This window comes from Anguilla anguilla, chromosome 3 (genome assembly GCF_013347855.1).
Source record: "Anguilla anguilla isolate fAngAng1 chromosome 3, fAngAng1.pri, whole genome shotgun sequence".
Classification (NCBI taxonomy): Eukaryota; Metazoa; Chordata; class Actinopteri; order Anguilliformes; family Anguillidae; genus Anguilla; species Anguilla anguilla.
This window is the reverse complement of record NC_049203.1, coordinates 3252548-3322747: the sequence shown is the minus strand read 5'-3', so window position 1 is coordinate 3322747 and position 70200 is coordinate 3252548. Positions and strand designations below refer to the sequence as shown.

General features: G+C 48.5%; 4 protein-coding genes across 6 annotated transcripts in view; 2 read left to right on the top strand and 2 right to left on the bottom strand.

The window, feature by feature from the left end:
• The first annotated feature begins 27796 nt into the window (after positions 1-27796).
• Positions 27797-38432, top strand: LOC118224268 (pre-mRNA-splicing factor RBM22-like). Its single transcript, XM_035411605.1, has 11 exons — positions 27797-27895; positions 30517-30570; positions 30819-30848; positions 32190-32322; positions 33115-33215; positions 33815-33990; positions 34550-34750; positions 35159-35323; positions 35873-35961; positions 36403-36534; positions 36872-38432. The coding sequence occupies exons 1-11, from the start codon at positions 27842-27844 to the stop codon at positions 37018-37020; spliced, it is 1284 nt and encodes a 427-aa protein (XP_035267496.1). The 5' UTR covers positions 27797-27841; the 3' UTR covers positions 37021-38432.
• Positions 38433-38790: 358 nt separating this feature from the next.
• On the bottom strand, positions 38791-45245 carry myoz3a (myozenin 3a). 2 transcript variants are annotated; one of them, XM_035411607.1, is made up of 6 exons: positions 43837-43910; positions 43644-43757; positions 42206-42360; positions 41720-41873; positions 41414-41600; positions 38791-39203 (listed from the first exon to the last, which is right to left on the bottom strand). In XM_035411607.1, the coding sequence occupies exons 2-6, from the start codon at positions 43717-43719 to the stop codon at positions 39020-39022; spliced, it is 756 nt and encodes a 251-aa protein (XP_035267498.1). In that variant the 5' UTR covers positions 43720-43757; positions 43837-43910; the 3' UTR covers positions 38791-39019. The 2 variants fall into 2 exon arrangements, with proteins under 2 accessions (XP_035267498.1, XP_035267497.1); XM_035411606.1 differs by lacking the exon at positions 43837-43910 and adding an exon at positions 45041-45245 and having other exon boundaries at positions 38792-39203.
• A 2510-nt stretch (positions 45246-47755) lies between these two features.
• LOC118222645 (soluble guanylate cyclase 88E-like) lies at positions 47756-60862 on the top strand. 2 transcript variants are annotated; one of them, XM_035408382.1, is made up of 18 exons: positions 47756-47898; positions 48346-48486; positions 49142-49281; positions 50472-50606; positions 51017-51140; positions 51820-51939; positions 52910-52994; positions 53153-53239; positions 54241-54358; positions 55052-55181; positions 56152-56298; positions 57431-57577; positions 57895-58051; positions 58186-58295; positions 58571-58660; positions 59408-59554; positions 59822-59959; positions 60670-60862. In XM_035408382.1, exons 1-18 carry the CDS (start codon positions 47779-47781, stop codon positions 60826-60828), a joined length of 2295 nt encoding a protein of 764 aa, XP_035264273.1. In that variant the 5' UTR covers positions 47756-47778; the 3' UTR covers positions 60829-60862. The 2 variants fall into 2 exon arrangements, with proteins under 2 accessions (XP_035264273.1, XP_035264274.1); XM_035408383.1 differs by lacking the exon at positions 47756-47898 and having other exon boundaries at positions 48346-48400.
• Positions 60863-68146: 7284 nt separating this feature from the next.
• Positions 68147-70200, bottom strand: part of LOC118224048 (ADP-ribosylation factor-like protein 3) — a 6161-nt gene continuing 4107 nt past the window's right edge. Inside the window, exons 3-6 of the mRNA XM_035411201.1 lie at positions 69815-69931; positions 69399-69449; positions 68670-68855; positions 68147-68222 (exon numbers count right to left, since the gene is read on the bottom strand). Coding sequence (XP_035267092.1) covers positions 68175-68222; positions 68670-68855; positions 69399-69449; positions 69815-69931 — 402 coding nt within the window. The 3' untranslated portion in view covers positions 68147-68174. The remainder of the gene's footprint in view (positions 68223-68669; positions 68856-69398; positions 69450-69814; positions 69932-70200) is intronic.

Below are 70200 nucleotides of genomic sequence, written 5' to 3'. Positions count from 1 at the left end.
CACCCTCTCCAGCAGGCTGATACTGAAGAGCCAGTAGCTGGCAAGGAGAAGCTAATTTAGGACACTGTGACACAAGTTAATCCAGGTCCCGGTGAGAAGCAATAAAACGAACCCCCCCACACACCACCCTGTTCCCTCCCTTTTATCAGGTCATCAAAACTGACTTTGAAACCATTAAGGAAATGACTGGTAGTGCGACTTTGCTCCCCACCCCCTCCACCCCTCCAAGCAAAGTGTGCTTTGTATTTTCCTCACTTCCTTAGAATGGGAAGCGGGGGGGACAGCATTACACGCAAACAAACAAACAAACAAACAAACAAGCAGGCAGGCAGTCGTGTGAGCGCACACACACAAAAACACTCACGCACACACACTCATGCACACGCAAGCACACACACGCGCACATGCGTGCACATACACACACACACACAGTCACAGAGACATGCACATACACACACGCGCAGAGAGACACACACACACACAGTCACAGAGACACACACACACACACACACACACACGCACAGAGACACACACACACACACACACAGTCACAGAGACACACACACACACAGTCACACACACACACACACACACTGGGGCTTATATTTGCTCCGAGCTCGCTTGCAGGAGTACAGCGGGGTCACCCCGCACGCCGCTGCCCTACAGCAAGAGCGCCAAGCGGGAGAATACCGCGCAGCATCCCCAGGGGAGCGAGGGAGCGAGAGAGGGAGAGAGACAGAGAGAGAGAGTGGGGGAGAGAGAGAGGGAGAGGGAGAGGGAAACAGGGAGACAGAGAGGGAGAGAGGGAGAGGGAAACAGGGAGACAGAGAGGGAGAGGGAGAAAGAGAGAGAGAGAGGGAGAGAGAGAGAACGAGGGGGAGAGAGAGAGAGAGAGCGATAGAGAAAGAAAGAGAAAGAGAGAAAGAGAAAGCGGTCGCTCATATTCAAATGACCCCGGCCTTCATTTGCATATAACCGGCTGATTCGCTGTGCCCCGAGGGGGGGCAGACGGAACAGACACCGATTGTCTGCGGCTGACCCCGCGTATCCCAGCAGCCCTTGCATGATCTATGGGTCCCCAAAGACCCGTCACAACCACAGCCCTCAGGCTGGAGCGGGACCTCGACATCATTGGGTACATACATTACCACTTTTTAAAAAAAAGGGGTACGCTACAGTACACCCCCCATCGTTCTGATATATCGGTCACGTAGCGCCCAGGCTAAAAATGCCGGCTGGAGCTTTTTACTGGGAGTTAGCTCACCATTACACGCGAGCGTGACGGGTGAAGATGATCGGCTAATGACAAGAAAACACACGAGCACGCGGGAGGCGGGGAGGACTGTTAAACGATATCAGCGGTTTATTCTAACGGAGCGGCCTCTGGTCACATGCCCCGTGATACGAAAGGTGAGGAACAGAGAGAGAGAGTCGCGAGAAAATGATGAGGGTGTGTGTGTGTGCGCGTGTGAGTGTGTGTTTTCATCCCCTGAGGGCATAGACAGTAATATAAGGAAAATGGCTTTCTCCTCTGTTCTCTCTGCCTCTCTCTCCCTCTGCCCCCCCCCCCGCCCCAACTTCTCATTCCCTTGGTGCCAACACTCACCACGGGGAAGAGGGGGGGCAGAAATTATATTTGCTACACCCTGTAGGGGGGGCGAGGAGGAGGAGGGGTTAATACAAGATGGCAAAACATACAAAAAAAGATTGAAATTAGAAAAAAAAAAAAAAAAAGAACAGAGAGTGCTTCCCCCCCCCTCCAGCACAGAGCGGGGAGCGGGGTGGAACACAACAGAACAGGACTCTGGGAAGGGTAAAGGAGGGGGAAGGAGGAGTGGGAACGTAAGAGTCGCCGTCATGCCCGCGCGAAGACCGCCGCCGAGCTCCGGGATTACCCATCAGCCCCGGGACCGAGCCGAAACGGCTCCCCGGAGACGCGGCGGGGGGGAATAATTCCGCTTCCATAATTAGCAGGAAGCCAATGATAAAACGCAGCGAGGAGAGAGCACTCAGCAGGAAGCGGGGGGGGGGGGGGGGGGGGACTGGGGGGGTTATCCATACTGTAGTAAGTAAAATTAATAAATAAAATATAATATTTGACATATTTTGACGTAAATATTTTTAAAAGACGCATCGAAGAGAGAAAAAAAAAAAAAAGGGACTCCCACAACCGCGAATCCTCCACTGCACCTCCCCCCCCCCCCACCTTCCCCTACACGTCCTACAGATGGAAGACATTTTTAGTCGTCTTCCAGACACGCTCATCCGGGTTTCGTTACGCCTGGAGCCTCACATGCAGCTGGATATACGCTGGAGAAAGCGCCTTGCTCAAGGGTACGGCCGCAGTGCCCTGCTGGGGGGGGGAGGAGTGAAACCCGCAACCTCTGGGACACAAGCCCAGTTCTATACGAGGCCATTTTTCAATGTTGTGTTCAGCGTTGACTCTGAAGGGCATTAGCTCCCTTGTTTGTGGGGGTATCGGAATGTTTCGGGGGTTACAGGCAGCCTGGCAAGGCATTACCTCACCCCGATCGCCGGTGGGAGGGGGGTGGGGTGGGGGGCACATTCGGAATTCAGCGGCTGTAACTCGACGCCACGGAACGCAAGGGTGACATCATCAACCAACTGACCTCGGGGGGCGTGAGGGGGTAGAGGGACCCTCACAAAAGCAGTGTGTGTGTGTGGGGGGGGGGGGGGTAATTACAGCCCTCTGCTTTTTCCATTCGGCCCCCCCCCCCACCCACCCACCAACACCGACCCCCGTGCTCGGACATTTGTCAGCTCTAGCCGCAGAAGCCGTAAAGGGGAAGAATGGAAAAATGAAGGCCATCGCTTTTGCCCTTCACTCCCAACTCATGTGACAGCCAATCAAACGACGTCCCACGTCTGCCAGTGCAACAGGCACTTCACACAGCACGCTTCCGCGAAAGAACAAACGACCACTTATGCAGCAGTCCTGTTTCGGAATGTTTTTAATATACTTTTCTTTACGAGGTTCTCCTCCCCCTTCTGTGGAACCCTGCCCTGCCCTTTGCCCCACCCTGCCCTTTTGACCCTCACCCTGCCACCCCCACACCACACCCCCCAACCCACCCAAGATGCCATCTCCGGACACGTTCGCACAACCCGTCTTCAACTGACCAAACAGGCTGGAAAAATTGACTTGACCACGTTCACCATGTCTACCTGCTGATACCCAGTCTGCACGGTCAGACTATTTTTAACCCCCGTTCCGCCCCAGTCAGGTTAAAATGATTCTAATCAGACATCTGCGTCCATTGGGGTTACAAGAGAAACTGACTTGACAGTGTTGGCTAGCATGAATCCACACGCTGAGCCGGCCAGAGGAGGATGGGATCTCTCTCTTGAGACTGGGAAGGTTTTTTTTTTTTTTTTTTTTTAAACACATGCTACCCATGGAGTTCTTCCTCGCCACCGTCTCGATTGGCTGGCTTTTAGACCAGATAGCGTTGTAAATTCTTTGTAAAACTCCCTTTAAAAAAAAAATAAAAAAAAAACAAAAAAAAAAACAATTACATTCTCATTTTGTTTGGACATAAAGTTCTCAACTTTAATCACCTCACGGGGAGAAGAGCGCTTAAGCAGCAGCTCAGAAAGTACGGAAACGCGGAGACGAGTTTAATATTCGCGGAGCCTAGCGTGACGAGAAAGCGTGTTTAATTCAGTTAAACCGAGAGCGGCACCTCGGCAACAAAAACAGCCGAGACACCGCGCGCGGTTCCTAATTAAACAGCCTTCAGCCGCGGTGCGACTCAGCGACCGAAGGTCTGATCGGTTAGCCGTGGAAGCCTCGGTTTTCCACGGAATTCCACGGCTTTTCATCTCCCGCTTGCCGATCGATAGGGAATTCCGTGGAATTGAAGACCCTTTCTTTCCCCCAAAAATCACTGATCATTTGTTACGGAAGAATCGTTTTCCTTGGAATTCCAGAGCAGTCTTTCCCCAAATCACTGATAATTTGGTTTGGAAGGGTTTGTTTTCCTTGGAATTCCAGGGCATCCCATCCCATCCCATCCCACCCCTCCCTCCACCGCCCCAAATCGCTGATCAATAAGGTAGGGAAGCCCTGCGTTTTTCCCGCCGAAGCCGGGCGGTTCCCTCGCCCCGCGCCGGCGGATCGTTAGTCATGGACGGCTCGTTTTCAGCGGGAGTCCGCCGCTCGTCTCTACAACCGTTCCGGCGCGAGGTAATTTTCAATTTCCATCTCGATGGAGGTTTTAATTTAGCGCGCGCGGCCAAAGCCGCATACCAATCTCAGACCGAGCCGGAGCCTTCAGCAGCGACATACGCTACTGCGCACAACAGCACACACTTCAGGGAGACAGAGAGAGAGAGACAGAGACAGATATAAAGATAGGGATAGAGATGGAGGGAGAGATAGAGAGATAGATATAGAGATGAGAGAGAGAGATAGATATAGAGATGAGAGAGAGAGATCGAGACAGAGAGAGAGAGAGAGAGAGACAGAGATATAAAGATAGGGATAGAGATGGAGGGAGAGATATAGAGATAGAGATGGAGAGAGATAGATATAGAGATGAGAGAGAGAGAGATCGAGATGGAGAGAGAGAGAGATATAGAGATAGAGATGGAGAGAGATAGTGATAGATCGATAGAGATATAGAGATGGGGTGAGAGAAGAACAAAAAAGGGGAATAAGAGGACAGAGAGATAGGCAGCAACAGAAAAAAAAACAGCATGAAGGAAGAGAGGGAAGGAGAGAGAGAGGAGACATGATGAGTAGAATGGGGGAACGGAAAGAACAGAGCGATAAAATGTTCTCTCGTGTTCAGCGCTGTTCTCCAGGAGTAAGAGATCTTCACAGGCCCTCCCTGACCGTTTATTCCACAGTTTGAGCGCTCAGGAAGAGCAGAAACGAGGGAGAGATACAGAGGAAGAGCAGAAAAGAGGGAGAGATACAGAGGAAGAGGAGAAGAGAGGGAGAGATAGAGAGGAAGAGCAGAAAAGAGGGAGAGATGGACCCAGGCAAAAAAAAAAAAAAAGACACAGGAAGTCCCACTCCTGCCACTGCCAAGCCCAAAAATAGCTCAACCCACTGTCACATAACACACGAGAGAGAGAGCATATTTGTTTTACTGGAGTACCATGAGGACATGACACTGTGGCAGACCATCGGTCAAGCTGTGTACAATAAACAAATAAAATAAAATAACACACAAACTGACAAAGTACAGACTCCGAGAGCATAACCTGGCAACCCCAGAAGGAACAGGCTGTACCGACGCAGGGGCACTTGGGGGGTGAAGACAGAGATACAAGTCAAGAATTACAGGGATATAAGACACGCATTCTTCCCACAGAGGACACAAATTTATCCGCAGTTCCTTAACGTTAACGACACGGGCTAATGGTGACTATTCCTCAAACAGTCAGAACTGGCAACCTGATATAGGGCATTCAGTCACGATCTGAGAGACAAAATAACTTGTCAGTCACCAAGTAAAACTCATCAGCGCTTGGGCTTACAACATCTTAAACAAACAGACTGACAGACAAACAGGGACACGCCTGAGTCTAATGGCTTCTCTTTATATATTAATACGTTCCTTTTTTCAACAATGACTACCCTTCATCATTATAGATGGCTAGCATTAGCTGCCCATTATGTTCCAGAGCTTTTCCTACCCATTGTTGTTGCTTTTTTTTTGTGTGCTCTGTACAAGCCCTGATGGCATGAATGCGTGTTTACTCTACCTACAAAGCGCACGGGTTATTAACAGAGCTCAAATAAGTACAAGGAAGAGAGATAAAGAGGGGAGAGAGTGCGAAAAGGAGAGGATCCGACCGCGGGAGAGGACTGCGAGTGGGGGGGGGGGGGGGGGGAAACAGTGAAAACAAAGAACAAATGAGACAGAGAGAACAGAGAGCAAACAGGACAGAGAGAGAGAAAATGAGAGAGAGGAGAGGGTGGAAGAGAGAAGAGGAAAACAAAGTGTGAGAGAGAGAGATAAAGAGAGAGAGGAGAGGGTGGAAGGGAGAAAAGGAAAACAAAATGAGAGAGAGAGAGAGAGAGAGAGAGAGAGAGAGAGAGAGAGAAACCTTTGAAGGACCATGACATCTTTGGCTCATTAGGCAGAGAAAGCAGCTCATGCCCGGACTTGCACCAGCGTACAGTTTAGTTCCACCTGTCCTCCATTAGCCCAAAACGTCCCTTCACTCGTCACCACCGAGGGGGGGGGGGGCGCAGGGGCAGGCTGCACCCCCAGCTCCATTTCCTAAGCCCACGGCTACCTTCGAGGCTTCGCCCAGAACCCCAAAAACACAACACGTCCCTCGCAACGGGGCATTCTAACGCTGATGTAACAATCAATATACTGGTGAACGATGGCGATGGTGTTCTAGAACACTGCACGAGTGGATGTTTAAAATTCCAAGTCAAAGAGCTTAAAAAATTCTGGACAGTGAGACCATTTTAAGCTCTGTGAATACTGCAGACCAGAAAGTGAAACACATTCAGAGCTGCACAGTCAAGCTCAGAGCAGCACAGTCAAGCTCAGAGCATCACAGTCGAGCTCAGAGCTGCACAGTCAGGCTCAGAGCAGCACAGTCAGGCTCAGAGCTGCACAGTCAGGCTCAGTGCAGCACAGTCAGGCTCAGTGCAGAACAGTCAGGCTAAGAGCTGCACAGTCAAGCTCAGAGCAGCACAGTCAGGCTCAGTGCAGCACAGTCAGGCTCAGTGCAGCACAGTCAGGCTCAGTGCAGCACAGTCAGGCTCAGTGCAGCATACTCATGGTCTGTTCGCAGGGGTGGCTATGTAGCATATTTTTTATGAAACTGGGCTTGCAAACCCCAGTTTGATTCCCAGGCAGGGTGCTGATGTTATGGCCTCGAGCAAAAGTATTTAACCTGAACTGATACAGTAAAAGTTCATCTCTGGAAAAGAATTTCTGCTCAAAAAAACAAAACAAAACAAAACGAAACGGCTCAGCGGGGCATCGTCAGGCTTAGTAAACAGGGTTAGTCTCAGGGCGATGTGGTTAGCCTCAGTGGTGTGGTTTTGCCCTTCTGCTACTCCGTAAAACATCTTTGTGACCCTTTTCTGTAAAAACCGCTGTACACACAAAATTGACTTGATATGATTAGGCTTGGCGAACAGTCAGACAGCATGTATTGCAGTCAGGATTCAAACGGAAAGAGCTACAATACGGCCAACATTATTACTCTAGTAGCCTTACGTTCTCTGACACGAAGATGAGATTTGTGCAGTCAATCCCCAAGGTGCTCTCCAAATGAAATGAAATTGCTGTTTTTTTTTTGTTGCATTTGCCATGGAGGGTGGGCAAGGTCGAATACCGAGGATCATTCCATTTTTTGAGGCCCCGTAGGGGAGGAAAGCCGGGGGCAGCAACGGAGTCTGCAAGTATCCGTTTCACAAAATCCATAAGTCTACGGCAGATCCCCTAAAAACTTTTAAACAGGGCTACACACACACACACACACACACACACACACACACACACGGCATAGTCTCCTGACATCGCAGCTGTTCTGGCCATCAACAGAGCTCAGCTTGCAGCACTGCACACACGGGGGCGAATCTACCCGCCAACATACCCCCCCCCCCATCCTATCTCCCACACACAGAGAGGGGGCACAGCACCCCCCCGCCCCCCTTCCCTCCCCTCCCCTCCAATGCACACCCCCCCGGGCCATTCACAGAGAGGGCCCCGCCCCCGCCCCACCCCGTTTTCACCTAGAGACCCCCCACGGAACACGACAAGAGCAGGGCCCGTTTGGGGCAGCCGGGCCTAGCAGCCCCGATGGCCGATTATGTTTCCGAAAACAAGCAGCGCCCGGACAACTGGGTAAACAGCGCTGAGCTCCACCTGTTTCTGCCTCCTGCCCACCGCTGCAGGGGATCCTGGGTAAACAGCGCTGAGCTCCACCTGTTTCTGCCTCCTGACCCCCGCTGCAGGGGATCCTGGGTAACTGTCACCTTCCTGACCCCACACGACCGCTAGAGCAGTTACGCACCGTGCGCATACCCAAATGACACGCGCGCACACACACGCACACACGCACACACACGCACGCACGCACGCACAGACTTGCAGACGCACAGTCGCCCGACACAAGCTTGCAGACACACGCTCACTTGCTCATGGGCGTACGCTCGCAGACACACGCTCGCTTGCTCATGGGCGTACGCTCGCACGCAGACAGGCTTGTGACAAAATATCCAGGGACACACCGAGAGTACACACATCCTTCACGTTCAGAACACAAGCCCCCCAAAAAAAAGTTTAAATACAAAAAAAAAAAAAAATCCCTCACAGTTTCCCACAATCTCCCAAGCTCCCCCCCCAGCTAAATTTAACCTGCATTTTTCAGCGAGGGTAGTCGCCCCTGAAGAGCAGTCTCCCCCATCGTGCCTGGAGACAGGGGTCCCAAACGGGGTTGGGGCAGGGGTGTCTCTTCACCCCTCCCAGGGAGAGGACAGAGGCAGGACCGGGGCCTCTCTGGCAGCTGGCCCTCGCCGGACCCCCGCAAAGAAGACAAAGTGAGGGGGGTCTCCCGAATTTGGCACGCCACTTACACAAATTAATTACCCCCCCCAAAGCTCCTCCCCTCATCTGTGCAATGGAATGGAAGCTAGAAGAGGCGAGAGAGAGAGAGACATAGAGAGAGGGACAAAAAGAGAGGGAGAAAAGAGAAAGAGAGAGGAGAGAGGGACAGAAGGAGAGGGAGAGAAAGAGAGGGAGAAAAGAGAAAGACAGAGGAGAGAGGAAGAGCTAGAGACAGAAAGAGTGGAGGACAGAGATGGGGAGAGAAAGAGAAGGCGATGAGAGAAAGACAGAGAGAGGAGAGAGCAGAGAAAGGAAAGAGACAGAAACAGAGGGAGAGAGGGAGACAGAAAGGATAGAGAGGGAGCCAGAGCAAGAGAAAGAGAGAGAGAGCTTGGCATCATATTGAGCCAACAGCAGCATCCAAGCCTGTTCTGCCAGCACTACGGGAGGAAAGAGAGTGGGGATAAACTCAATGCCAGCCCCCCCCACCCACTCCTGCCCATTAACACGCCTGGGGCCCATCGAACACCCCAAGCGTGTTCACAGGCCAGTTAATAAACAAGTAGTTTAGTCAAGTGGAAAGCCCCCGCTCCACTCAAAATCCCCTTCGCCCTCCCGTTGCCACTCCTGACGCAAGCCTTTCACCGTTTTGGCTAAGGCCCTGTATACGCACTCCGTATGCCGTCGAACAACCTATGAATACAAAGCTAGATGGTAATTAATGACCAGGCCTGTTCCCCCCCCCCCCAAACCCCATCTTAATTTCGCTGGGCACTTCACCTTTTAGCACGCGTGAAATAACTCCGACGCACGCTTAATTTCTTGTTGTTTTGAAATTTACGTCTGGTACGCTAAAAATCTGTGGTTTTTAAATTAATGTGAGGAGGAGGAGTTGCATGTTCAGCTTAAACAATCACACTTGTGAAAAATTGTGACTATTTAACCCACGGCTCAATTCACATACGCCACCCCCGTTAAAACTTGTTTTTTTTTTTTCTTTTTTTTTTAAAAGAAGCCATAACCTAATAGCAGCAACGTGTACATTAACATGTTTTCTAAATGCATAAGAAGGCTTTTAAAACTGCGTGTGACCATTTATTTATTTATATTTAAACAGCGGATTCGGTATTATCAGCAGTAATGGAGGAAACGCAGCGGGGGAAGAAAGGCAATGCATCACGCCGGTAAGGGAAGTGTCACCTGGTAAATATGCGAGAGAGAGGCTGACGCTGCACAAAGACGCCTTTTCCAGGCGAAATTACGCACAGGATCTCCGCTTTAATGGATGTTAAGATGGGTGCGGCAGGATCTTAATAAGCCCCTATCTGCCACCACGGGGCTTAATAAAATAAGAAAGAAGCTTTTTTAAAAAGATAGGCCTAACATTTCCACCACGTTTAGAAAAAACCTAAACTCTCGGCCATAAAACAAATTAAGAGATTATTGTGGCGGTTAAAAACAGACGCTTCTCGTTCGGCATCAAGGACCGTTTAAACAGATTTGCGTCCGAGGGACCGGCACGGCGAATCTTAACTGCGGATCGGCGAAAGCAGTTAATACGGGCTCACAGGAACATCTCAGGGACAAATTCTGCGCTTCGTGCAGATTTAGAATTTATGCATCTTAAACATGCAAAACATCCAACGGTTACTGCTGGCAAAAAAAAAACCTAGAAACACAAAGACAGCTGCTGAGCATTTAAGACATAATCCCTAAAAATATATGGCTCTCTCTTGAATTTGGCATTGTTGCACGCTGTTGGACGCTGCTCAATCAAAATGTGTCCTATACGGATTAACAATGCAAAATAAGAATTACTTTATTCTTCTCAAACAGTTCCCTGAGTGCAGCGATCTCAGAAATTAACTTGCCAAACTGAGCTGGGGGGTAGAAATGGACTTGCCAAACTGAGCTGGGGGGTAGGTACTGCTTCTGTTTACTCTCAATTCACAGTTAAGTCCAAAATGTTGAGTGAACACAGGCCCCCAACTCAACAACTCAACGAACAGCTAACAACTGGCAATCGTGGTTATGCAGATGTTCCACACACGGATTCCTCTAAAATCCACAAAGGGCTCAAAGCCGTCAAATTACCGCTAAACGCCTTTGATTCTGAAATCCATTCCAACGGTCTAGGTTTCCATGGAAGCGGATCGCTGCTGGGAAGTGGCCCCCTTCCGCCAGACTGACTCACGTCGCGCGACTTGGCTTTGTCTCCTTCCTCCGGTCTCGGGGGATAAAGTCCTCCCTTCCCTCGCATCGCGGGCCCCGAGATCGATCTTCCTTCAGCCCTCCGTGTCTGTCACACTGGATCGCCGTCGAGTTGACAACTCGCAAAAACAAGTTGTCAGCACGTCCCGCTTCCCGTCGGCCAATCCCGCGTCCGCACCGCCACGGCGGCACTTTGCGCCCGCCAGACGGCGCCCCCCGGAGGAAGTCGCCGGCAAATCAAGCGCCGCAGGTAAACGGAGCCTTCAAACCGTACGGGAGAGACACAGCGGGGTTAGCGGCTAAGGAAGTGGACTGGTATACGGTTGCAGGTTCGAATCCAATGTAAGGTCATAACTGTCATCATGCTCCCTCTCCCTGTGTCCTTTTCCTACCAGGCTCTACCCCTGCCTGTGCCAACCACAGGGAAGTATTACACCAAGGTTGGCTAACCCTGCTCCTGGAGCCGTCGCCCTCCGCCAATCGCAGCCGCGCGCCCGAGCTCCGCCGCTCGCGTAACAACGCTTTTCATTACCGCCAAGCGATTAATTTACGTCGGCTTTTTTACCGCCGCGCAATCAAAGCACCCTCTACGAGAGGCATAAATCAAACGGGGGCCAAACAAGCCATGGATGGATGGATGGATGGATGGATGGATGGATGGATGGATGGATGGATGGATGGATGGATGGATGGATGGATGGATGGATGGATGGATGGATGGATGGATGGATGGATGGATGGATGGATGGATGGATGGATGGATGGATGGATGGATGGAGCATTTACCAAAAGACTGGGGAAAAAAAAAAAACTATAAACAAATGGCAGAATTTCACTGCACCATAAAACACAGCGCGGTGCGAGGCATTGGCATTTCACGGCGTCTCCAGACCCACGCTTTCAAATAAGCATCCGTCAGACATTTCCCCATTTCTAAGGTTTCACAGAAACACCCGTGCCGTACCCATTTCTCCCCGGGAGAAAAGCGCCAGGATGAATAGCGGGTTTGAGAATACAGCACCTTTTACAAACACACCAAGGTCAAAAGCATAGCCTACCACGCATATATGCGCACACACACAAACCTGTACTTTCTGTCTTCACGGTAAAAATAAATAAATAAATAAATAACAGGAAAGAACAGTGTAAAAATGAAGAGAGCGGGAGAGCGGCTGAAGGGTAATGCATTAGGGCCTACAAGGGAGATGACAAAAGACATTTGGATCAATGCTTTTTTTTTTAGTGATCAATTCGCACATTTTCTGGATCTTACTCTCGGTTATCTCGGGGTGGCGGGGGGGGGGGGAGATCCGTCGGAAAAAAAGCCATCGATCTTCTGTCACCGAGCAACACCCGCCGACGAGGTCACATTTGAAAATTGCTTGTTAAATAGTGAATTCCAGGTTCAATTTGGAACTAAACAGCGCTATTAATACCAGTCCCCCGGTCGTCCGATACGGCACTAATGAGGGAGCGAGGCCTCGGGGACACGTGGGCGAGGGACCCGGTCTATTACACACACACCCCCCCCCCCCGCCCCCACGTCTCTCCGTTTGTTTTTAACCCATAAATAACAAATTAGGCCTAATTTTCACATCTCCATCACAAATAACCTTTTACGAGAGCGGGCCGGGGGGGGGGGGGGGGGGGGGGGGAGGGCCGCCCGTACGCCCTTTTAATGAAACTACAGACGACGGCCACAAATCAGTGCATCCGCCAATCTGCTCTCGCCAAAGAGATAAACAGAAACGACGTCTCTCAAGCACACACACACCCTCAGAGACACACACACACACATCCTCACACACACACACACCCTCTCACACACACACACACACACACACACACACATCCTCACACACACACACACACACACCCTCACACACACACACACACACCCTCAGACACACACACATCCTCACACACACACACACACCCTCAGACCCTCACACACACACACCCTCAGACACACACACACACACACACACCCTCAGACACACACACACACACACACACACACCCTCAGACACACACACACACACCCTCAGAGACACACTCACACACACACACACACACACTCTTCACTCCTCCTCCATACCGCACCGGCTTTTCCACCGCCTAGCACCTCCACCTCTGGTACAAAAAAGCCCTTTCAGTCCCGCAGCCCTATTAGCGAACAATCGATGGGAGCTCGTTTTACAGCGGGGCGAGGCGATTGGCTGAGGAAGGGCCCGAGAACAAAAGGGAGGGAACTTCTCCCGCGTATCGGGTTCCGGCCCCAGAGCGAGAGCTCTGAGGAGCCCGCCGCTCTCTCCCCCCAATCCACCTTCCCCCCCTCCCCCCCCCCGGCGCAAAGAGAAAGAAACGAGCCGGCCTTTCCATCTCAGCGCGATCTGACTCGTGGTTAAACACCAACTCCAGACATTACTGAAGGGAGGCTGGCTACCTCTGGGGGGGGGGGGGGGGGGTTACCTGGGGAACAAGTTCAGGCCACTGCACCATGAGGGCTAAAACGTTTTTTTTTGGGGGGGGGGGGGGTTTCTGGGAAAGTTGAGAGTCGTGACTGCAGCTTAAGCTTGAACTCAAGACCCATTTCGATCCAGACGGACGGTCTGCACAAGGGGCCAATCGGACGCAAGGCCTGCAGCGGGAGAAAGCGCGCCTGCCACAGGTGACATCATCGCCTAGCGTCGGCGCAAGTGCATCATTTGCCCTCCTCGCAGGGGAACCTTGGTCTTTAGCTCAACAAGCCAATAAAATCGACCGATACGTCCCCTCCCCGCGCGGATAAAAGCTTGCGTTCCGAGTTACGGAACGAGGAGCCCGAGTGGTTTAAGAGCAAACGGTGTAAAAGCCTCGCTGTTTCTCCGCCACGTGTCTTCGAGGGCCGAGGGGGAGGGGCTCCACTAAGCTGTCCACACAACGCCAGGAGACGGAGGAGAAACAGCCCACAGCATCAAGGTCTGGGATTTTCCGTTTTTGTTTGTGCTGCTAGTCACACTCCGCCCCCCCCCCCCCCAACCCCACCCCACCCCCAGCACCACCCACTCCACCCCCACCACCCACCCCCAATTACAAGCCATCCTCCTCCTTGCAGTGCTCTCTCAGTCCGATTTTGGTTTGTTGGCAAGAGGCGCTGCGGAAAGCCCTTAGCGGCGGCTAAACAGCTTGGCTCGCTGCGGTTTTAAGGCGTGAGGTCACAGATGTGCGATTGGAATTCTCTTGAACCGAACATTCTAATGCTGATGTAACGATCACTTTGCATTCCCAAGAAAAGGAAAAAAAAAAAGAAAAGAAAAAAAACAGCTCTCCGTTTTTCGGTCCTTCCTGTTCACCCCTCTCAGGACTAATGAAGCTCTCCCTTTTTTGTCTTATTAAATGGTGCCATATCCATTACTCTCGGCCCGGTTCGATGCTATTGATCGGCGTTTCGCCGGGAAGAGAGCCGCAACGTCGCCTCGGGACTTACACAGAGAGGGAGGGAGCGAGAAAATGGAGGGGCCCCCGGGGTTGAGCCCCCCCCCCCCCAACGGTTTCGTTTCCGTGGCGACCGGACCCAGCGCCGGACGGGTGCGCAGCCTGGGGTTCGACGGCACCGTTCACTCAATTTCACAGCGCCAGAGCCGGCCAAGGGCACCTCTTCCAACCTCTCCCGAGCAGGGGATTGTGGGAGAGCGCCACCCCCCCACCCTCCCCGATTAGGGCATATTACCCATACACCCTTCAAGAACATTCTTCCCCCCCTGCTCTCGCTCGCTCGCTCACTCACATGTGCTAAAACTCTCTCTCTCTCTCTCGGTTCACTGCTGGAATTAATGAGACGAACCCAGAACGAAGTAATGAATTCTGGATGAAGTCGGGTGAAGGGTATTTTCCCCTTTCGGCCAGGTTCAAGCTCCCCCCCCCCCAATGCATCGGGCTCCCCCCACGCTGACCCAAAACCCCCGCTCGCCCACTGCGAAACTGACCCCGGGGGCAGAATCTGAGCCAGGGGGTGGCGCAGAGGGTTCAGTTGAGAACCTAATGAATAACTTCCACTGCCTGTACCCACTCAGGACCAACAGACACGGATCCAGGAAAATGAATGCAGAAGCAGTCCACGCGAACCACCAGCTGAGCGGTTTCAATTATACATATAGCACGTTACATAACGTTAGATGCACCAGAAAATTCATTCCATTCAATCATATTCTGATTTTTTTATTTTTTTATCCCCTCTTCCTACAATTAGGAGATCGACATGACCAGCTAGATAAATCCTACAGCCATTGGGCTCAGCTCCGCATTTCAATTCTTATAATGATAACAACACATTATATTAAAGGCCATAACTTCTCTGCTTATGAATAAATTTCCATGTCATAATGCTCCTGCTGTCATGCATATACAAAATTACATGTAAAAAAAAATATTTTAAAAATGTGCTGATGACAGATTCTCACCCAATCTGGCTGACTACAGAGAGACTGTGCAGAGAAAGGCAGAGAAGCAAGAAGGACCGAGTGTGCCGATTGGACATCGAAACAGGCAGAGAGTCTGCTGATTGGACATCGAAAAGGACCGAGTGCACCGATTGGTGGCCTGCCTGGGACCAGGCCCCCGCTGTCTGGGGGCACGGGGGTAAAAACACGGACACCTCGGCGTGTTCTCGGCGTGTTCTTGACGGGACATGGGTGCGGCACCGAACGGAGTTCGTCCTCGTTACGCTCCGGGGTCCGAACCATCCCGCTCCCCCCCTCTCTGGGGGACAGGCGGGGGGACAGACATTCGGTGAGCGGGAAGGGGAAACGCCCCTGCTGATTCCCCACACCATCTGCCCTGATCCGGATTTAGATTTAAATAAAAATAAAACGGCCCTCCGCTCAATAGTCTGACCGAAAGGGCACTTGGGTAACAGTCAGCCTGTTAAAAAACCCCCCAAAAAAAAACAGACCCCGCGGCTATGGATTTCAGGTTGGCACACCAAAAATGAACACTGGGCTTTCCCCCCCACTAAATTATTCACACGGTCATCTAGTTACTGCCAATTAAACCCAGTTTAAAATTCAAAGAATTTCAACCTGACACTCATCTTTCTCAGACAAGAAAGGAGATATTCTCTGTTCTCTTTGCTTTTCCCCCTTTCTATTTCTTTCTTTCTTTCTCATCCTTTCCTTATCTTTCTCTCTGTGCTAAATCCCGAAATCTGCAGCGGGAACCAGTCTGTAGCCAGAGGGGCTAACACACACACCCTTGGTCTGCAAAGGCCGCCAGAACTGAACACATTAATGGGACCTCTTCCGCCAGGGCTTGTTCACAACACCCCCCCCCCCCCCCCCCCCCCCCCCGAAAAAAAAAACCCCACAGCCAACCCCACCCACTGTTCACAACGGGGTTTCGTCATACTTGTTCCTGGCTATGGTTATACACTTTGTTGTACGTCGCTCTGGATAAGAGCGTCTGCCAAATGCCAAATGCCTGTAATGTAATGTAATGAAATGTCCCGCTACCTTTTCTTACATGTCCACCATAATGGCAAACGCTGAAATACAAATACCTGCACAGAACAAATTTGGGACCAAAATATTAGGTTTCCTTCCATGTTTAATACACAGCACATGGTCACTGACCACCCTTTAAATTATCAGCATTTTTTTTATCCTTCTTCACTCCCCCTTTCTTTGTGGTCGTTTGATTAAATTTTCTGTGTTAAGAGAGGACAAGAGCATGTTTTTTGTTGTTTTTTTCCCATTAGGCTACTTTGCATGTGCAGTGTAAAACTTTCTATCGTCCTTAATACACCTGACTCAAGTTTTATCTTATTTTAAATCGTCACACTTCAGTGCATAATTTAGTTTGATAAGCTCCGTGATGCCAAGTATAAAAAAAGAAATTAGTGGATCCCTCTGTATCAGTCTTATTTTGGCCGCGAGCGGGCTGATCGTGCACAAGAAGCATTGGTCAACAAAAGCCCCCGTGGGGCATGGTAGCAACAAATAGCCTATGCACTCTGTCGTCAGGTAAAAGTCCACAAGTTAAAACAAGGTTAGGTGAACAGTCTTTAATAGAAACCGTAGTTTGAAATCCGGGCACATCTTTGGTGATATTTTTACGGGAAACAATCGGAATCTTCTGAAATATTTCTTGGTTGGCTAGCCTACAGTGCTGCCCAAGAGGAAATTCAAACTGTCGATTTAGAGAGCTATAACGGCAAAAAAAAAAAAAAAAACGGATTAGTCTCTCCTGTTTTTGTAGGCATGCCTTCGCAGCACATTCCCTTTGCACACAGATGATTATACCCTTTAAACTCTGCACATCTGAACAAAACAAACACTCTCTCCGTCTTTGAATATAACAATCGCGCAGATCAAATAGCCGGACACTTCGAAACCTTTCCAGTGAGATGAGCCGTTACATGCAGGACAACAACCTGATTTAGTTGTGGGTGGAATTAAAATTAAGCACGCGGTAACTGACCAGGCGCGTGTCATATTCTGAGAAAACGACCTATTAAATCGGCGCACGAGGGACACCAACAACGCTACATAGACATTGCTATATTTTATACTCAGCGCGGGGTTTATTTTCCGAGAAAATAAATGTGACTAACTTCCGAGGCATCTGGTCAGTCGAACCTAATATCCTCATTTTCCATCTGAACTGTGGCAAGCCACTCGCAGCAAAAACGTGTCGAGGGGACAGTGGCGCGCGACCTACGCCGACCCTGCAACAAGCACCACTGTACGCTTTTGACAGCTCTCCCCTTCCAACCGCTCGCGGACACCCACCGCTTGATTTACGACACCACCTTCTCGTAATCACTCGCCTGCCCGTAGCCTACCCCCCTTCTGCTTGTCGCGGGGAGTCTTATCCGGCAATCACCTAATGGGGTCCCGGGGTGTAGCTTCACCGTTCCAGCTGATATACGCGTCGATTAGACTGATACACCTTTACCAAGACGCCTTCGGCCCAGAGCTCAGTTTATCATCGTTAATTAGCTTCTGTTCTACAGTAGCATACCTGTGAAGATGAGACCTGGGCTCATATACCCAGAAGCATGTAGGATATCCGATAAATCGTCAGCAAATCTGGATAATGCTCAAATTGTAACCATACATGCACACTGGCTAGGTTGAATTGCGTGGCCCATCCCACACTAAATGTATACAGTTTTACAAGTCTCTGTTTTAATCAACAAGCCATACATGTATCAAAATAGACTGACACTCGCGGATATTTTGCAAACTAAACAGTAAATAAGAAACTTAGCCAAGCAGCTGCCAAAAACGCCACGCTCTCTCTCCCCGTTAGCAACATGAACTCTGCTGTCACGTGAAAGGTTGGACAAAAATGACTTTTTTTCTTGCTAGGTAAATGGGTGCAGAGAGTGAAGATTAGTTGTGTTACAACTTATTCCGATTTATGTTGTTTGTTTGGTTTTAACACGCAAACTTTTGCTACTGTCCACTAAATGTTGTGCCTCGCCGTAGTACAAAACAAGGAATGCTTGCGATCGGTTTCGTTTTTCTAATTACCTTAAACGTGCCTTTCATCTCCTTGCGTACAAGGACTTACGCGCGGTTTTCGCCGCTTTTCCAGAACTAAGCGTGCCTTAAACAAATAGACTACCATTAGCCTAACCAAACCTAGCGCGACTTCACTTGTGTTCAAAGAATGCCGTGTGCCGCAAGACTCCATTGAGCCCAGTCTCGGTTCTCTTGTCCGACTGAAAGAAACACAACCCCTAAAATGAGACCCAGACGGCGAACAGCCGAAAGCTGACGAGGAACTCCACTCAAATTCCAGGCTTCGTTTTCGCTCCATTAGCATGTCGGGCCGAACCGTACATTCCCCGAAACCTCTCAGTCGGAAAGAGAAAGGGCTACAACGCTAGCTACTTGTACGTAGCAGTAGCTCGGAGTCACGCACAGCCTACACGTCGAGCTTCTACGAACAAAAAAAAAAAAAACACGCACTCGGAGGAAAAACCAGAATCACTCACTCACCCCTTTGTCTGCGTGTTTGATCGGCCACTGAGAGGTTCTTCCTCTCCTCGGTGTGAACTAAGCTATCCTTTCACAACGGCACGGACGCCAGGGCGCTAGGACGTCTTGCCTGGCTTTCTTCGAACAGGGCTGGCTGGCTCAGCACTGGTTTGCGTTGCGGGCTGGTGTGGGAGAGTTAATGCGAGACAGTCGCTCTCTTATTTCTGCCGCACATCGGCAAGAGCGAAAACATAACAATCGCTAGAGGGCGACCGACAGCGCCGTCACGAGTTTAACCATTAAGTGCACATCCCACACGGAGGACAGAAAGTTTTGCACTATCCGTAACCATATTCTTACTTTCAGTCCTCTCTCACCCACCCTTCTAGCTTCTTGCGCGCTATGAAAATGGCCAACGTAATCGTTGCAGTGCAGAAACGGAGCATGTGCTACTTTTTACTGCAATTGGACAGCCTGCGGTGAAACTGGGGTAGATTTTGAAGACTTTTAAAGTGGCAAAAGACCAACGCAGTTCTCATTAGAAAAATCCTACTACATTGAAGGAGATTGCGTCAGCGAGGGATCATTTGATAACGCTAAAATTGGATGCGAAAGTCTCAAGTCATGCTTGAATAATGCTTGCCGGCATCGCACGTATAAGTATCTTAATTTCCTAAACGAGTAAGGCCGGGGAGTGAGTGGGCTGCCTAGCCCATCTATTGAAAAGGGTTAGCTATATGGGAAAGGCTTGCATTTAATCCCGTGTGCTCATCACTTATTTAAGGATTAGAGTGGTATACCATGTGAGTGCATCACAGTGAATGAAGAGTGAAACACTAGAACCTCTTTTCTCTCTCGGAGTTGAAACCGAACCCCGCAATCGCAGTCACTTCCTGTTTGAAGTCGACCGCATCAGGCGGCGAACGATTCCGAAATCTGTGTGACTTTAATGGGCCCGCTCCTCGGACTTCGCCGCCTGAAAATGTTTCTCATCCCCCTTTTCCCTTTCCGAAATAATTTGCGATTTCTGTCAGCATTAAATGTGCATGGGGCATGGGCATTGCCTGCCCCGGCGACGTCTTTAATACGCGAGTCCCGCAACCTCGACTCTGCACTTTACACCTTGCTCTGTACACCATTCTGTTCCATCTCCAGTTAATCTACAGCTTTTGTCACGTCATGTGCATGTCAATTCTTTGCCCAGGTGTACGTATTAAAATGTAGGCTACAGTTGCATCAAAGTAAATGTAACTGCCAAATATGAAACTACAAAGGAAAGTATGAAAGCAAAAGACTTCAGCCAACTAAAAAGGGGCCATCACAATGTCTTCAAAAAAGCGTGTTTGATTGTATCACGTCAAGAAACACATGCTTTCTGATTGGTTAGGACAACCTACAGGTGGTTGTTCTGGGCCAATCGAAGAGTGATTGGTCCGCACAGGGTGCAAAACATCCAATCACAGTGAAGGTTCGATCAAGTTTAAGAAGAACAAGCAGTTTTAATTTCTTTATCCGCAGTAGTTGACCTTCATCAGGTGTTTAAATGAGCATTAATACAGCAAATGCTCTGATTAGAAGAGACTTGCCCGCGTGACAAAGTTTTGTTCTTAGATTATATACTTTTTCATCTTTATTGCGCTTGGGCGTATTTGATTATCGGATGCGCGCACACTCTTTAGGCTACAGAAGTCTCCTCAGTTCTATGCTGTCTCCATGACGACCTGCGTTTAAAAGGGATAACCGGTGGAATTTTAATGTTTCATAGAACACGAAATCAAGGCCTGAGTGTCTAAGGTTGAGAGACAGTTGGAATTTGGCCGAGAGATCCTCCACACTTCATTATACAATTATCCCTCTCATCAAAAGCATGGTTTCTGAAACGACCATCGAAGATAATCAGGTGTCCTCACCTGCCTGTCTCTCGTGCTATGCCTTAACGCCAGGATTACCTTGCTCTGTAAAAGAAAGTGATACATCGATGGATAAATCCAACATTCGTTTTTTTTGGTTTTTCTTTTTCTCCTTCGGGCCCGCCTTCGCTAAAGAATGCTACGTGCGCCGTATGAAATATTAATGATCCTTCGCTCTGCTCGCAAACGGCTTTAGCACACCGCCTCTTCCCTCCTACATTACAAATCAATTAATGCAACCCGCAGAGGTATTTAGAAACACAGGCAGGGTATAAAAGGTGGAGGAAATGCATTCGCCGAGCGTTAAAATCCGAGGGCTTTTCCGTATTGGGTCGTCTGAGGAGTGGAGCGGCGCGCGGCATTGCGCTCCGCTCTCCGCATCCTTGAATTATGTTGTTCAATGGCAGTAGCAGATAGGATGAGTCATTCATATTGGCAGGGTATTTTTATGAAAAGCTTTTACCATAGGAGGCGGACGAGCCTGGGATGGGTGGTGGGGGCTGGGGGGGGCAGCTGGAGCAAACCTTTAGTGTTCCGGTCTCTTAATGAAAGATGGTCAATCACTATTGGTTTACGGTGGGATGACTTTAAACCCATTTTTCCTGCAGCCCTGCAGACAGACCGACCAGCAACTTTCAAATTAGTGATCCACTGGGAGACAAAAAACAAACTCAAAACTGTTTCCAGACCCTTGAAAAATGAAACAAAAACAAAAAAAAAAAAAAAACCCCAGATTGGTGCTTTAAATTGATGGCCTGAAGATATGGATGATAAAGAGGGTGTTTAAATTCTCTGTTATTTCCAGAGAGATTGCAATGCTTGCAGCGTTTATTTTTTGACGGTTTGGCTCTTGATGTCGTAGTTTGGATTAGGAGAAGAGGACGGAGGCTCGGGCCTAGATGGTGATAGTAGCCTTGAGACCCGGCGGCTCTCGATGCCAGAAGGACAGAACATGGCAGCAGTGATGTCATCGGTCACGCTCTCGGTCACATGGCGGCAGGTCACGCGGACACTGTAACGAGGCAGTGGTGGGATGTCTTGGCCGACACAGTGCGGAACAAAGCACATGCTTCACTGGACTGTTGCAGGCTGTGGTCATCAGGGAGCTATGGAGGCTGTTGCTGATCTGTGTGTGTGTGTGTGTGTGTGTGTGTGTGTGTGTGTGTGCGTGTGTGTGTGTGCGTGCGTGCGTGCGTGTGTGTGTGTTGGCCGAAGCTTGGTCTAAAGCAGAGATTTAGGGGCATCTGTGGTGAAGGCTGAGTAACTGGGCCTCTGCCCATTATAAGGCTGCTGTTGCTGTGCCCTCTGGACCGAGAGAGCAGGCTGTGTGGGATCGAAGCCCAATCACAGGCTTGATCACAAACACCACTGGGGCTCTCTACCTTGTAATGGCCGCCAGCAGTGAACAGATATCCACCTGTGAAAATGGGCCACTGAGTTTAACTACACTGTTAGCATTAGCAGACATTTCGATTATTTTCACGGAAGCTGTTGGACAGTGCATGCAATGAACAGGATTTGTGACCAGTTGGTTGTGGGTTCTGAGCCCAAGTCACTAGCACTGGTGAGCAAAGCAATCAACCCTCTGTGCTTACGGTGTCTACCCAGTTGTGAAAGAAATATGGTGTTTAAACTTTACAAGTTGACCATTAAGCTATTAAAGAATGTAATAATGTTTCAGTAGGGGGTGGAAAATCTAGAGTCATACAGTAAAAGTCCTCCCCATTATTTTGCTCAAATCACCTGAATTTGCTACTTGGCACAATTCTTCTTCCAGGAGGTAGAATTAGTGCAGTCAGCTAGGTGAGTTCGTGGGGGGGGGGGGGGGGGGGGGGGACATGGCAGGACCTCTGCTTTCTAACCCCTTCACTTTCCACCCCTGTGTCTCCGGCACTGTCGTTTTGCCGTGCTGTTCGTTGACAGGGTTGTGTGAGCGAGATTAAAACGCTTTGCTCTTAATGAGGCTGTAGAGAGGAGAGCGGTTGAATGCTCTGGTGGGGTCGTCGCAGCGTTGCCCAGAATCAGTCCGCCCTCAGGGGAGGAGGCAGACCCGTCCGAGCGGACCGGATCCCGGGGCCATCGTGTGCCCGGCCCAGGGGAGGCTCTCTCCCATGCCAGGCGGGGATTTGGCTGATCCGATCCTCCGTATTTGTGGTTCCGAGGCACTTAAAAAAGCTCAGCCGACCGTTCGTTCCTGGAATCCCTTCACAGGGGGAAGCTCCGCGCTGGTTCAGTGTGGAAACTGAATAATTAAAATGAATAATAAGGATAAGGGGGGGGGGGGGGGGGGGATAAAAAGAGAGCCTGTTTGATTTATGGGCATGTTGGTGTGCTGCTAGTGTAAATGTGTCAAAATTAGAATTTTACAAACGCGTCCAGATGAGTTGCATGCATTTATTCATGGTGCTTTTTTCCATCTCTTGTTCCAGCACATTCCCCAGCCTCCAGCTTCTCTTATTGATGTGAGATTGATGTGAGTTACAGCATGAAGAGAAAGTTACATAATGAGTATTGTACCTTATTGGACTTGTGTTCTGTTGTTGTTCCAATGACCTTGGGTATGCACTTATTTTATGTCGCTTTGGATAAAAGAATCTGCCAAATAAATGTAATGTATTGTAATGTAATGAGAGTTGTAGCATGGAGAGAGCGAGAGTTACAGCACAGTTAGAGTTACAGCACAGTGAAGGAGAGAGTTACAGCACAGCGAGAGAGAGTTACAGCACAGTGAAGGAGAGTTACAGCACAGCGAGAGAGAGTTACAGCACAGTGAGAGAGAGAGTTACAGCACAGTGAGAGAGGGAGTTACAGCACAGTGAGAGAGAGAGCTGCAGCACAGTGAGAGAGAGTTACAGCACAGTGAAGGACAGAGTTACAGTGAGAGAGTTACAGCACAGTGAGAGAGGGAGTTACAGCACAGTGAAGGAGAGAGTTACAGTGAGAGAGTTACAGCACAGTGAGAGAGAGTTACAGTGAGAGAGTTACAGTACAGTGAGAGAGAGTTACAGTATGAATTGCCTGCCGGTTTGCTGGACATCTGGGGCACTATGGCAACAAGGAGCCACATTCCTGAAAGTGGAAGGCTGACTCACAGCCTTGTTTCTCACCGTGCTGTGACTCCGTCCTGCTACAGACTAAGCGAAATTAATTAGCTGGGTTACCCAGCTGTGTGTGTGTGTGTGTGTGTGTGTGCGTGTGTATGCATGTGCATGTTTCTGCACATGCCTGTATAAGTGTATGTGTGTTGTAAGCATATGTATGAGTGCAAGACAGAGTTACAAGTGTTTGTGTGTGAGAGTGAGCAGTGTGTAAGCTTATGTGTGTCCACGTGTTAGTGCATGTGTGCATTTCAGTGTGTTTGAATAGTATTGTGTGTATGAGTATGCGCATGTGTTAGTGCGTGTGTGTGTGTGTGTGTGTGTGCATGTGCGTGTTAGTGTGTGTGTGCACGTGTGTGTGAGAGAGAGCGCTATCTTGCGCAGCAGGTGAAGATCCAGAGGTCTCCACAGGTCAGCTGGCTGTCTGCCCCCCCCCCCGTCCCCCCACGTGCAGTTTGCTGTCTGTGTGTTTAAAAAGATCAGAGGGCTCGGCCCCGGGTCTGGGCGGGGCTTGGGGGGGGCTCGGGGGGGTCCTCCCCGCTCCGCCGACACGGAGAGGTGTCAAGTGGCAGAGAGATGAAAGGGTTCGGCCCGCCGCATCTGACAGGCTGACACATCGCCACGGGAACATGCCTCCATGGGAACGTGATGATGTCATATCTTCATTCTCTGGTTCCCATCATGCACTGGTGGTTGGGGGGGGGTTTGGGGGGGGCTTAGTTCACTGTTATGTCTCTGCATTGAACACTTTGGAAATACTAATTATTCATAATGCACTGTTACACAAGCAGTTTAAGGCTCTTAAGAGCTGACATTTGCAAATGAGTGCTGCCAAATTAACCTCTCTTGTGACTTGTTGTTGGGGTGGGGGGGGGGGGATATAACAGTGTTAAATAAATCATTTTCATTTTAAAGCAGCAATGCTTTTAGTATTTGTATAGATTAGTCTGTCCATATTAAAATGGGAAGCAAGAATAAGCTTTGAAAGAATTACATAATTGCACAGCTAAAAGCAGGATAATTATTTCTGCACTTAATGGGCCCCTATGGTTTATTTCATAATTCCCCTATATTTGCTTGACATTTGTCATTTAGTATGTTTGCTCAGTTAGAGCACTGCAGTTATTTTTAATAACCCAAATGAGTGCTGGGGACAATGGTGCATGTGAACTAAACGCACACACAAAAATTATGGCTGAGATATTTGTATAAATACTGGGCTCCAGATTCAGGCGAGCAAACAACAGGTACTTCCCTTGGTTACCATCCTTTCTGTGCCCTTTAACCCTTTACAGAGAAGTTTTTTTTTAATGTTTAGGCTTAATTTCAAAATAGAATATTTATTAATTTTACAAATGGCAAATATTAATAACTAAATATTAATAATAATAATAATAATAATAATGTGACTCTTGTTTTGTGCTTCCTCCCTCCTTCCACCAAAAAATAAATAAATAAAATAAATAACGTAAAAAGAATGGCTGTTTTAAAGAATCATTAAAAATTCTCCCTGCTCCACAGCCTGTCCGCCTTGTTTGAAACAAAAAAGAAAAATTGTCATACGTCTCCCATAATTTTTCTTGTGAGAGTTGCAGCCCTGCTCTCCTACCGGATCGTATTGCCATTTTTCTCAATCACAGTGCTTCAGATGGAGAAAAATAAAAAATAATAAAAAAAACAACTGAAGAAACATAGTACATCACCCTCTGCCATTTGAAGGTCACGAAGGACGGCACAAGCATTATGAATTATGCAATACAAAACTTGAGTCTGCCCTGGCTGAGTCCAGCCCAAGAAATGACCACAAATAACTTCAAACGGGTTTCGATCAGCTGTGCAAAGGTTTGGAACACAGCGGGCATTCCGAGGCCCCTCCCACTCCGTGCCCTTCAATAAAAAATGGATTTTATTTCATCGCTGCTCAGGGGCTGGCGTTTGAGCTGTAGGAAGGGAGGCAGCGACCAACTCCCTGTGGGTGCAGAGCTGGCTCTGGAACCCACCTCCCTGTTCGAAGCGCTAACTAAAACAGGCATAATCAATCCATCACCGAGAGGCACTGGGCACTGGTGGTGGGGATAATGCTATTAAGATAAGAGATAAGATATACTTTACTGCAACCCCCGTGGGGTAATTTGTCCTCTGCATTTAACCCATCTTTGTTACTCGGGAGCAGTGGGCAGCCACAGCGCAGCGCCCGGGGACCAGCTCCAGCTCTGAGGCCAGCGCCTTGGTCAAGGGCAATGGCAGGAGTGCACCAAACCAACACGTATGTCTTTCGCTGGGTCTTATTGTGAGATAGCGAGGGCAGGCAACTCTCAAACAGCACGGGTAGGGCCTGAGGCAGCGGGGAAATTTTGGGCAGCGTTCCAAAGCCTGGCTCTCGCTGTCAATCTCCATCCTGTTCCTCATTGGGGGGGGTGGGGGGGGGGGGGCGCTTTTTTTGGCCTCTTCCCTCTCTTCCGCGGCTTCTGCAAACAGTGTGCCCGCCAGAGGCTGGCGCGGGCGGGGGCACGGGTGCGGGCACGGGCGCGGTTTTTAAATCCCTCCTCGGGCGTCTCTGGAACGTGCCGCGCTGCCACACCTTTAAATAAACACCGGGGGGGGCGCTTACGCCTCCATTAGTGTTTATCCCCCATCTTAAAACATCCTCCACCTGCTAATTGGCTTTTCTGTCCTGAGACAGAGGGACGAGCGGGGAGGGGAGGGCTACGGGGCTAGTTCAGGCCGCTAATCGTTTACCATGTAAACCCGGCAGAGCCCCTTAAAGGGAGAACCGCACCGCCCGCCAGCCTCAGACTTGGCACATACATAATCCGGGGGGGGGGCCTCTCTTTGTACGTACCTCGACCCCCTTTTTTATTTTTGCGTCTATACCCGCCTAATCCGACTGCCCTGCCCGCACCCCCCCCCGCCTTCCCGGCATCCCTAGCCCCGGGGCCCTGAGGAACTTGAGTCCTGCAGCTCTTCTGAATGGACACTGGAAAAACAGAGTTATCATTGTTAGCGCCCATTATGTAGCCAGTCAGTGGATAAACACAAGGCCCTGTCCCCCACGGCCACTAATCTGTCGCTTCAAAGACTCCACAATGAAATTCAGATTTCCTACTGCTACACGGCGAAGCAGCTCGGTAGGGCTTCACAGCTTTGTTTGAAAGCAAGTTTTATCCCCACCTCCCCTCCCCCTCCCCTCCCCTCCCTTCCCGTCCCCTCCGCCCTCTCTCTCTCTCTCTCTCTCTCTCGCCCCCTCTCTCTCTCTCTCTCCCTCTCACTCGCTCTATTTTAATTTTCAAAGAGCTTAACGAGCATGGCATTACATTCTACTGAAGCTAAGAAGATAGAAATTATTATTATTTTTCTTTTTTTTACAGATAATCTGACTGCTTTCAAACTAAAAGCCATATTTTTTCAGATCACGATGACTCACTGTGAATTTAACAACATTTCACAAGGCACGTTTTAAAAAAAATTAATGTAAAATATATGATTTAGTTAACAGCAAATTAATGCAATTCAATATTCCCCAAGATGAGAGTCTCCCGTGCTGTCGGCGGTTTACTTATCTAAACAGGTGCTCTACCGCCCCCTTGCGGTAGTGGAATGTTCCTCGGGATGTCCAAGGGTAGAACTTGCAGATTTCCAATCCTGGGTTTGAGGCATACTGCGCATTGTGTGATTCGTTAGAATTGGCTAATGTTAAGTGATTAATTTGTTTAATTGAAGAGATATCTGAATGCTGATACGTTGACTCCTGATGCAAATAGTTTGTGAAATAAACTTATAATTGGGTGGTGAGTGATACAAAAGTTTTCTAGTTTTCTAAATAATGCGCTGTCATAAATTCGCCGACTTCTTACAACTGCAAGTGCGTTCATTTGTCCTAAGGAACCAACATCCTGACCGGACCAGACGAAGATGGGTCCCCATTTTTAAATTGTGAATTAGTTCATTTTTACATAATTGATGCAGGAAGATAAAGTTTACGGATTGCAACTATAAACCCCGCCCACTTTCTGCTTTATCCAATCAAAAGACTGAGAAGCCGCGTGCCCCCTGACGCACGAGACGCAGGTAGAGTGTTGTATTCCGCGGTGAATGCTGGGAGGCTGAAGATGGCGACTTCGTTAGGAGCGAATACGTACAATAGACAAAATTGGGAAGACGCGGTACGTTTAAAATGAAAATGGTTTAAGTTACTGGGCTAACATGTTTGTAAACGCTTTCGGCTACAGTAAAGTGTCGCTTGTATGTCAGAAATGGGGATGTTTTTGAAGACCACTGCTGAAACCGTGCCACAAGGCTGTTTGCTTACTAACTGCCTGCTAACGTTATAGATTGCTTACTAATGCGTTTTCAGTGTTTATCTGGTTGGGTCGTTTATTTAAAAAACGACACGTTGGATGGCATTAGTTGGTACAAGCCATTGAAGTAACAAACTGAATTGTTTTCGCTGGAGTGTAGCTTGCTGACATTAACACTAGATAGTTATCTCACAGTAGACAATCGAGTAAATGTTACGTCAGCAGTCGAAATGCCTGAACATCGGCAAGTAAAGAAATGGTACTACCTAACGATAAGGTTCCTTATCAGCTAACTTGGCTTGCAAGTTTGCACTAAAGCAGTATTAATATCTAGCCCAAAATATAGCAATAACGTTGGCTGATCAGCAACTGACAGTGCTTTATTTCTCTCTACCTATCGCTAGATATGTGGTCGTACCAGGAATATAGGCTACACTCCAAAGATTGTCACTGTGCATTTATGCATTAAGAGGAAATTTTAAGGTGATAATGCGTTGCAGTGAGTTCAGTGTGTTTCACCAGATTGGTGCAATACAGCCAAAGACCGGCTTTTTGGCGATTGTGTTTTCATACCGCACTGTTGACGCACATTTGTTGCTCGCTAAAGGTTGATGGCTTTACCTTGGAGTGTAGGGCTTGATATTTTTGTTACGCGTACCTAGCAGAATTCATCCTCTAACTACATTTAACAATAGGCGTGCCGCGTTAAAATAAACGCGAAAGTCCAACGGGGAAACAACATGCTTTGTTTTACGCGAATAAACAGCTGTTCTCCCGGTGCTGCACCTCGTTTGGTCTTGCATTCTGTTGCATTGCCGCTCTCCTGTCCGTCTGGGGTGACGTGAGCTGGTTCAGCTGCTCCTTGGTCCTTTTAATTTGACAGCTCCATTTTGTGTTTTGCGCTGAGGTGCTCGAACCTGATAGCTTCAGAGTGTGGCAGGTGTCCCTATGATGAGTCAGATTGTTCCCCCCAGAACCGCGTGTGCCAATAAAACCCGATACTTGGAGCTGTATGAACAACTCACCCTCAAGACCTTTTTTATAATGGTGGAATCATTTCTGTTTTTTTTTTTGTTTTTGTTGCTAATCAGTTTTCCGTGTTTGCGACATTTAAAAATAGATGCAGCGTTAGAACACGAACCCCTCGTGTGTCCCAGTTAACCAGCCTGTGCCAGTTTCCCCCAGTGCCAGCAGAAAGGCTTTCTAAGGCAGGAGGCGGTAGAATTGTGTTTCCTGCTGACCAAGGAGGTTCTCTCCTCTTTGGGGTGGGGGGGGTTCCCTGTCTGTTCCACTCCCCCGAGGAGAAGCAGGCTGACCTACATACTTCTGCCCGTAATAGCTTTAACAGCCGGAGAAGAGGCCTAATCGCTGAGCATCGATGTTCAGGGCATCGCTGGGCATCGATGTTCAGGGCATCGCTGGGAATCGATGTTCAGGACATCGCTTGTCATCGATGTTCAGGGCATCGATGTTCAGGGCATCGATGTTCTGGGCATCGCTGTTCAGGGCATCGCTTGGCATTGATGTTCAGGGCATCGCTGGGCATTGATGTTCAGGGCATCGCTGGGCATCGATGTTCAGGGCATCGCTTGGCATCGATGTTCAGAGCTTCGCTGGGCATAGCTGTTCTGGGCATCGATGTTCAGGGCATCGCTGGGCATCGATGTTCAGGGCATCGCTGGGAATCGATGTTCAGGGCATCGCTGGGAATCGATGTTCAGGGCATCGCTGGGCATCGATGTTCAGGGCATCGCTGGGCATCGATGTTCAGGGCATCGCTGGGCATCGCTGTTCAGGGCTTCGCTGGGCATCGCTGTTCAGGACGCGTGTTCACAGAGAGGAAGTCTGATGTACCGGCGAACGTGTCGCATGGACACTCGACGCGAAACACAAGCTATTGGTGCCTAAAACACGTGCCGCTCACTCTTAAACCAAGCAGGGAAAACGCCGCAGGGGCAGAAGCACACGGCGTAGGAAAGACGCAGGGCCATTGGCTGTCTGTTCGGCACATGCCCCCTGACACTCAGGGAGATGTGCCGAGATGGTGCTCTGTAATGCATGCGTGTGTGTGTCTGCACGTATGAAATCACCCAGCGTGAGCTTGCAGTTTTCCCTGGGCGCAGTTGCAGTTTTGGGGTGCGGTCCCATGCGTGCTGGCCCGCTGGCGGAGGACGCGATGGGTATCGAATAACCTGGACGGGGGGTGAATTCAAACCGCGCGTTCCCGACACCTTGAGCAGGTGGGGAAACAGCGAGCAGGGGGGGGGGGCTCTGAAGACCAAAAGTCACGATTCGGGGATTTGAGCACACGCTCCTGCGCTCGTGTCACTGTTTTAAATGTGGTGATATGATTTAAGCGTCTTCATAGTGACCTGTCCACAGAGAAATACCAGCGCAGAAATGGCATGTTCTGAAAAGGCATTTGAATGGCATAGACACTTGCACATTGTTGTCACTGAAGTCCTGAATCTTTGTTCTTCTTGCAGGATTTTCCCATCTTGTGTCAAACATGTCTGGGGGAGAACCCTTACATTCGGATGGTATGTACTGTCCATGGATGCTGTCTCAAACTTACCCGCATTAGTTTGACTTTTCTGGAATCTTGCCTTAATTGTGCACAATATATTTGAGTTATAATTTGCTGTGCTTGCAAATTTCAGCTGGTGTATTTGGTGAGACTGAAGGCGGGTTGTGAAATTGTTCTCTCATTCTGTGTTTTTTTTTTTCTGTAACCTCCTGTCCTCTGTTAACTGCCTGATATGAAGCCAAGTTTGTTTCTGTTTTTCAGACAAAAGAGAAGTATGGAAAGGAATGTAAGGTAGGAACGCACTGTTCTTGATTTTAACACTGTACACATCTCTCTGACGTTAATTTTTGGAGTAGCCTTAACGTGCCTCTTATTGGTTATTGCTCAGCGGTCGCATGCTCACTTTGCAGGGAACTAATTTGAATTTACCCTGTCTGTCTCGATAAAACAGGCTACCACTTCTCACTTTTTATTTAATCATTAGCTCTTTAGCCATATAGGGCTCTACGCTAACATTTTTTTCAAAGGAGCGCACGTGCTTCGGCTGAAAGTTGAAAAATTTAGAGCGCACTAATGCATCCCAATTTGTACATGTGCTCCTGAATTATTTTTCCAGTTGGCACGCATCAATTTTCATGAGTAAATGCTCTTAAAACAGGAGCACTGTAGAGCCCTGGTACTTAAGATATTTGCAGTCATTTTGCCTCCCCCCCCTCCCACCCCCCCCCTCAGGGACTAACAGGAAATGAAGGTGTGTTGAGTTCATCCGTGTTTGTTCCTTCCAGATGGCTCCTAAGGAGTTGCATGCAAGCGTTCTCTGCAGGTTCAGATAACAAGCGGGGAAAGAACTCAAATCTTTCAGAATAATTCATAAACTGCCCTCTGCTTTTTTTTTTTTAAAGGCTCATAAAATATTCATTTACTGTATGGAAACAGATGAAACACAGCCCCGTGAAACAGACCAGCGGCACTTTCAATTTTACCTTAAAGGACCCGTCTGAAGTATTTCACGGTCTAGTAATCTAGTAACATTTGCCCTTTTTGTTAATAATCCACATCAGATAACCTAATGTAGCAGTGTTTGATATCAACCTTAAAAACCGTTTGCTCGAGAAGATAAGGAACATGGAGGAGAGCCTTTGTGTTAAAGAGTTTCACGGAGAAAAGCTGTCCTGAGGCAGAGTCCGACAGTCTCAGAAGAAAGTCTTATTTCTCTGTAGGTGTGTTTTATTCACATGAAAGCACTGGTGTTATGAAAGCACCCGGGGATGGTTTCTGAGGACATGCAGCCCAGGGACAGTGTTTTGGTTTAGAGGAACCTGTGTGAGGTGTGTCCCCTTAAATGCCTTCCCCAGGGTTTGCCTTTTCTGTCTGTCCTCGTAAGGGCCTGGTAATAGGTTTGTGTGAGGTGTGTCCCCTTAAATGCCTTCCCCAGGCTTTGCCTTTTCTGTCTGTCCTTGTAAGGGCCTGGTAATAGGTTTGTGTGAGGTGTGTCCCCTTAAATGCCTTCCCCAGGGTTTGCCTTTCCTGTCTGTCCTCGCAAAGGCCTGGTAATAGGTTTGTGTGAGGTGTGAAGCTCGATCTCCAGGAACGAGGTTGGGAACCACTAACACCAATGCCCTTCCCCGGCAGATCTGTGCCCGCCCCTTCACGGTCTTCCGCTGGTGCCCGGGGGTGCGGATGCGCTTCAAGAAGACGGAGGTGTGCCAGACCTGCAGCAAGATGAAGAACGTGTGCCAGACCTGCCTGCTGGACCTGGAGTACGGTAGGAGATCCGGAACATTCCACCAGTGCAGCGCTGAGGGCGATTGGCTGCCGTGACCGAGTGCTGAACGTCGAGAGGCTGTTTTATTTTCACACTTTCGTTCTCTTTGCCAGTAGTTCACAAGCCGTTTATGTGAACGTATTGATGGCGGGCTGCCGTCAGTAAGCCAGGCGATGAATGTTTCATTTTTTTCGACGTTAGTTCAGCAGCCGGGTCAAGACACTTATCGGAGCGTATCGACGGCCGTCTGCTGTAACCAGGCGATGAATGGCGAGAGGTCGTTGTGGTGGTGCTTCAAAAACGCCACCGCCCCCCCCCGCCCCCCCGTCGATATTTTTCGATGAGCCGCTCTGACCCAGCTGCTGAACTAATGAATGAAAAGAATGAAAGATTGAAAATAACAGCGAGTGCATTTTCAGTCGGTGTATGGATCCTAATCCATGTCGGATGCTTTTGTGGGTTCTGCTCGTGGCTGCAGTCACTCTGACCAGCAGTCAGAATCAACTGTGGCAGGTTTGCTGCAAGCAGTAGATACATTTTTCACCATTGCACACAGAAATTTATATTGCTATTATTAATAGTAATAAAAAGTGTCAGATTTCGTGTTAGAAGTGTTACAGTCTGAAGTGTTAGTATCTGTTCTTATACCTTTCAGCAGCTAACAGTGTTACTGTTACACTGTTCATTTCATTATTGATGATAAAAAATAGTTAATTTCTGAATTCCCAATGTGTGCCACCCCCTTTTCTGCATCCACGGTGATGTTTAAATCGGTTCTCCTTTGATCAACAGGCTTGCCGATCCAGGTCCGTGACACGGGCCTGTCAATCAAAGACGATATGCCGAAGTCTGACGTTAACAAGGAATACTACACCCAGAACATGGAGAGAGAGGTAAGGGTTGCTTGGATTGGACGAGCCTTCTGCCCACACGACGGACCTAATGCTGGCTGTCTTCCGTATCTGTGATTACAGAATATATATTTATAGAATCCGTTTGAACAGCCAGATTTTCACTGAAGTGGCGGCACTCGGGATTTGAACCTGCAACACCATTATTGCTGTGCCACTTTGCCAGCTGGGTGTTGTGTATGGTACTTCGGCAGCCCCTGGGGTAATGATAGAGGTCTGCTGACATGTTGGCACTTTTCCCAGCCTCCTGTAGTCAGGAACTACATTTCCGTGTCAGCGAGTACTTGTTATTTATTTTTACACCAACTTGGCACAAATGTCACCTAAGCATTTTTCCCAAACCTAACCCCCCCCCTTATGAAACCACCTTGGCGAGTTTACACGGTAACGGTCACTAGGGCGACAGCTGTGTGGCCCCCGAGCCAGGATTGAAATACCCTGAGGGGTCCAGACGGGTCCCTCATCCAGAGAACATTTTGTCAGACTCAAGCGTGCTCCTCGCTGCCCCCTCTGGTGAGAGACTGTAATTGCGGTACGGATGAACGTGGCTCCCGCTGAGCGCTCTGGGTGTTTTGGGACAGCTCCAGAATTCGGACGGGTCGCGGGGTCCCGTGGGGCTCCTGGGCAAGGCGCCCAGCTCCAGCGACATGCTCCTGAAACTGGCGCGGACCACGCCCTACTACAAGAGGAACCGCCCCCACATCTGCTCCTTCTGGGTGAAGGGAGAGTGCAAGAGAGGGGAGGAGTGTCCTTACAGGTGAGCCAGCCCCCCCCCACTGAAAACCCCGCCCCTTTCTGTACAGAAGGCCATTTTATCTCTCTCTAGGGACCCTGGGGCACACGGGTTTGAGTCCTGGTACATGCTTTGCCTCACCTGCTCTGGTATTATTGAATCAGAGGGTGGAGAAGATCATTGGCTCATAGTTCACCTTCCAGGGTTTTTCTGCAAGTCTGAGCAGCATCGCTAGTGCGGTCCACTAGGCCTCTTACACTTTCCCTTTGCAGTACTCCTGACCTGTGCCTAGGTGGTGCTGTTGTTCAAGAAATCTTCCTGCATTGCCTCCTTGCTTTGTTGGCAGATTTCCCCTTACATTTGACTGCCAAACTTAGATAGCAGTTCCCTTTTCCTGACTGTACTGCTCTGCGAATTTTGACTAATCGGTTGGTTTTAGAAGCACGGGTAAATTTCACTCTGGGTAAATTTTACAGTTGGTATTTCTACAAGCAAGTGGCACGTACCAGCTGTTTGTAGTTACTACGGCTGCACAGAGCTGATTCCCTTCGTGATCTGGCAACCCCGTCTGCGAACCGCTCAGGCACGAGAAGCCGACGGACCCCGACGACCCGCTGGCCGACCAGAACATCAAGGACCGGTACTACGGCATCAACGACCCGGTGGCCGACAAGCTGCTGAAGCGGGCCTCCACCATGCCCCGCCTGGACCCCCCCGAGGACCGGTCCATCACCACGCTGTACGTGGGCGGGCTGGGGGACAGCATCACCGACACCGACCTCAGGTGAGAGCCCCGCCCACTGCCAGCGGAGCTATGAACGTGATTGGCTGGTTTGTTCGTTTTTGTTTGGGGGGGTGGTGGCAGTTGAGGGCAAATTATGTCCTGTGTTCTTCTCCTTCTGTGAATGCAAGTTGTAAATTTTAATATAGTTTTAAAAAAGTTGTAATTATACCCTGAAGATTGTACTTCTGGTAAATGCATACAGGTGAACATTACCTGTGTACAGGTGAACATTACCTGCATGTAGATTAATATTATCTGCATACAGGTGAACACTACCTGCATGTAGATTAACAATACCTGCACATAGATGAACATTGTCTGCACACTGATGCATGTTACCTGTTCAGTGAGTGCCGGTGCTGGAATAAGCCATGTCTGTCCTCCCTCCCGTCACGCTCACTCCTGCAGGAACCACTTCTACCAGTTTGGGGAGATCCGCACCTCCACGGTGGTGCAGCGGCAGCAGTGCGCCTTCGTGCAGTTTGCCTCGCGCCAGGCCGCCGAGCTCGCCGCCGAGAAGTCCTTCAACAAGCTCATCATCAACGGCCGCAGGCTCACCGTCAAGTGGGGCAGGTGAGGGCGGGGCCGCGGACACGCCCGGCACACACCTGCCGCACACCTGGGCACACCTGCCACACGCCCAGCACTCACCTGGGCACACCTGGCGCACACCTGCCGCACACGCCTGACGCTCACCTGGCACACACCTGGTGCTCACCTGCCGCACACACCTGGCGCTCACCTGCCGCACACCTGGCGCTCACCTGCCGCACACACCCGGCACACACCTGGCGTGCTCACCTGAACGTGTTCTGGGAGTGCTGTGGCGGCCTGGTTGTTTGCGTCGCCGTAGATAAAGCAAATAATACTCTTGACATTAGTTTTCCGCACTCTGTAGCTTCGGCTACCGCTATCCAAATTCCATTGCCGGGATGGAAATTCCAGGTGCAGAATGTTTTGCATCTGCTTTGTTAGTTAATTTGGGTTCTTCCGCACTGGGGCAGGAGGAAAGGAGAGCAGTATGTGTTGCAGCTTTTGTTAGTTGCAGAAAATGTGTTGAAACTGCAGCGTGTGCACCTGTCTGTCTGTCTGTCCGTCCGTCCGTCCGTCCGTCTGTCCCAGGTCCCAGGCAGCCAGGGGGAAGGAGCGGGACAGGGACGGAGTGAGTGAGACGGGGATGAAACTGGAGCCAGTACCGGGCCTTCCAGCAGGTGATTGTAAATGCAGGCCTGGGGTCTGTGCGGTGCGCTGTTGTTTTTAAAAGTGTTTAAAAGTGTTTATCGTGTTAGCATCTTCATTACCTCACCGACTCTTTAACATATCCATGTTTGGATTATCCTTTTGGGAAATCCAAACATGAAATCATTAAGTTGTGTGTGTGTGTGTGTGTGTAGGTGTAATGTGTGTTTGTGTGTGTGACAGTCAGTCTGTCTGTCGGACTGTACGTACATTCATGGGCGTGTGTGTGCATGTGTGTGTGTGTGTGTGTGTGTGTGTGTGTCTGTAGGTCAGTCTGTACGTGTGTGTGTGTGTGTGTGTGTCTGTCTGTACACACACGCGCATATGCCTGTGTGCCTGTATTGGCCGGTCTTTGAGCTGCTCTGGGCTCTTCAGTGACCTGTCTGTCCCGTCTCCTCCTGCTGCCCCTGTAGCTCTCCCCCCGCCCCCCTCATCGGAGGAGGAGGCCCCCGCCAACTACTTCAACCTGGGGCCCAGCACCTCCCCGGCGGTCATGAACATGGCGCTCCCTCCCCCACCGGGGATCAGCAACCCTCCCCCCCCAGGTACGCTCTGCCCAAAACTGCCCCAGCGATGGGGCAATGCCCCTCAGATACCCTGCACCCATCACCATGCCAGCCTGTGCAAAAGATGGGGTAATACCCCTCAGATACTCTCCATTCAACACCATGAAAACCTGCACAAAATATGGATAATACCCCTCCAGTACCCTACATCCAACACCATGCCAAAAGTTTCGTTTGAATAAGGCTGGCTTGTCAGTGGAATTTCGTGTTTGGCTTCATGTTCACCGACAAACATTCAAATGGTGACCTGTCTGCTGTCTCCAATTCGGTGGCGATCAAGGTTTTTATTTGTTTTGCTTTTGTTTTTTTTGGGCAGGTTTTGGGCCGCCAATGTTCCATTCCATGGGTTCGATGGGTCCTCCCCCTCCCCCTCCCCTGTCCATGAGACCTCCCGGCCACATCCACTACCCTTCCCAGGATCCTCAGCGCATGGGCGCCCACGCCAGCCGCCATGGCGGCTCCTAGTCTCACAGTTTCCTCGACGCAGCCAACAACTTAATGGTCTCTGGAGGCGACTGGGCTTTCAGGTTCAGTGCACAATCGCTGCTTTTTAACCCTTTACCTGAAGTATGGGGACAGGAACGGTTCGAATGGGAAATTTCCCATAAACCGTTAATCCTCAAACTGAAACAAGCTGTCCCTCAAAGCTAATTTAAAGAAGAAAAGAAAAAAAGAATTAAAGAATAAAAAAAGGCTGAAAAAGCTTTTCTGCTTGAACCAGGAAGAGCCCCCTCTGTGGTGGTGGTATGAACATTTTGGCGGGTGTCACCCCCGTCCCTCCAGTGCATAACCCAAGAACAGAGACTGGGGACAGTGTAGGAAATTAAAAAAAGCCCTTCTCTATAGAAGGGTCAGGTATTTGTTTTTAATAAACGTTCCAGGCGAGAAGCCTGCTGCTGCTAGCGCTGCAGCCTGCGATCCCGCGTAGGTTACTCCTGCCTTCCGGAAACCTCTGGCTCTGTTCAAGCTAACCACTACGCTGCTCTGCCGTTAACATCGAATAAAAATGAATATCTTCTACTTAGAATCCGCTGAAACCACTTTCGGAAAGGCTGTGACTGACTGAGTTGAGGAGCTCCTTCATGGTTACATTATCTTGGTTTTTTTTTTTAACCACCGGATGAGGAGCTTGCAGAACCCCTTGCGGCCTCTGGGTGGCGCCTGTTTTTTTGCACTCTGCTCATTCCGCGCATGGAATTGTGAGCTCTCCTGCTGCTGAAGTTAAAGAGGTGATGTGGTGATAGAAGACTTGCTCAAAGTTCTGAGCGAAGGCCATTGTAGTTTGGATGTGCCTGGGCCCTTTAGAGGTCCTTAACTCTTTGAAGAGTCTTGTTTTTTTTTTTTTTTTGAATGTTTTATTCTTTCAAAATTCTGTGTCAGTGTGTTCTAGAACTCCATTGCTCTCATTTATCAGTAGTGACTGTTACATCAGCGTCGGAGTGTTCCGTTGAGAACATTTTCCTCACATATTTACGTTCTTACACCTTAGTCTTCGTCTCACTACCAGGTTTCCTGGTCAGGATTGCGGTTAAAACTGCTGCAAAGGAAACCATTTTTAAACCGTTACTTCCCTTTACCATCCATTGTCATTGTTGAGATTTTTATTTTTCGTTTTTGATAAGCTCTCATATTGGCAATAAAATGCATTTCTTTTTTGTAAAGTATGTGTCACATGTATGTCCACTTTGAACATTAAAAATAATCCACCTTTTCAGTCAATGTTTTATTTTTGTCATTGAGAATTTATTTTTTCATCAAAATGAGCTGGACGGTTCACTTACATTCACAAGGCTATTCTTATTTTTACATGTTTAATAGCAATAATAATATTATAATTCATGATGAATGCTGCTCAATAAAAGACATTTATTTGTAATCTGTAATATAGCAGTGGTATGTTGGTATTGCTGTGGTTGTTGGATATGATGACGGTTACTGATTCAATATGACATGGACTTGTTCAAGGCTGAGAAGAGAACAGTTGCAGATGCTGTTAACATTCAAAGATAATTTACAAACATTCAGGGTATTAATAAAAGCAATCTTCAGACACTATAAAACATCCCCTCATTCGCTTGGGCTGGTTTAAGGACTGTTGGAGTACGGCTGTCTCTGGTGAACGTATCGTGGGTGTGACTGTGGCTGTAGGTCAGGACTTCCCGACCCTCTTCCTGGAAATCTACCATCCTGTAGGTTTTGCTTCAACCCTAATTTGGCACACCTGACTCTACTAATTAGCAGCTCAATGAGATCTCTAGCTATTAAATGAGGTGTGCGTTGCTATAGTCGGAGTGAAAACCAACAGGACGGCAGATCTCCAGGAACAGGGCTGGGCAGATAGTCGCTTGGGGTGGTGGTCATCCAGGTTCTGGTGAGAGGTGATGGTGGGTCGTACTTGGTGGGATGGAGCAAGTTCAGCCGCTCAGTGTTTTTGCGGGAGGGGGGCGGGGAGCGATGGGGCTCCTCACAGCTCGTTGGACTCTGGGTTGTAGTTCATGCCCCAGCCGCGGGGGGCGCGGTTGAAGTTTGGGCGCATGCCCGCGTGCTGCGGGGCCTGGACGGGCTCGCTCTGGACCTCCACGGGCTCGATCCGGGGCGTGGGGACCAACCGCGGAGCTTCTGCCACTCGGGTAAAAGGTATCGGGGCTCTGGGGAAGGAGGAGACTGGGTTATACATCCATCCATCCATTATCTACACCCGCTTAAACTGGACAGGGTCCATCCATTATCTATACCCGCTACACTGGGCATGGTCCATCCATTATCAATACCTGCTAATCCTGGGCAGGGTCGTGGGGGTGCTGGAGCCTATCCCAGCGTGCGACTGTGTTATTAACACACTTTTTTTTTTCATCCCTATTGTAGGATGTACAAGTAATACCCAAGTTTGTGTGATGTTCTTATTAATACTTAATTAGTTGTGGTCAACCTATCTGCCATTCTGGCCCATATAATGGAAATTATATGTGGATTAAATGATGCAGTTGTAGAGACCAGCGTGTGTCAATACATGCGTTGTTCCAGTGTACAGTGCGTCAGAAGTCTAATAAATTCTCACGACTATTTCCAGAGGGTACACCAAGGGAGTTATAAAAGTTAAAAATGGAAAAAAAAAAAAAACGTCAATGGCAAAAACATCACAGATGTAATCACTGACGATATGTTCTCCTTTGCTTGGGAAACGCGATCGCGCGTCTGCGCAATCGATTCTGAGGAGCTGAAAGGCACGCGGAGGCCAGAGCGTGTCACGTTTCCTGCCAGCGGCTTAAATAGACGCGAGACATTTAACACCGCGTTTCCACCAAAGGCGCTCTTTTCCGGGGGCTGGCTGTTAAGCTTTTCTCGGTTTTCTAGCGCTAGCACGGAGACCGCGTTATAGTGACGTTGCTTGATTCTAATATAACATAAATCCGCAGACCGTTGACAGGTCTAAAATAATCTATTCGATAATACCTTCGGCTTGTGCGCTGTCAGCAGGGAGAGAACGTTGAACAACATTTTGCCAGCTTAGATAAACTTCGAAAAAAAAAGAAGCAAGTTAAGTATTTTTCATATTAGTCATTATGGAGAGACAGTCTACAGTATATGAGCATGGGGCAACTTCTGCTTTCATTGTTCAATGTACACACACACCACACCCACATGCCATCTATCAGACAGCTATTGCAGGCAATTACTGCAAAAGAGCAATGTTTGATTAAAAAAAAAAAAAAACACACAATACATGGTTATTTTGACATGTAAATCTTTGAACAGCTGGCCCATGCAGAATATCAACCAAAATTAGCAAAACGTTCTGTTACTATCAGCACAATCCACTGGCCCCGCCCCTTGTCATCAAGCCAGTCCCCTGTCACCAAGCCACGGATAGCTCTTGCTCAACTCAACATAACAAAGGCTGTGTCCAAAGCAGTCTCCCAACTACTCTGTCTTCAAAATATGTACTGCCTAACTGTTTAGTGCATATTTCTTATTAAGTGATTGGCAGTATGCAAAAAATATCCTCTGAACTATTTTCCAGCAGTACTGTGTAAGTGTTGTAAGACTTTCTGCCCTTGTAGGAAAAAGGTCCCCCCTCTTCCTCTCAGATCTGTAGGATCTCCTTCTAGAAAGTATGGCTTAATTCCTGAAACGTGCGCTCCCGAATACACTCAGCAAACCCCCAGACATCCAGGGACTGCAAGTACACAACATTCAGAGAAAATTTCACCCAATTTAACAACCTTCTCATCCGGTGTACTGAACTTACAGTTATAAACTCAACAGTAGGGAAGTTGGCAGTTTCGGACAGGGCCAAAAGGCAAGGCGAAACTGGGTGGAGCAGCGCCGGGGCCAGCAGCGCCGGGGCCAGCAGGCCAGCGGCCAGAGTGGCGATGGAAAGCCAGCGAAGCCCAAGGCCACAGAGGCAGGCCCCATTATCAGGTTTCGGGTTTCCGCTAGGACGGCGCGGTGGAAACACGAGCCCCCCGCCAAAAGGAACTTGGGGTGCCCGTCTCCAGGTTAACAACGTGATGTATATCAAATCTGTTTTCCTCTCGCAGATCTCCGTTTCTTTTGATCTTTTTGGACAATCTCTCCGCTTCTGCAAACGGATTCGAGGTCCCGACTTGTGCCCCAAGGCCTGTTGCCTGTCACCTGTTGCTTAAACCTCGAGGCTGAACTTTCGAGGTCTCGTTCCAGTGCTTCGAAGGGCTTCTGTCCTTGCCAGCTCAGTGGGTTCTGAGTGACCCATGTCTGTTTGACCTCCCCCATGGAATAATCTACTCGATGTGCGTCTTCAGAAAGGAAGCAGGAGGTTTGGGGGGGGGGGGGATTGAGGCGGGGGTCAGGGGTCAGGGGTGTGTGTTGAGGGACTCACCTGTTGAAGCACCTGTAGTGGGTAATGTACTGTTTCTGGGGAGGAGTCTCAGGCAAAGGGAGGTTGAGAGTTATCTGCAGATCCCCACGCTGGCCTAGCGCCTCACTCCACGGGGAACAGTAGCCCCTGGGGTACGCCGTCACGTTGAACTTCTCCGTGGGCATCTCCTTCAGGGGTCCGGAATAACCTGGGGGGGGGGGGGGGGGGATAGTTCTGTTCGGCCAGTGTTGCCAGGTCATCCTGTACAGACCTTCTGAGGGTCATACACAGCGACTGAGCCAGCGGAAACGCTGATGTCAGGCTTACCGGGGGCAATGACATTTGGGCTGCCCTTCTTGGCCACTGTCTTGTCCAGAGTGGTCACCAACATTTTCCTGGGCTGGATTATCATCTCCGTGCGAACATTCTCTTTGCCCCCCTGTGCGTTTTGGGACATCTGGATGTGGTTCACGACTGGACACTGCAACAGAACAGGTATTAAAAGTCCCCTCATTTTTGGAAAATTTTCATTTTATACATCGTATTCTCCTTGCGCTGTGGGATTCAAAGAATAAATGTAGGGCATAAACGACACAGGGCAAATGGTATTATACGGCCTCGTCAAAGACAACCCGCTATAAATCCGGTTTTTAAGCAAGCAAGATGGTTGCGCACTGAGATTGGAGAAAGCATTCAGAACAAGCGCCCGAGTGTCTCACAGACAACAAACGCTGACGTAGTTTCTTTGACGCCTGATTACTTAATAAATTAATCCACCAACCAATCAGACGCTGCGCCGGTGATGCCTCTTACACGGTTGGGCGGGTTCGCTGCGTTCTCCAAGGTGAACATCTCCACCCTCTTCAGTCGCTCCTGAAACATGCGAGATCCTCGGGTCGCTGGCAGATGCAGCTCCTCCATCATAATGTCCCTGGGAACACTGATCTTCTTCCCGAGGTTGAGATGGCCTGAACACAAACAGACGTGTGTGCGCAGATGGAGAGACAGCACACGGCAACACACGTACGTTTGTGAAGACGCACACACCGATATACACCGGAAATTAGTCATTTAGACTTACATTTAATTTCATTTAAATTGAATAACTTAATAAAAATGCAATGGGTATCCCGCACTGATAAGTATGGATTCCTATAATGGCGTTGGGAAATTCCTAACTAAAACTGTCCCAAAGGGTAATGTGCATTTTTTTTTGAAAATCGTGACTATTTGCAGAAGGAATCACGGCAGCGAATAAATACAGAGCTGGGCGCGCCGGTCTTATAGTCCACTCTGAGAAAGGCAAACATTCAAACGGACACATATTCACTAAATCCGATTTATTGACATTCGCGTGCTCTTTGCAGGCAGCGACGTTATCATTGTTCCCGGACTTGTAAGCTGGCGTCAGGGTCGAAAATTGACTACAGGTGTTCAATTCCTCACACTGGGGGGTTACTCCTTCGGCCACGCGGGTATGGATATTCTCAGCGTGAGTCGAGGTCATGTTGCCATATTGCAAATAGCAAAACAGCGTGCCAGCGAATACGCAGCGGCTGAAATCTGGTATTAAAGCACTGCGACTCTGAAATAGCTCCAAGGATGTGTCCGAGGGTTTTAAGTTTGTTATTAGCCGGCGTTGCGTGGGAAACGAGTTATAAACTGCGCCCTTAGAAACGCCTATCCGCCCCTGGTCGGAGACAGTTGCGTGTAGCCTACTTGCAGCTAAGCTGGTTATAGTAACTGCAATCGCCTCCTTGACGTAGTCGTTAAAAATTCCCGAGGGCTCACATTTTGCTGAGCTCGGGCCTCCGCCGTCCCCAAAGCGCATCTGAGTCAGAGGAAGTCGGCTGCGATCATCGGAAAATATGAAAACAAAAAAAACAGGCGGAACGACGACCGGAATGATGGACCCGCTATGAATCTCTATTACGCCACACAATCGCACACAGTAAGATGTCCAGTAACAGATGGTCATACTCTGGACCATATCAGGACCATATGTACTCTGTAAGAGTTGATTTAACACTGGATATTTTACTGTGCGTGAGACACATTTACGAAAGGTTTATAGTTATACCTGATCTTGCAGCTATGTGTGAACTGGTAGGCCTAACTATCTTATTTTGTTGTCCGTAAAAATCTCTCTCTGGAGTTAAAGATGAAAAGTAATTAAAGGAAGGGAAAGCGTAAAAAGGTTAAGTAATTAAATAAATAAATAAATAAATAAATAAATAAATAAATAAATAACCTCCTCTGGCTTCGTTGCTCAAAGCCATGGCCTGTTGTTTCCTCTGCCTGGTCAGGTCACCGTACGGCGCTTGCATCTTTGCAGCCTAGTTTTCGCTGTAGAAATCCAACGCGTCTGAAAACAGGACAGTAAATGCATATTTACATAATTGATATTGCTAAGCAGCAGACAGTTCTTTGGCAATATAATTTACTTGAAAGGTTAATATATAGTTATTTTCCGTCTTATCCGTTGTATTCAGCATCGTTAAGACGATGATGTAGGCTATTCGTTTTCCCTGCGTCGCTCAGTGTGTGAATCGCCAGTAATCCATCATATTTGTGCACGCGCCCGCAGCCGCTCCAGATACTCGCGTGCAAGGTCCAAACCTCTCCTCTCTTGCCCAAGTGGAATTTACGCAGACAAAAAAAACTGCCTTGCGCTGGACAAACTCTTTGTGGGGTTCAAACCGTTTCTGTGTATTTTTGGCTTACTTTAGAATACTCAGCACACAATCAGCTAACGGTACTCAATGGCATTCGGTAGCATGTTCTACATTAAGATTATTATTTGTAATATTCTTCTTTAAAATACAAGAGAACGAACGTAAATGAAACTTTATGCACGTTGATGCACTCTGTGCTGGATATGATATAGGGTAATACATTTAACCCCCGTGTCCTCAACAACAGGTTTCCGTCCCTGCTACGCTGTCTGGTTTTATGAGGGGAAGTGGTTGACAGCCTGTTCGCCGTTCTCTCGCTCACCCATGCCATCATTCCGATGGCGCGTTTAGCGTGTGCCTGACATAATGGGTATTTTAACCCCGCAACCTAAGCAATGCATCCTCTTTATGTGGTATTTTGACCCCATAACCCAAGCAGCACAGCCTCTTTAAATAACAGATCCTGATATTTATCTCTGTTCGTAAATAGTCACACAAACACCACACTGAGCGGAAAACAAGCAAAAGGAAATACGAAAATAAACAAACAAACAAACAAAAAAGAATCTAAATGGTAAATACCAAAAACAGACAAAAATGCCATGATGGGAATCAACATGACAAGTCCTGTATGAAATCCAAATGTATCAACATTTTGAGATTTAATGTTCACGTCCAAGGTAAACATGAACTGGATATTGCAATATATCTGCCATCACCCCTTTCAAATACATGTAATTTGCAGAAGTTAAATATCTCATACTTTATTCTGCGATACATAGGGCAGAAGAGGCAGGCAACCTACAGGCCCAGTAAACACTCTTACAGTTTTAAGACGGCTAATTCCATCCATCGTCACCCCCCCACCCCCCACCCCACCTCACTCCTCCATCCTGAGAGTAATGCTCTTATCATCTGGACGCCAGGAACAGGTGCGTGTGGGGGGGGGGGAGGGCGAGCGCTGCCGGGTTACCTGGGCGACAGGTGAGGATGCTGGCGGTACGGTGTTTCAGCGTCTCCCGCGCTCCGCGGTCCGGTCGGCGATGATCTCTGGTCTCGCACCCTCGTCTCCGGGAGTGAGGCGGACGAGGCTGGGACGGCTCGTGTGAGCGTGTGGACCTCTCCCGCTTCGCTTACATCACTGGTCTATTTTAGCACCCAGAGCAGTGGCTCGGAGGAGGCCGAAGGCCTGAATTCCCCCCCCCCCCCCCCCCGCCCACCTCTGCGTCCCCCCCAATAAAAATATGATCCGAGACGTTGGCCGTCGCCCGTGCCCAGAAAACAACTGACACCGTGCAGCCGTACAGCCCGTGATTCCCGGAACCAAACGGGCAGCCACACCTCAGCACAGCCCCCAGACATTCCCACTGAATACGGCATCCATGCTGAATATGGCATTCCCGCTGAATATAGCATTCCCACTGAAAACGGAATTCCCACTGAATATGGCATTCCTGCTGAATATGGCATTCCCACTGAAAACGGAATTCCCGCTGAATATGGAATTCCCGCTGAATATGGCATTCCCACTGAATATAGCATTCCCACTGGACATGGCATTCCTGCTGAATATAGCAATCCCACTGAAAACGGAATTCCCGCTGAATATGGCATTCCCACTGAATATGACATTCCTGCTGAATATGTCATTCCCACTGATGGCATTACTGTGGAATATGACATCATCACTGAATATCTGAGGGTCGAAGGTTAAGGGTTGGAGTTGGGTTAACCATGCTGCTAAGCTATTTAAACACACAGCTAGCATTGCTGTGGCCATTCTCTCCTTGGATTTGGATATGGTTTTGTTGACTTCTGTTTACATGTCTGTTTCTCTCTGGAGAAAATGGTAAAGGCCTTTACTGAACTGCAAACCAAAATCATACAAATGTAATTTGGAGTTTTAGTCTTATTCCATTTTTAATGCACTGAGCATTTTCAGTTCTCTTTCCCACAGTGTGAAAGCAAGTTTTTTTTTTTTTTTTTCAATCTCATCTGAAGAAATTGGCTATTGATTTTCCCCCTCCTGTTTCCAAACAAGGCTTTCTTGATGAAACCCCCTCCCCCCTCTCTCAATCACACTCACACAGTAATCACAAGTCTTGTTTATTTATTCATGCGCTTGTATCATCATTCATAACAAGTTCTGTGTTTGAGTCTTACAGCAATGCAACATCTTAATTAATTCAACAAGTCGCTGCGTTCAGAACGGTCGATGCATACTGATTAAAAGGAATAATGGATTCCCTCTTCTGTGAACATGGCAGCTTTTATGAGTACATTCACTATGTTTGCTAGATCCATTCCATCTATATAATTACATTTCCTATGATCCATGAATAAGTTTAAAGTATGCATTACACTTACAATATGTAATGTGTGGTTTTTTGCCGTTGTAATATGTCTTTCTGACAGTGTCTCTGTAAAAAGGATTATACAAGTAGAGCTGAATTGAAATATAGCATGGTGTCATTAGTGTATATTGTAACCTCAGGTTATACCTCAGATTTCAGAGGTAACGTGTGTATGTATTGACCGTATGTCCTCATTAGTGGCCATTGTGTAGATTGCAGTTGGGGGGGTTTGGTAGTGGTAAAATGGGGGAGGGGGTGTAGTAATGGTAAAATGGGGGGTTTGGTAATGGGGCACAGAGTCTGAAGAGGATAACGAAGCTCCAGTGGCTCCCAGTGTGGCAGGAGTGCCTGCATGCGTCTATGTTTGTAATCAGGGAACTCAGCAGGCTGTGATTACACATCATTGTGTGATTTTACAAGTGTGTGTGTGTGTGTGCATGAGTGTGCCTGTGTGTGTGTGCGGGTGCGGGTGGGTGGGTGGGTGGGTATATGTGTGTGTGTGTGTGTGTGCATGAGTGTGCCTGTGTGTGTGTGCGGGTGCGGGTGGGTGGGTGGGTATATGTGTGTGTGTGTGTGTGTGTGTGTGTGGGTGTGTGCATGTGCTTATGTGTGTGTATGTACATGCATATAGAGCATACACATTCCCCCCAACTTTGGGAAAACATGAAATGCCCCCCCCCCATCCAATATTATCATGTTGTATTTGGTGGAACTATTAGTCCCCCCCCCCCCCCCCCCCCAAAATTTTTTTTTCTGTTTGTCGTCCCCCATCCCAAAGTTGGAAGACCTCCGTCCTTATTTGGGGCAGAGATCAGACTGTCTGACAGGAAGAGGCTCTTGACGGGGCGTCATGTGGCGCTGAGAGCTGGACTCAGAGCGCTGCGGTCTGTTCCTGTCACACGAACAAGGTGCGGGGGCGTGTCCGGGGGCCACCAGGTACTGACAGGTGACAGCGGGACAAAGGCCGGCCGTCTGCAGTCGAGTGTCAGCGTGAGGGGCGTAGACCCTTTTTAAAGGAGTCCTCCGCGTCGTCCCAGGCCAGGAGAGAGAGAGCGGACGTCTCCCGAGAAGCTAACAGGCAGAGAGCGGCGGGGGGAGGAAAACCCGAAAATCGACTCGAGCGTGAGCACGTCTCCCACGGAGACGGACGGCGACAGCGCGGCTCGCGAGACCTCGTTTATATCCCGCGCTGCTCTTCGGCCTCTCTCTTTCCTCCGTCGCCTCCTGGGTGGTTTTTTGGGGTCCTGACCCCCCCACCCCCTCTCCCCCTCCACCCCACCCCCCCGCCCCCCCACCCACCACCCCGGTTACAGGACCTTAGCAGAGCAGCCCCGGCCGCGGTCGCCACGGCAGCGCCATGTACGGCCTCCTGTGTGAGAGCCTGCACGACTTCATCAAGGAGTCGTACGGGGACGACGTGTGGAAGCTGGTGAGGGAGCGAGCGGACGTGAGGCTCCACTCCTTCGTCACTCACCAGGTGGGGAGGCGGGGTGGGGTGGGGGGTGGGGGGGGGTCAGGGGGGCACTTTCACACCTGTCGTGTGAGAGAGCCGCTGTTGACAGATAGCCGAGGGTATCTGGTTTCCTCGGTTTACTGGCCAGGGGGTGTCCTGAGAGACGAGGGAGTTCCTGGTAAGGGGGGGTCGGGGGGAGTTCCATAGCTCTAGAGTTAAGGTCATGTTTATGTGTTTGTGTTTTTGTTTGTGTGCCTGTGTGTTAGTGTGTGTGTGTGTGTCTGTGTATGTTTGTGTGTGTGTGTATAGTATTGTTTGTGTGCATGCATGTGTGTAGTGCTGTTTGAATGTGTGTGTGTGGTGTTGTTTGTGTGTGTGTGTCTATGTGTGTGTGGGTATGTGTGTGTTGTAGTACAATCAATGCAGTGAGTGTGTGATTCCTGAGGTAATTTATTTCCCCCCGCCCCCCAGGTGTACAGTGAAAGTGTGATTCCTCGCATTGCCAAGGCGGCCAGTGGGGTGACAGGTACGCCCTACAATGAACTGATGAACTCCTGGGGCGTCTACTTCCTGGGATTTGTGGGAAAGTACGGATACGACAGGATCCTGAAGGTGAGGGTGAATGCATTCATTCATTCATTCATTCATTCATTCATTCATTCATCATGCAAAACTGATAGGTGTTTGCTTATGCGTTTCAGTGTGTTGAATGTTCTGTACTGTTAGCTTTGGTTATGATTCCATGTGTGTTTCACTGTGTTGAGTTTTCTGTACTGTTAGCTGTTATTAGCTGTTTTGTGTTTGTTTTTTTGATTGTCAATCCTGATTGTGTGTGTCAGTGTTGTGTCTATGATGAGTCAGTGTGTTTGGTTGGTTAGTGTGAAGTCAGTGTGTTCACTGGGTTAGTGTAGAGTCTGTGTTCAGTAGGTTTGTGTTGAGACTGTGTTTTGTGTGTTAGTGCTGAGTTAGTACGTTAGTGTTCAGTCAGCATGTTTAGTAGGCTAGTTTTGAGTCAGTGTGTTTAGTAGGTTAGTGTGGAGTCTGTGTGTTTAGTAGGTTAGTGTTGAGTCAGTGTGTTTGGTAGACTAGTGTTGAGTCTGTGTGTTTAGTAGATTAGTGTTGAGTTTGTGTGTTTAGTAGTTTAGTGTTGAGTTTGTGTGTTTAGTAGGTTAGTGTTGAGTTTGTGCGTTTAGTATGTTAGTGTTCAGTTGGCGTGTTTAGTATGTTAGTGTTGAGTTGGCGTGTTGAGTTCCTGCCTGTGTTGCAGGTACTGGGCCGGCATGTGCGTGACTTTGTGAACGGGCTGGATAACCTCCACGAGTACCTGCGGTTCAGCTACCCCAAAGTGCAGCCCCCCACCTTCTTCTGCCAGGAGGAGTCTGCCACCGGGGTCACCCTGCATTACAGGTCAATACAGAGCCAAAATGGCTTCACCCTGCATTACAGGTCAATACAGAGCCAAAATGGAGTCATCCTGCATTACAGGTCAATACAGACTGAACAATGGGGTCCCCCTGCATTACAATTCAATACAGAGCCAAAATGGGGTCACCCTGCATTACAGGTCAATACAGAGCCAAAATGGGGTCACCCGGCATTACAGGTAAATACAGAGCCAAAATGGGGTCCCCCTGCATTACAGGTCAATTACAGAGCCAAAAAAGTACAGAGAAGGGCAACAAATCTAGCTCCAGGTGTCTAAGAGATTAAATGTGTCACTGAGAAGAAGCTGTTGTTGAAGTATTTTACAATTTGTAAGAGATTCATTTGAATATTTTATACTTTGTTAACAGAGCCAATTGATAGAGTTAGAAGTGACCCGATTACAGTAGACAGTACATGTCGGTAGAGAGCATTATTTATGGATAGAAATATGGATTTGGGATTTGTAGTGTTGTGGAGTATAGGAGACTCAGAACATCTGCACTCAGATAGAGGCAATCTAGATTATAGCAACCCACACGCTAAGGTGAGCTGAATGGTGCAATTTAGTCATTATACTGTCCTTTGCTATTACTTGACTATGTGTGATGCAGCTCTGGTGATGAACAATTTGGAAACACAAACGCAGAGAAGGAAGAGAGACAGAGAAAGGGACAAAGGAGGAGGAGGTTGGAAGGAGAAAGGGCGGAAGAGTTTACCCCTAATGGAAAGCAAAATGCAGCTGCTCGTTCTCTGCTCACTTACCTTTTTGAATCATCTGTTCATTTTCCAATTTCCTTCCATTTCACACCTTTCCCTCTCCCCCTAATTTCACACCTGTGTATTACATTACAGGCTTCTAGCAAACAACATTATTCTGTTCTCCTAATCCAGCTCACGCTGCTGTTTACACAAACTGTTTAGTGCCGTTGTTACATCCCAAGGCTCAAGGGTACAACAGCAGCATCCTACCTGGGACTCGAACCCACAACCTTCAGGTTCCCTAACCTGTTATACCCCACTCTCTCTCTCTGCCCCCCCCCCCTCCGGACGCAGGAGCAAAATGAAGGGAAACCTGCACTATGCTCAAGGGTACAACAGCAGCATCCTACCTGGGACTCAAACCCACAACCTTCGGGTTCCCTAACCCGTTATACCACACTCTCTCCCTGCAGGAGCAAACGGAAGGGCTACCTGCACTACGCCATGGGCCAGCTGCGCCAGATGGGGAAGCAGTTCTACGACACAGACATCCACGTGGAGGTGCTGTCTGAGCAGCTGGTGGGGGACTACTCCCACGTGACCATGAGGTCAGCGCTGGTCACCACGGCGACCTTTTTTTTCCTGCCCCGGCCTTTTGCTCCGCTCTCTCCCCTCAGGAAACAGAGACATGAGTGACCGCGCGAAAGTATTTTTTACAAAACAAAAGCCTGGCGTCGAGCCTGCCCCTTTTTCTGAGTGCTCTGTGAACCCGAAGCATTAATTTGCCTTTATTTTGGTAAATTAAATTAACTAGGTGCTTGATTAATCATTCAAGAGACAAAATGAGAGGACTGTTTGTGTGACCCTCTTTATCATTTTAATTAGGTTAAAATGAGCTTTATCTGTTCTACAAACACTAACAATGCAAAAACAGCATGATGATGATGATAATAATAATAATAATAATAATAATTATTCTGTAACCATGGTTCCTGTGCACAACATGGGGGTTTCCCAGGCTCAACTTTGACAACTCCGCCTACCGCTACATTCAGAAGGAGGACGAGGAGGAGCAGGAGATCCTGCCCATCACCAGTGACTTCTTCTTCGAAGTCTTCCCCTTCAACATCGTCTTCAGACAGGTGCGCGGGCGTGTGTGTGTGGGCGTGTGCGAGGCGACTTATGCTTTATCACTGCTGCGTTACTGTGATTTAATGTGCTCTCTCTCTCTCTCTCTCTCTCTCTGAGAACTGTTTCTGTAATATCTAAAGGAAAAACCAAAAACAGATGAGATTCTTGATATTCAAGCTGTTGACAAGGATTTACAGTAAATCTGTGTGTGTGTGCGTGTGTGTGAGAGCGAGAGAGAGAGAGAGAGAGAGAGAGAGAGAGAGAGAGAGGGAGAATGAGAGAGAGAGAGAAAGAGGGATAAGGAAAGACAGAGTAATAGAGTTAGTAGGGTGTGTAGAAACAGCACTCTGTATGTAACTTGCTCAGCCAACAGGTACAGATATTGAGGGGGGGGGGGGGTTGTGATGGACTGCTGATGGGGGGAGGATGTATCTCTGCTAATTGCGGTATTATTTAACAATTGTGTCTGTCAATGTGCCGCAACATCTGTTTAAACTTGTTTAATTATGCGCTACAATTGACAGTTTCGTAATTTCCCGTTTAATGCTTTACCCCAATCTCATCGTTGGACACCATCCAGACATTGCGCTTCAAGTCTGTGTACATCGCATTACCCGTGCATTTCCCAGTAGGGTTACTCCGGTGTCGATACACCCCTGGTCTGTGGCGTGTGTAATGTCTCTCTTCCAGGACATGGTGGTGCACAACGTGGGCTCTGGCCTGGCCACCGTCTTCCCCGACCTGGACGGGAAGAAGATCAACGACGCCTTCCTGTTGGCACGCCCCCTGGTGGAGTTCACCTGGAACATGGTGAGGTGCCAGGGGGGGCCTCGCTTTGCTAATGCGTGTAATTTAGGGCAAGGCAAGAACTCCGGGTGAAACAAACGTACCGGAGTCGAGATGTAGGAATCAGTATAGGATTCATGTGAGGCATTTGCCTCAGCACAAGGTACAGTGATATGCCAGACATTAATCTGATTGGCTCAGGACTATGGACAAGCATTGTACGGAAACCAACAAGGGTCATAATAATGTAAGACGATGCACAAGTTTTGCAAAAGATATTGCAGTACATACATTTTTGACTTGGCTATACATTTGTCAGTACGCAATATACTAGACAGGATTCTTTCTTGATGGCCAAGCAACAGGCTGTTCGAATGAAACCCCCTGTAGTCAGCTGTTCTATAACCACTCAAAGGGGGTGCAAACTCCATTTAACACATACAGGTGGCCTATTTTGGGTCCACTTAACCATGTAGTTGTGTTACGTGTAAGTTGCCATGGCAACTCCACATGCAGCTGACCATTTTACAGACAGGCTGTGTGCTGTCACAGGAGCCTTTTAGAAGGTGACGGCCCATATCCTGGTGGGTTCGCAGACCCCTGGAGGTCCTTGCAGGTACTGCAGTGGACCCCTGGCCAGACTGGATATGCAGTGACTAATCGACTACATGTAGATTTGGGAAAATATTTAAAAATAATAAAACTTTTTAAAAACTTAAAATGCTTTGAGCCTATGTGGGGATGGGGGGGGGGGGGGGTTCCCTGGACCAGAAAACCCCTTGAAAACCCTGGCCAAATGTGACAGGACAGATGGAGGCCGCGTGCCAAAACATGCTGGTTTTAAAAGTTAAAGATTAACCTCTTTAGTTGAACTACCAGGCATAGCCAGAATTTCCATAAGCATCTAGAGCATCCTATAATTTGTGAGCCACCGCAGAATTACCAATGAGTCGCAGCCGCTGAGACGGGCGTGTCCTCTGCTTCGTCTTCGCAGATCATCTCGCACCCCAACAACCTGTTTGAGATCATGTCCAAGGAGCCGGTGAAGAGGGAGAGGAACCTGCACAACCGCGTCCAGAGTAAGGTGCCATTTTTTTGGGGGGGAGGGTCAGGTGTCCGCCTCCCCTGTCGTCACATGACCCGGTCTGTTGAAACTTTTGAGCACAGTCGATGGTGGAAAGGCGGTGTTTTTTTTTTGTTTTTTATTTTAACCATGCCTGTGGATCTGCTTTCGTAGATTCCGACTACGAAAACACCAACCGCTCTGCGGACGTCGACGTGGAGCTCATGGCCTTCCAGTCCATCATCGGAGACGACTACAAAGGTGAGAGCCGAGATCGGCCGACCCAGAATGCATTGCTCCAACGTGGTTTAGTGTTTTATAACTTTGGAGTGTCTGCTTATTATCACATGTCTCTTGTTCAGTGATTGATTTTTTTTTAAACTGCAGAACTGCAGAATAGGCTTTGTTAGCCTAGCCGAGCTGTGAATAGCTAACGTGCGCTCAAGAGGACACGCCGTCGACGTTCGCTTCCTCTCGCGTTCGACGACCTTCGTCAGACTGTCGATTTTGCGCAAGCCGCTGACATTCACAGCGTTTTATTTCGGGTTTTTTTTTTAAACGAAGGTCACAGTCTGTAGACGTACCCCCCTGTTGTCGGTTTGAGGAGGCTGGCGCGGTTGAACGGAGACAAAAGAGACAAAGAGCTGAACTTAACTGAACTGCGGTTAAGTGGCGGGCCGGGATGAAAGCCCGCAGACAAAGGGGTCCTTGAGATGGTGCAGATCGATTTGTTGAACCCCGGAGCGTGAAGCCTGCTCTGAATTCGGGATGCGAGCCCGTGTCTCGCTCACACACAGACCCTGTGTGGCTGCTCTCCTGTGGAGACAAAGCGAAAAGCGATGCCCCAGTTCTGGGAGAATAGCCCTCTCAGCACGCTTGTCTGTGCAGGGTAGCTGTGCAACCTGCTGACAGACCCTCCTCTGAATGAGGATTAGTCATTTATAAGATGTTTAAGTGGCTGTGTGTAATCCAAGGCAGGGGTTTCTGTGATTGGCTGGTATGGTGTTCAAACTAAGGTTAGGGTTCTGTGATTGGCTTGTGTTGTGTTCAAACAAAGGTTGGGGTTATGTGGTTGAGTGGAACTGTGTTCAAATGAAAGTAGGGGTTCTGTGGTCGGATGGTACTGTGTTCAAGCTAAGACAGGGCTGCTGTGATTGGACTGTGCTGTGTTTGACCTGACGCAGGGGTTCTGTGATTGGCTGTTAATGTGTTCAAGCTAAGACAGGGCTGCTGTGATTGGACTGTGCTGTGCTTGAACGCAGACGGCAACAGCGCCAATGCCATGGAGAGCTGGGGAGACGGCAGCCGCTGTCTGAAGCTGAAGGGACAGATGAGATACATGCCCGAGTGGGAGTCCATCATCTTCCTGGGGACACCTGTGTGAGACACAGACTCACCTGTACATGCACCTGCAAACTAAACTGCATACAAACTCACCTGTACATGCACCTGCAAACTGAACTGCATACAAACTCACCTGCACATGCACCTGCAAACTAAACTGCACACAAACTCACCTGTACATGCACCTGCAAACTAAACTGCACACAGACTCACCTGCACATGCACCTGCAAACTAAACTGCACACAGACTCACCTGTACATGCACCTGCAAACTAAACTGCATACAAGCACACCTGTACCTGCACCTGCAAACTAAACTGCATACAAACTCACCTGTACATACACCTGCAAACTAAACTGCATACAAACTCACCTGTACATGCACCTGCAAACTAAACTGCACACAAGCACACCTATACATGCACCTGCAAACTAAACTGCACACAAGCACACCTATACAAGCACGTGTAAACTAAACGGCATACAAGCACACCTGTACATGCACCTGCAAACTAAACTGCACACAAGCACACCTATACAAGCACGTGTAAACTAAACGGCATACAAGCACACCTGTACATGCACCTGCAAACGAAACTGCACACAAGCACACCTATACAAGCACGTGTAAACTAAACGGCATACAAGCACACCTGTACATGCACCTGCAAACTGAACTGCACACAAGCACACCAATATAATATAATATTTGACTGTTCTGTTGTGCAGAATGGAGAGTCTGAGTGCCATGTTTAAGACTGGCCTGTACATCAACGACCTGAGCATGCATGACTCCAGCCGGGACCTGGTGCTGGCCGGGACACAGCAGTCAGAGGAGCTGAAACGGGCCCTGATTCAGGTAGAGACCGCAGCTTTCGCTGTGTGACAGGTACACACAAACACGCACACGCACGCACACGCACAGGCAAGCACACACGCACACACGTACGCAGACACACACACGCATAGGCACGCACACACAGACACACATATGCAGGCACGCATGCACACACACACGCACACATGCACACAGACACACATGCACAGGCACACACACACACACACACACACACTTAGAAAGTCTGTGCCTTTCTAAGGCTGTATGTGTGGGCATTGTATGGTCTCTAAAGACATGTTAAAAATGGCATGTTCAAAACCTACATTTATCTTTTATTCAAATCATTTTGAAGTCATGTGTCTGAAGCAGCCTGTTCTGGTGTTCATAGCTATGGGAATAGTACAAATTTGTATAAAAGTATGGGTTATTTGTCTGGTAACAATTCAGCTGGAACGCCACGAGCCACTTTCTAACACTAGTGTGTAATTTAAAAAGTGAGGTGGCTTGTAATCATTTGCCAGAATCATTTTCTGTTATGTTTTTTGCAAAATTACACGGTACTTACACAAGATGACGGTGCCAACATTCAGATCTCTAAAAAAGCTCTCTTTCAGACTGTTGCTGAGTTACCTCTGCCTTTGTAGAATTCTACTTTGGAAGGAAATTTAAGAATCGGCATTATCCTCTTTTTTGGACAAAGATGCACCAGCGATGTATTTTTCACACAAATATATGCCCTGTATTGACATATACACACTTCACTTCCTGTGTGCGACGTATACACGCTTCACTTCCTGTCTGCGACAGACACGCCCCACCGGCGTTTCACTTGCGTGTGACATACTTGGGTGCCCCCGACCAGTTCCAGGTATTTGACGTGTTCTATGATCTCACGCACACCTGGTCCAACTAATCAATGGGCTTCACTGGTAGAATCAGGTGTGCTTGAGATGGAACACATCACATACCTTTTCTTTTTTTTTGACTGCAGGAACAAAAGAAGTCCAGCAAGCTGGAGGAGAGCATGAAGATGCTGGACTACGAGATGAAGAAGACGGACGACCTGCTGTACAGGATGATCCCCAAACCTGTGGCCAAAAGGCTCCGTAAGGGAGAACCGGCCGTCAACACCTGCGAGGTCAGAGCTCTTGTTGATCTTTAAACTGCGAGGGCCGTCTGGGTAGTGTAGAGGTATAAGCACTCGCCTACCACCACAGAGCCCCGGGTTCAATCCCCGGCAGCGGTACTTCCAGCTTGGTGAGACGTTCCTACGAACACAATTAGCAGTGTTCGCAGGTGGGAAGCCGGTGAGGAGTATGAGTCCTGAGTTGCATTAGCGACTCCTACTGGTTGGTCGGGGCGCCTGTTCAGCAGGGAGGGGATCTGGGGGAGGTAGCGCTACGCTCTCCCAGTGAAACTCCTCGCTGTCAGGTGAAAAGAAGCGGCTGGCGACTCCACATGTATCGGAGGAGGCATGTGGCAGTCTACACCCTCCCCAGACCGAGAGAGGATAGCGCATCGACCAGGACCGTGATACACACAGGGAATTGGAATAACGACTAAATTGGGGAGAAAATGGCAGAAAATGGCAACAAAAATTAAAAAATAAACTGTGTAACATTCTAAGGAAGTATCAGATGTTCTGTGTTGATGATTTATAAGTTTACACATTGTACAGAATGAATAGGAAACGCGCCCGGTCTTGTTGGCTGTGAGGATGGCTGGTCATGTTGGCTGTGAGGTTGACTGATCATGTTGACTGTGAGGATGGCTGGTCATGTTGACTGTGAGGTTGGCTGGTCATGTTGACTGTGAGGATGGCTGGTCATGTTGTCTGTGAGGTTGGCTGGTCATGTTGTCTGTGAGGTTGGCTGGTCATGTTGACTGTAAGGTTAGCTGGTCATGTTGACTGTGAGGATGGCTGGGCATGTTGACTGTGAGGATGGCTGGTCATGTTGTCTGTGAGGATGGCTGGTCATGTTGACTGTGAGGTTGGCTGGTCATGTTGACTGTGAGGTTGGCTGGTCATGTTGACTGTGAGGATGGCTGGTCATGTTGACTGTGAGGTTAGCTGGTCATGTTGACTGTGAGGATGGCTGGGCATGTTGACTGTGAGGATGGCTGGTCATGTTGTCTGTGAGGATGGCTGGTCATGTTGACTGTGAGGTTGGCTGGTCATGTTGACTGTGAGGATGGCTGGTCATGTTGACTGTGAGGTTGGCTGGTCATGTTGACTGTGAGGTTGGCTGCTCTTCCTGTCCAATGACCAGGTATTCCCGGATGTGACCATCCTCTTCAGCGACGTGGTCGGCTTCACGCGCATATGCAGCCACATCACGCCCATGCAGGTGGTGTCCATGCTGAACACCATGTACACGCTCTTCGACACGCTCAGCGAGAAACACCGCGTCTTCAAGGTCGGCCTGCGGTGTGTGTGTGTGTGTGTGTGTGTGCGGGTGCGTGTGTGTCTATGCATCCATGTGCCTACATGAGTGTACCTTTAGATTGGCTAATAGGACAAACTGTTGGAATGACTTGTTGGGTGGACCTTTGGAATGGCTTGCAGGGTAGACCATTGGAGTGGCTTGTACGGTAGAATGTTAGAATGGCTTGTAGGGTAGACTGCTGGAATTGCTTGTAGGGTAGACCATTGGAATGGCTTGTAGGGTAGACTGTTAGAATAGCTTGTAGGGTAGACCGTTGGCCAATTCGCTCCCTGTTCATTCCTTCCCAGGTGGAAACCATTGGCGATGCCTACATGGTGGTTGCTGGGGCACCGGAGAAGACCAAATACCACGCCCACAACATCTGCGACATGGCGCTGGACATGGTCCGGTCCATCGACCACCTGAAGGACCCGTCCAACGGGAACAACATCCAGATCCGAGTTGGTGAGTGCAGCGGGTCTGGCTTAAAATCACGTCTGAATTCACCAAATGAGCTGAAAGTTCATGACCTGAAAAATGTTCCTTGAGGATTTTAAAGTTTCCAAATTGAAATGTCAATGTATCTCAAATTTTTTTAGGAATTCACTCCGGAATGGTGGTAGCGGGAGTGGTGGGGCACAAGATGCCGCGGTATGGTCTCCATGGCGACACGGTGCACACGGCTTCTGCCATGGAGAGCAATGGGAAGGTACGGCGTGCTTGGTGCATCGCAGGGAGGGCTGACTATCACGATTTTGACATAACTAAATTTAATTCAATCTGTTACAGCATAACGTTAATATTGTATTCGCTTGATTCTTCTAATGTGGCGACAGAAGTTTACTTTGTATTTAAAGTTCCTCTGGTATTGTGAATTGCTTGGTGGTATGAAATGACGTGGGGCCAAGCTCACACCTGTTACGGCTGATGGTAAATAACTTCAAAATTAATAAGAGATGATGGTTTCTCATTGTGCTGCTACAGGAGATGCATATTCAGCTGAGCAGCGCTACATATGAGCACCTGAAGGGCAGCCATTTTATCTTTGAGCGAAGGGGAACTATCACCATCAAGGTTAGCACAGTCACCAACTGCACTTTTGACCAAGTGCGCTGTCACATGATCACTCCCCATCTGTCAGTATCTATGGCAACCAAATCTGTACTGCTGTGACCTCATCAGCTAATCAGAGGTCAGAGGTCTCTTGTATGGTTTAATTTATCAGTGAAATTGTTTAGACTCCACAATATCTGTACGTCTTCACTGGAGGAAAAATTCACCCAGAAACAAAACAAATAAAGAGGTGCATTTTCAGATAATAAAAACTCCTTCATGTGAGTGCTTTATTCGTAATTATAAAAATAAAAAAATAACGTGAATAAAAGCACATATCATTAAAACAGTAAAACCAAAGAGTAAAGAGTAAAAAGTCTAAATAATAAAATAAAACAAATTACAATTCAAAGAAAGCTGTTTGAATGCAGGATTAATTAACTAATTGGTCCTGGCTGCCCGTTAGTGTTTGGGAATATCATTAGTCCCACAGAAGACGGAGGCAGGCGGGAGAGCTTGCAGCTGGTGATAACAGCCTTCAAAGACACGCGTTGATTACGGCAACCTTTCATCACACACGTCTGCTCTTTCATTGCCTAATTATTGGCTGCTCTTTGTAGTTAATGACCCAGGTTGCTGATTGGACGCTTGTGCAGAAACGGAAATCGTAGTCTTTGAGCCTCAGTCGGAGGAAATTAACATTTGTGTGTGGTATCAAAAGCCATCCTCTGTATTTAATTATGATTATTATTTTTTTGTGGCTCCCAGGGCAACGTGGAAATTGAGACGTACTGGCTGAAGGGAAAGAGAGACAAAGACGGAAATGCCCAGGCGGCCTGTCCTCAGCTCGAGACCCAAACCATCAGCAAAGCCACCATCTCCCCACCGGACCCCCCTATCAACGAGGACGTGTTGGTACGGCCCACTCTTTTTTCCTCTCAGTCTGTCTGTCAGTCTGTCTGCCTGTCTCTTTCTCTCTCCAGTGAGCTATGTATGGTTTATTTTCTTTCCTTTCTCTTTGATCCGTCTTTGTCTTCACTCAACACATCCGTCTGTAAACGTTTTTCTCAGTTTGGCGAGAGTACTTCCCAAAAGCTGTGCAGGCTCTCATGTTGGAAGGTACCATTTCCAGTGACCGCGAGGGGGGGTTGGGTGTGGGTGTCCTCACCCTGGTCCCCGCAGGTCTTTCCCTCTGTGGCGGGTGAGGATGAGGAGGACGTGAAGTCTGTTCCCTCCCATCGAATCAAGATGGAGGCCTCTGGTAACTCCCTGGAAGAGTCCACGGAGGAATGCAGGGTGGAGGACTCCTCTGTGAGCAAGGTGAGAGGGGGGAGGGGCCTGGTGTTTATATTGGGAGGTGGGTGTGGTTTGTCCCAGGAGACTCCCACCAGCTATTGAAATTAGTCCCATAGTTATTACATGGGTGAGAACACCCACAAGGTATTTATTAGTGAATACAGCGGTAATATCCTCACAAATATCACATTATGCCATGCAATGAAATTGTGTGGTTTACTGTCCTTCTCTATGAACTCATCCCCATGTGGTTTACTGTCCTTCTCTATGAACTCAACCCCACGTGGTTTACTGTCCTTCTCTATGAACTCATCCCATGTGGTTTCCTGTCCTTCTCTATGAACTCAACCCCACGTGGTTTACTATCCTTCTCAATGAAGTCATCCCCACGTGGTTTACTGTCCTTCTCTATGAACCCATCCCCATGTGGTTTCCTGTCCTTCTCTATGAACTCATCCCCATGTGGTTTACTGTCCTTCTCTATGAACTCATCCCCATGTGGTTTCCTGTCCTTCTCTATGAACTCATCCCATGTGGTTTTCTGTCCTTCTCTATGAACTCATCCCCATGTGGTCTACCGTCTTTCTCTATGAACTCATCCCCATGTGGTTTCCTGTCCTTCTCTATGAACTCATCCCCACGTGGTTTACTGTCCTTCTCTATGAACTCATCCCCGTGTGGTTTACTGTCCTTCTCATTGAACTCACCCTCATGTGGTCTACCGTCCTTCTCAGTCGCACTACAAGGACACGCTCCAGGACAGCGGCCTGCAGGACGGGCACATCGAGCTGAACTCGGCCGAGTTCAACGGGCGCGACTCCATCATGGCGTCCCCCGAGGGCTCCTGCGACTCCCGCGGCTTCGAAAAGAGCGCCATGTGCTGCCTGTCCTGAAGCGGGATGCCGTGAGGTCACACCCCCCCCCCCCCCCCCCGCCCCCTCCCTTACCCCCCTGCCCCTCTCCTTCCACCCTGCAGGACACACAAAGCTCTTATAATGACACCTTTGCTACATTCACATGGATCAGGCTAGATGGTGGACGGCAGAACGACACTTTTGGGATGATAAAGGAAAAAAAGCAAGATGGCACGAGGGCGCATAATGTGTACGTTGCTCTGGTGATGTTGCTAGGCGATAGAACTGTACAAACGGCTATTTCCAGCATGGGCAGGAGTATTGTGCTTGGTTATAGCTCTTTGTCTATATTTGGGGGGGAAAAAAGGCGACAAAATTAATTTCTCGTATTCCATATTCATGTTGTGTTGTGTTGTGCCACATCTAAAACTTGAATCAATTTAACTTCGAAGGTAATCCCCGTCCTGCGCATTCTTCGCCATCCTAACCAAATTTCACCATTGTGTGCTCTTGTCCACTACAATGACTGATCCGATTTGCTGTCTGACCATTGACCGTGAACCATGTGAAAGCAGCATTGGGGCTATGACGTGTGTAACTCATTATTATACTTATTTGCGTATATCCTACTGTGGATTCATCTCGGTTTTCAATGTTGTGGAGAAAGGAGGGAAAAAAATGTGATTTGGTCATTGATGACAGACACACCAGGGTTTCTTGGGAGATTTGGCTCTCTTGCCTCATCGGTGGCTCTTGAAATGTTAAGCTTTTAACCTCTATGTATCCATCAAATTCTTTTTCTGCGTTGCCTTTTCTTCTAGAGCTGCGTTAGTTGGCTTTTACCTGCTCTTTAGCTTATCAGACAGAACCACAGCACATGGTGAGGATGTATATTTATAGTACGGTCCCAGGTCTATGATTCAAACATGGTTCACCCAGTATGGATGTAAATACCCGCAAATAAAAGCTGACAGTTTGCACTTTAAGCTCATTGCTTCACTTCAGATCCAATGCGTTGGAGTAGATGGCCAAAACTACAAACGTTGTGTCACAGTCAAAATACCTTTACAGATTGCACTGTATATACTTTATACTTTTTATTTACATAGGACATGTCTTCAAACTCAAAGCACTTTTTAAATAAAATTCAAACTGGTCAGGGAAATATTTGCACAAGGTTTTTCCTGGATTCGTTTGCATGTCAGGTCTGTACTTTCCTGCCATCTGATTAGGTGGATCAGGAGCATGCTCAGTGGAATCAAAATAGACTCATCTCATCTCGGCTCCTCCCTGTTTCTAGGGATTCTTATTTTATTATCAGCCTTCCACTAAGTGTCTGTCACCTTCCCCTGTTCTTTCTGCACTTCTGTTTTTGAACCTAGTAACTGAAATAAATGGGCTGTCCACTTCTATTGAAAATTTGTATTCCTTTTTTATTATACTCCCAACTGCTCATTCGTAGCCTGATTGAAAACATCAGGTGTGCATCAGCAGGGAACACAATTTTACTGATGAACACAGTGTGCTAAAACAGAATCTTTAGCCGCTTCTTTAACAATTAACAGAGGGAAGAGAAGATCGACTCCACAAATCACACTTTCAGGACACTCCTATTTATCCAGAATATTCATGAAGAGTAGTAAAGTCATATAAAGCATAATGACATATTGAAAAGGATAGTTCCTTGGCAGCTGAACATCAAGTACTGCACTGTCCCTCCATACCTGGAGCTAAGAACCTTCCTCTGTCGTTCCCCTGACAACGCAGGCTATAACAAGAGTGCACCTGTAAATATGATTGATGTTAAGGAACAGTGGCTTTTTTTAGTGCTGGTGCATTTCGCCTTTAGAGGTGTTTTATGGGCTATATAGGCTGGAGTTAATATGTCCGTTAGTTCTGACGCTGAGTCAACAGGTGGATAGCAGCTCATTATCCAGTGGCTCCCAACCCTGTTCCTGGAGATCTACCGTCCTGTAGGTTTTCACTCCAACCCTAACAAAGCTACTCCTCATTCAACAGCTAGAGCAGAGCTGCCCAACCCTGTTCCTGGAGATCTACCATCCTGTAGGTTTTCACTCCAACCCTAACAAAGCTACACCTCATTCAGCAGCTAGAGCAGGGCCGCCCAACCCTGTTCCTGGAGATCTACCGTCCTGTAGGTTTTCACTCCAACCCTGACAAATCCACAACTTATTATTCAACAGCTAAAGATCTTTAAAATCAAAAGCTGCTGATTGGTAGAATCAGGTGTGTCAAATTAGGGTTGAAATGGAAACCTGTCGGGGGGTATATCTCCAGGAACAGGGTCGGGAACCAGTGACATGGTCATTATCGCCTGGTGCTTTCCTCACCAGTGGGGCTGCTACATTACATTACATTACATTACAGGCATTTAGCAGACGCTCGTATCCAGAGCAACTTACAGAAACGTTTTTACATAGCATTCATACAGCTGGATAATCAATCTGTTAATTTTCCAGGCGAGGCAGTTCAGGTAATCGTTAGTACAGTGAGTACCTCACTCTCCTTTCTCTTCTCCAAACAGCACGAACTACCTGTCAATAACCAGGGCGTGCGGCTGCCACGGGGGAAAAAAAGAGAGAAAAAGATTGCTTATTTGTTCTGAGGTTTAGTAAATGAGCCGTCTAGACAGCCAGGGAAAAAAGCATTTTAAATGTTGTGAGTGATGTCCCTGTGTGCACAGAAACAGATCAGACGGAAACGCTTTCAATCCACAAATTTGCTTTACTGCTGAAGCAAAAAAAAAAACAAAACAAAAAAAAGAAAGACATACATAATTGAATAAAAATCCATTACACGTGTAAAACCCACAACAAGCACGCAGGTAGTGGTTCCTTTTATGGACGCCCCTCAGTCGACAAGTATATTGATCCTCCATTTCATGGAGCGCAGTTCACACACCGTGACTCACACGTCTGAGTGACACACGGAACACGTGGACGAAAAACACGCGTGAACCGCGATCGCTGAGCATCAACAGCTGATGCGGAAAGCCACATATAACCAATATGTATATAACCAGAACCATATGACCACGTGTAGTTTGATGCCTATAAAACTTTCACAACAGCGAAATGCTGGTGCAATACACTTGACCTGGCATTCGATCTCAAATCATGGTGGGTGTTATCCCTTTTTGATTACCATTTATTAGTATTTTTTGGGGGGGGGCGCATGGTGGTTGTCGTCCTGCTCAGATCGAGTTCCCCACCGAGGGGCAGGAGGAGCTCCGGCGGAAGGTGGCTTCCTCCCGGTCCAGGCTGCAGCTGGGGGCGGGGCGTCGCTCTTTGGGGAGGGGCTCCAGGGTGCAGCGGAAACAGAAGGCGTAGAAGAAGGCCACCAGCAGCAGGAAGCACACCACGCTGAAGATGATGACGATGAGGATGGTGTGCACGTGCATGTGCGCGTCGTACGGCGGGAACCCGGGGGGGACGGTCGCCATGGGCATCGGGGTTGGGGTGGGGGCGGCGGCGGGCGCGGACGAGGTCACGGGCGAGGTCGGGCCCCCCGAGACCAGGAAAAGGGCGTCCGTCATGGCACTGTCCCGTCTCTCCCTCTCAGGGTCGACCCAGATGCACAGAACTCAGCTCTCTGTCCCCAAATTGCAGGCTCTGGAGAGGGAGGATCTGTACAGGAAGTGGAGAGGGAGGATTAGTACAGGAAGTGGAGAGGGTGGATTAGTACAGGAAGTGGAGAGGGAGGATCTGTACAGGAAGTGGAGAGGGTGGGTTAGTACAGGAAGTGGAGAGGGTGGATTAGTACAGGAAGTGGAGAGGGAGGATTAGTACAGGAAGTGGAGAGGGAGGATTAGTACAGGAAGTGGAGAGGGTGGATTAGTACAGGAAGTGGAGAGGGAGGATCTGTACAGGAAGTGGAGAGGGTGGATTAGTACAGGAAGTGGAGAGGGTGGATTAGTACAGGAAGTGGAAAGGGAGGATCTGTACAGGAAGTGGAGAGGGTGGAAGTGTGAGACGATATACTTGATTGATTGCTCCACCATCTGAAATGGAGCATCATTAAACAAACAGACCTCGAGTCGCATTGAGCATGTGTGTCGTTCAAAGCATACTGAAGCCCTAACTTGAGCCCTTCTCTCCAGACAAAGTAGAAACGTTTGCGCTGATGGGGACACTGTGCCCTAGGAGGTGCGGTCTCTAGTTCCTTTGGCGCTCTTCTGTAAACTTTAGTGGGAGGCTGCACTACAGTCCCAGACAGATTATATTACTCTGTAGTCCCACCACAGACCCCTGTGAGGATTGATTGTACCTGCCCCCTGCATAGCTTAGCACCTTTGGTCACGGGTTGTTATTTTGCATGTAAGCCAAGTTCTCAGTTGACCTTCCGGGCTGAATGAAGCTTAATATATGGTGAAGGGAATAACACGTGCAAAGAAATTAAGCTTCTGTCATATGTTATGTTAACTGCAGTTAGCTGACATTTAGAATTAATTACAGTGCATTAAAAATAGCCTGTATATACGCCTGAGTTATATCACAACAGTTAGCAGGCAAATAAATGAGATCCATGGCCTTGCTTGAACATGAAGGGTTTAATAAATATGCTCTATACCTTACATTGTGCCTTTAAAATAATATTGCACTCAACCTTAACCAAGAATGTGATTTTACACGGACCAAAATTAAAAGTTCTACAGATAGGACTACTACTAGCTGCAAGGTAGTTCACCATCAGTTACATTGACAGGCATCATAAACATAGCAACACTTACACTCAAGGACACAACACACAAACAAGCATGTTCCCCCCCCCCACACACACACACACGTTCCCACCTCTTTCACACACACACACCCCCCGACACACACACACACACACACACACACTCCTTCACACACACCCCATGCACACCCACACACACACACCTCTTTCACACACACACACACACACACACACACCCTCTTTCACACACACCCCATGCACACCCACACACACACACCTCTTTCACACCCACATGCACACACACACACACACACACACACACATACTCTTTTCTCACCTCGTCTATGCTGTCCCGTCCTCCGGTGTCTCTACTGTGTGGTAAGGAGTCTCCACATCCCAAAGGAGTGGTTCGGTTCCAGAAGAGAAGAGGAGATGAAAGTCAGGAAAAAAAGGAAGTGTGTGTGTGTGTGTGTGAGAGAGAGAGAGAGAGAGAGAGAGAGAGAGAGAGAGGGGATGGGGGATGGGGGAGGTGGGGGGTCTGAGAGGCAAGGTTTCCATGGCAACGCTCGCTTAGACTGAAAGTGCAGGGGTGTGACATCAACACTTGATTCCGACGGGCGACTGGGTTTGACAGAGAAATAATGACCAGGAGCTCAGGTGCGAAACTCAGCCCTGTCTCAGCTTGGAGAAGCATTCATAAATTGCTTTTTTTGCATTTGCTTTTTTTTTTTCTTTTTTGCATGAGGTCGGCCCCTCGAGAGATGCATTTCATTTAACAATGAAGAGGGACGGGGGGGTACTGAATCAGGTAGCTGACTAACAATAAGGCACTCATTGGCTATTTTAGGAAAAAATGAACAATCCCTTAGTAAATGGTAAATGGACTGCATTTATATAGCACTTTTATCCAAAGCGCTTTACAATTGATGCCTCTCATTCACCCATTCACACTCACACACACACACACACCAACGGTGACAGGCTGCCATGCAATGTACCAATTAGGGGTTATGTGTCTTACTCAGGGACACTTCGACACTCCCAGGGCGGGGGAATCGAATCGGCAACCCTCCGACTGCCGAGCAACCGCTCTTACCTCCTGAGCTATGCCACCCCTATAACCGCTCTTACCTCCTGAGCTATGTCGCCCCTTAGTGAGCGTGATGCCCACGTTTAACCCCCGGTCAGATTTACATGACCTTGTAACATCTGTCTATGATTTCTTCAGTCTCAAAATGTGGTCATCTTTAAATCTACGGTCAGCTTACCCCCAAAACCCACCCAAAAAAAAAAAGCAAATGATGTCCAGGAAATTTGAGATAAAAAGGATCCTGGTCCAGGATCTGTGCCTGGGTGCCGGATGCAGCTGCAGTCCGACCCCAGCCGATGTGCAGAAGGTGTGAAAAGGGCTGCCATTCCCTCAGGTTAGATCTGTGCCCCCTTACAGTCTAGAGGCTTGTCTATGCTGCCACCTGCTGGTCCTAAGAGTCAATGCTTTAATTTCTATATAAATGCAAGAAATAAAAATAAAATAAAAAAAACACAGCCTATGATTTCAGAAAAAAGTAATGGCTATGCACGTGCCATGATTTAGAAAACTTGTGCCATGTTAAAAAAGTGTATGAAATTCATGCAAAAAACCCCCCAAAAACACAGCCATTTGAATCACCTCCCCAAGCCAATGACTTCGAAAATTGTTTAATTGATGATAAAGTTCATTTCTGACAAATGAAGACCAGTAAAGGCATTTGGATTATTTGTGATCAACCCAACTTGCTTTGCCACTGCAGGAGAGGGTCAAAGTCTGTCATGTGACTCACGAGGATGCAAGGTACCACTGCTGGACCAGAGGGGGGGGGGGGGGGCTGTAAAACCTCGAACATTAGTGATGGCTCTTGCATTGATTTGTGTTGTGACTGTTGTGAAACTAAAGCTGACCGTCTGCGCTTAAATCTCACATTCACTGTTTCATTTCAAGTCCAACGTGCTAGGAGTACAGAGCCAAAACAACAAAGAACATCACGCTTCTACGGGACTGGAAGGGGCTCGGTGAGAAGATCGGAAAATGAAGCAGAAGTCTGTAAAGAAGAACTATTTTATTGTCTCATAAACCAAAAACAAAGCACAAACACAGACACGGCACATCACAGAAATGACTCTAATTCTGCTCATTCTGGCGGATGTGTGGAGTCATGCAGACTTCTCACCATTTTCTCCTTCACCTTCACAGTTGTTTTACACCAGGGCAGTTTCAAATCACATGGAGTTTGCCTCACTAACCGTCCAGAAATGGCATTACAATTTGCCAACTCTTGGTGTGTGTGTGTGTGTGTGTGTGTGTGTTTGTGTGTGTGTTTCTGCATGAGTGTGTGTGTGTGTGTGTGTGTGTGTGTGTGTGTGTTTGTGTGTGTGTTTCTGCATGAGTGTGTGTGTGTGTGTGTGTGTGTGTGTGCATGCGTGTGAGCACCTAATGTTGCATGGTGCCTGATTGGCATTGTTACTTTGAAGCAGTACTCATGGGGGCACCACTCAAAATTGTTTCCATCGTCATGGTGATTAGTTAATTCACAATTACATCACAGTAATGAAATACAACCAGGAAGTGTATAAACCAAGGGGAGAACAAAAGTATCTGAGGGGTCTTCACTTCAAAGTAGTGCGGTCGAAGCCGTGGTTGACCAGGCTCATTTTTTCAGATTGCAGATGCTGTTACAAATCCAATTCATGCCATCCTGTTACAGAAAAAAAGAGAGAACAGAATAAGCATAAATCAACAGAAGAGGCTACCTTTACATTTTCTTCTTGTTCTGTAGGTTCAGTCCTGTAGGTTTTCACTCCAATCCAAACAAAGCACCCTTCATTCAGACAACTAGAAGTCTTTCTTTTGCTCCCAATTAGCAGAGTCAGGTGTGCCAAATTAGGTCTGAAATGAAAACCGGCAGGATGGTACATCTCCCCCTCGCCTTGCACTCACCCATGCCCCCTGGTGGTCGCCAGCGTACCTGCACCCCCTCGCCCCCGCCTCACCCTCACCCCCGCACCCTGGTGGTGGACGGCGTACCTGCACCCCCTCACCCCCTCCTCGCCCTCCCCCTCGCCCCCTGGTGGTGGACAGCGTACCTGCACCCCCTCGCCCCCTCCTCACCCTCCCCCTCGCCCCCTGGTGGTGGACGGTGTACCTGCACCCCCTCCCCGGACAGTGCGGAGCAGGCCTGGATCTGCCACTGGCGGTCGCGGTACGTGTGCAGGCTGAGCCCCTCGGCGATGTCGCTGGCGGCGGAGGCCGTGGCCAGGTCCTGCTTGTTGGCGAAGATGAGGATGGGCACGCCCTGCAGGTTCTCCTCCAGCACCAGCTCGGAGAGCTCCTGCAGGCACAGGCAGAGCCACCGGGGGGCAGCACTGAGACCGTGGTCAGAGTGAACAGGTAGTGCAGTTATCATTTAGGCTGGGGCTGACAATCCTGCTCCTGGAGATCTACAGTCCCTTAGGTTTTCATTTCAATCCTAATTTGGTACACCTGGTTCTACTAATCAGCGGCTCAACAAGATCTCAAGCTGTTAAATGTGAGGTGTGCTTTGTTAGAGTTGAAATAAAAACCTACAGGATGGCAGATCTCCAGGATCAGAGTTGGGCAGCCCTGAATTAGGGTACAGATCTTTCCTAGGATACTAGATAATTTTTCACTTTCCTTGTATGCTTTTCATATGCAGTGAGTCTAGCCACGACACAATACTGTTTAATATTCTCAAAATTCAAATCCCACAGACAGTATTCACACCGCACTCTTCAAAACAAGACTGGAGAACTGATGAGAAGCACCAATGTCCTTCTCTGCCCTAGGCTAGTAATAGCACTCTAGAGACAGGAAATTTAAAAAGACGACGCAATCATTTTTTTTCAGACTTTACCTGCCCTGTCTCCTCAAACCGCTTCTTGTCGGCACTATCTATGACGTAGATCTGAAAGGAAAAGGCAGACTTCAGCGTTCTTTAACCCTTTCAGGTGTGAGATTGGCAAATTTGTGAATAGAACGCTCTCAACTGAACATTCTAATGCTGATGATGTAACAATCACTCGTGGTAAAGCTACTTGAAAGCAATGTAGTTCTAGATCACTGAGGATTGAAAGAGCACGACTCCTGCATTCACTCATGAATTTGTCTTTCAGTTTGTAGCACACCTAGATGACCACAGTTCCGTGCCAAAGACCCCCCAGAACTCAGTACAGAGTACTGTACGGGGATTTGACTAAGGTGAGTCAAGTTGAATATTGTTCCGGTTGCAATCATGTAAAAGTTGAGCGAGTGAGCACGCAGAACACTCACCAGCAAATCTGTGTTGTCTAAGTACTTTTTCCAGAAGGAGCGGATCTTCCTCTGCCCCCCGATGTCCCACACGTTCAGCTTCATGCCATTTGAGGCCACACACTTGATGTTAAATCCCTGAACAAAAAACCAAACAAAAAAACACTTGAAACATTTTAGCCATCTAGCAACCGCACTTAACCAGAGTGCCTTACATAGCGTAAGCCCATAAGGATAGCTATACTGTATCATTTCAATTTATATACCTTAAGCAAGGGCACAGCAGCAGTGTTCCCCTGTGAGTCAAACCTGCAGCCTCTAGGTTATAAGAAAAAACTGTTCCCTAGCCATTATACTACATGGCCTCCCCACCCTCATTCTTAAGAGTTAACCACAGCGGAATGGCT

Excerpts from the sequence above, each read along its gene's own strand:
- myoz3a (XM_035411606.1), bottom strand. The coding sequence starts at position 43,719 with ATGCAAGCGCCGTACGGTGACCTGACCAGGCAGAGGAAACAACAGGCC. Across the intron at positions 41,874-42,205 it reads CAGCGAACCCGCCCAACCGT|TGTCCAGTCGTGAACCACAT; the intron begins GTAAGAGGCATC and ends GTTCTGTTGCAG. Across the intron at positions 41,601-41,719 it reads CCCAAATGTCATTGCCCCCG|GTTATTCCGGACCCCTGAAG; the intron begins GTAAGCCTGACA and ends CCCCCCCCCCAG.
- LOC118224268 (XM_035411605.1), top strand. The coding sequence starts at position 27,842 with ATGGCGACTTCGTTAGGAGCGAATACGTACAATAGACAAAATTGGGAA. Across the intron at positions 35,962-36,402 it reads AGTACCGGGCCTTCCAGCAG|CTCTCCCCCCGCCCCCCTCA; the intron begins GTGATTGTAAAT and ends CTGCCCCTGTAG. Across the intron at positions 36,535-36,871 it reads CAGCAACCCTCCCCCCCCAG|GTTTTGGGCCGCCAATGTTC; the intron begins GTACGCTCTGCC and ends TTTTTTGGGCAG.
- LOC118222645 (XM_035408382.1), top strand. The coding sequence starts at position 47,779 with ATGTACGGCCTCCTGTGTGAGAGCCTGCACGACTTCATCAAGGAGTCG. Across the intron at positions 49,282-50,471 it reads GGGGTCACCCTGCATTACAG|GAGCAAACGGAAGGGCTACC; the intron begins GTCAATACAGAG and ends CTCTCCCTGCAG. Across the intron at positions 57,578-57,894 it reads AGAAACACCGCGTCTTCAAG|GTGGAAACCATTGGCGATGC; the intron begins GTCGGCCTGCGG and ends ATTCCTTCCCAG.